Source organism: Sciurus vulgaris (assembly GCF_902686455.1).
Source record: "Sciurus vulgaris genome assembly, chromosome: 10".
In the NCBI taxonomy this organism is placed as follows: domain Eukaryota; kingdom Metazoa; phylum Chordata; class Mammalia; order Rodentia; family Sciuridae; genus Sciurus; species Sciurus vulgaris.
In genome coordinates, this window is record NC_136470.1 from 86,637,598 (window position 1) to 86,709,325 (window position 71,728).

General features: G+C 40.3%; 3 protein-coding genes and 2 pseudogenes across 6 annotated transcripts; 1 reads left to right on the forward strand and 4 right to left on the reverse strand.

Moving 5' to 3' along the window:
- Window positions 1-4,988: 4,988 nt before the first annotated feature.
- Window positions 4,989-32,215, reverse strand: KNG1 (kininogen 1). The gene is given in 11 exon segments (XM_079101024.1): window positions 4,989-7,216; window positions 8,619-8,705; window positions 8,816-8,923; window positions 13,488-13,660; window positions 14,529-14,613; window positions 21,826-21,933; window positions 22,980-23,152; window positions 26,575-26,659; window positions 29,160-29,270; window positions 31,810-31,851; window positions 31,853-32,215. Coding segments are annotated over 11 exon segments (1,962 nt in total). The 5' UTR covers window positions 32,006-32,215; the 3' UTR covers window positions 4,989-6,379.
- Window positions 18,247-19,302, forward strand: LOC306637998 (mitochondrial nicotinamide adenine dinucleotide transporter SLC25A51-like; annotated as a pseudogene). Its single transcript has one exon. The product of its transcript is annotated as a mitochondrial nicotinamide adenine dinucleotide transporter SLC25A51-like (transcript).
- A 2,949-nt stretch (window positions 32,216-35,164) lies between the features above and the next one.
- On the reverse strand, window positions 35,165-44,994 carry HRG (histidine rich glycoprotein). Its single transcript, XM_079101476.1, has 7 exons — window positions 44,737-44,994; window positions 42,952-43,065; window positions 41,978-42,068; window positions 40,526-40,692; window positions 39,297-39,377; window positions 37,454-37,555; window positions 35,165-36,408 (listed from the first exon to the last, which is right to left on the reverse strand). The coding sequence occupies exons 1-7, from the start codon at window positions 44,950-44,952 to the stop codon at window positions 35,518-35,520; spliced, it is 1,662 nt and encodes a 553-aa protein (XP_078957602.1). The 5' UTR covers window positions 44,953-44,994; the 3' UTR covers window positions 35,165-35,517.
- Window positions 44,995-51,201: 6,207 nt separating this feature from the next.
- Window positions 51,202-66,272, reverse strand: FETUB (fetuin B). 2 transcript variants are annotated; one of them, XM_079101483.1, is made up of 8 exons: window positions 66,135-66,272; window positions 60,100-60,329; window positions 59,653-59,771; window positions 58,158-58,245; window positions 56,131-56,300; window positions 54,601-54,702; window positions 52,697-52,780; window positions 51,202-51,859 (listed from the first exon to the last, which is right to left on the reverse strand). In XM_079101483.1, exons 2-8 carry the CDS (start codon window positions 60,326-60,328, stop codon window positions 51,488-51,490), a joined length of 1,164 nt encoding a protein of 387 aa, XP_078957609.1. In that variant the 5' UTR covers window position 60,329; window positions 66,135-66,272; the 3' UTR covers window positions 51,202-51,487. The 2 variants fall into 2 exon arrangements, with proteins under 2 accessions (XP_078957609.1, XP_078957608.1); XM_079101482.1 differs by lacking the exon at window positions 66,135-66,272 and having other exon boundaries at window positions 60,100-60,432.
- Window positions 66,273-69,120: 2,848 nt separating this feature from the next.
- LOC306670260 (ER membrane protein complex subunit 8-like) lies at window positions 69,121-69,999 on the reverse strand (annotated as a pseudogene). Its single transcript has one exon. The product of its transcript is annotated as an ER membrane protein complex subunit 8-like (transcript).
- Window positions 70,000-71,728: the final 1,729 nt, after the last annotated feature.

The following is a 71,728-nucleotide window of genomic DNA, read 5'->3' on the forward strand; positions in this document are numbered from 1 at the left end:
TAAGAACATATTCTACTCTGTGACGGTTGCGTCACTGAATTGGACACATGAGTACTATGGCCTAGGGGGTTTTCAATAGGGAGTTGATCTTCTGCATTGTGAGCGAGGCAGAATAGAAGAAATGAAAATAGGTAGAAAAGAGACCTAAAGGAAGGATAAGGAAATAAAATTTTAGTTTAGAGATTCCACATACTTTTCCAGGACTGTCATTCCCCAAGTCAGTTTCTTCCACGTCTGTCATTCCCAAAATTCTGGGAAATCTTTATATCTACCTTGTGCACTGTTAATTAGCCCTTCAATAAATAAAGTGAAGACAGATATGACACTTGAAGAAGCCTATAATTTAGAGGACTTTCCAGTGTTATTTATCAATCAGATAATGGAGATCACATCAGACTAGAGATCCTGAGAACCACCAGAACATCATAAACCCTCCTGTAATCACCAGACTGATGTCATCTCTATATTCCTATGTACGTTCCCATGCCCACCCCTTACCAAATTTCCTTAAAAAAAAAAAAAAAAAAAAAAGAGCTGAGAGCTCCCAAAACATCTGTCCCTCTCTAACGCACATTCTCCCTAGAACATGTATGTGCTTTCCCAAATAAATTTCTATCTATGCCTCCGAGTGACACGTGCAGAAATTCTGTTCCATCACATGAGCTAAGGACTTTGTTGGTCCTGAGTTGAGTTTCCCCCTCTCCCGGGAACTCCTCCAGACCCTCTTCTGGAGATATCTCTTTCATGAGAGGAACTAAAAAAGTGAAGTGCAGAGAAGGGAAGTTGGGGGATCAGAGCAAAGTTACTAATCAGCCTTCTGGCAGAAGAGAGAATAATTACTTTTTGTCCTTTTTGATATGATATATAATTGCAATTTACCACATTTTCTATAAGCTTAGACCATGAGTGCCATTTAATGACACTACCCTGTTTATGTGACAAGTGTCATGAATATCAAAGTAAATGAAATGACTTTGACCATTTGGCTCTGAACAATTTGAACTGGGATGTGATAGTGTTTTCCATTTCATTTGCATATGGACTTCAGTAGCTATTAAAATGTTTTAAATTATGTGCATGTGTTAGGCAAGTGTTTCTTTTTCTTTTCTCTTTTTTTGGGGGTGCTGTTACAAGGGATTGAACCCTCACGCCCTTTACCACTAAGTTGCATCCTAGGTCATTTTTATTTTTTGAGACAGGGCTTGGCTAAGTTGCCCAGGCTGCCTCAGATTTTCCATCCTCCTGACTCAGTCTCCCAAGTCCCTAGGATTACAGGCATGTGCCACCACGCCCAGCAGGTTGGTCTGTTTCTTTATGAGTTACCAGAAAGCACAGATCAACTCTCAGTTTTCTTGGTGTTAGCAGTCTTACCATTCTCTTAAGGCACCTACACTAGAAAAATTTTTGTCACTTAGATTTATTTATTCCTGTCCTTCATTCTTCAGACTAATTAATTTTTTTATTACTTTTTTTGGGGATGGGGTACTGGGGATTGAATTCAGGGGCACTTGACCACTGAACCACATCCCCAGCCCTCTTTTATATTTTATTTAGAGACAGGGTCTCACTGAGTTGCTTAGCACCTCGCTTTTGCTGAGGCTGGCTTTGAACTCGCAATCCTCCTGCCTCAGTGTTTCAAGCCACCACTGCGCCTGGCTTGTTACTGTTTGTTTTTAACATAAATCTTTGAAATGTCATTTATATCCATCTTGTACTTGCTGTTCTTATTGTGGTAATCCTAGTGCACATAATAGTCACCCACCCGCCCGTCCATCCTTCCATCCATTTTTCATGAGTTTCATAACCCTCTTTTTTCCAAAAAATGTGAAAGTGCTGATAAAGTAAAACAACATTAAACTGAATAATTAGAATAGAAAGAAAATAGATAGGGAGGGCCTAAACCAATAGTTTTCACCCTTGGAGTCATTAGAACTAAATGAGAAATATTTGGAAAAAATACTGATATCCAAACTATTCCCAGAGTTTTGAATGCAGATAATCTGGAGCTTCGTGGGTTATTCTAATGTGTGGACAAGATTAAGAACCCAAGGAAGTGGAAGTGAGGAAGAAAATATTTCCAACCACTTGCTATGAGTTGATGACAACATTTGAATCCTGAGTTTACCTGCAAAGGCACAAAGGGACACAGGCTGTGTCACACACATCTCCTTGTCTGACAAAATGTTTCCCCCAGGGTTTATCATGTGCTAAACATTATGACAATTATAAGAATTTCTCCTTTTTAATCCTCATAACATGCCTATGAGGTGAGTATATTATTAACCTCATATTTTTGATGAGAAAACTTGGGCTTTGAAAACGTAAATAAATTGCCAGCTTTTGGACTCAGTTTGTCTCACTACAGAATCCTGGTTCTTAACCTCTCACAGTACTGCCTCTAACGTGAATACACCGACAAATACCTCCCATCAAAGTCTTGCAAAAGACAGAATGGTGTTCAAAATTGAGATTTTTGTAAAGGTTGGAGGCACAACCTTAAGTACTTTAACAAAAGCATTTTTTGCAAGACATTGAGATGGCATTTTGCTTTCTGGTCTTCTAAACTACTGTAAGAAAAACCACTAGGGCTTTGATAAGAGTGGGTTGCACCATATCCACTGGGTCCTCTCAAGTCATCTCAGGGGAGCATTGGGGAGGTGGGGCCTCTCCCACAAGGTAAAGACAGTAGATGGGGAGCATAGGTGAGGCCAGCATGGGGCCACAGGTGTGTGTCTTCCTATGAGTTAAGTATTTCAGGCTTAGCAGGAAACAGAAGGTGAGGTTAAAAGCCAGCAAAGTCCTCCTGCTTGAGGAGTTAGGCCCAGGCTATGTAAGGAACATGAGTTGGACCGAACCAGGGAGTTTTTACACTGAAGAGAAGCATAAATGAATGAAGCCATGTAGTTCCAGAGCCAGGGTCATATACCTGGGGTGTGCCTTCGGCTCCTGATTTGGGGGAGTGCAGGTATTTTAAAAGTGGAAGAGGTTGGGGTTGGGTTGTAGCTCACCAGTTGAGTGCTTGTCTAGCATGCATGCAGTCTCAGGTTCCATCTCCAGCACTGTAAAATAAATAAATAAAAAAGCGAGAGAGTTGGGTGCTAGGTCATAGGGAACTCATGTTTAGGTTATCTAACAAAGGCCTAGAGTAGAAGTACAGTATTTCATGTCGAATAGACAACTGGAGGTTTTATGTGGTATCCCTGAGAAGTCCATCTGTTAAAATGTGGTAGTCTGGAGATATCTGGAGAAGCAGTCTCATCTCATACTACCCATGTTACCCAGAACCTCCTGGATAATCAGTCTTAAATACTCTTTGAGCATGTCAGGAACTATCACAGGGACCTTACTGCCTACTTCATTATAAACCCAGTGGGTTCATTCTGCCTTTCTAAATTGTCCCTCCACCTCCTCACATCTTCTAATCACATTGTTCAGGTCTGCTCACTACTTCACAAATGGTCATGACTTGGGTTATTCTCTGTATTAGAAGGTTTATTGTTTGTTCGTTTGTTTCTGTTTTTGTTTTTTTGTACCAGGAATTGAACTCAGGGGCATTTAACCACTGAGCCACATCCCCAGCCCTATTTTGTATTTTTATTTAGAGACAGGATCTCATGAGTTACTCAGCACCTCGCCATTGGTGAGGCTGGCTTTGAACTCTGGATCCTCCTGCCTCAACCTCCCAAGCCACTGGATTACAGGTGTGCTTCCGTAACTTAAGTTTTTATCTTGACTTCCCAATGGGGTTGCAAGATCTTTGAAGGAAAGGATTTATGTCTTTAAAATTTTATTTTTCTTCTTCTTAGGAACTGGTGCTACTGAGTTTATCCTGACAAGTACTCAGTAAAGCACCAACCATGAGATATTTAATGATTTTCTTACTGAGATATTGACCAGTTCAGAGTCAGAAATTACCTTAGTGTGTTTTTTTATAATGAAAACATTGATAATAAAACCCCAGAATGACATGGTGTAATAAGTCCAAAAGGTCTAAGTTTGAGTGCCAGCTCTGTCATTTATTAACTGTGTAACCCTGGGCAGCATACTGCAAACTGCAGTTTCCTCACTATAAAGAAAGATGATCATGGGGCCTCAGAGTGGGTTGTAAAGATTAAGTTACACAACAAAAGTATATGGTCTACCATAGTAAAAGACTATATTAGGTATTCAATAAATGTTTTCATTAAAGAAAATATAAAATCTCTATCATGTTTATTTTGTTGGCTTTTCTGTTTTCTCCTTTACCTGGATCAGAAAGATAATTTCAAATGTTATTTAAAGTTTTTGGAGGTTATAATGAGTAGATGATTGTCATCATATTAACACAAAAGTTCCTCTTCTCTTTTGCTAACTATCCAGATTATTAAAAATAGTAAATAAGTCTATTTCTAGCTTTCCTCTGGAAGTCAGGAGAAGGATGAGGGAAGGAAGGAAGGCAGAGAAAGAGAGAGAGAGCATGCACCTTAGGTAACTATTAGGAACACAACCCACTAACCCTTCATTTAGGACCAGATGCTCTCGTTGGTAAGGAATCCATTTAGGGATTCTTGACTTGGTTAGAGACAATGTTCCAGAATTGGATTGTGAGATCCCAAGGCAGAGCTGCAATGCTGGGGACCAGCTGGAATTTGTTGTTGAATGGATGTAGTTGAAAGGAAACCACTGTAAGTTAATCAAGTCTGAATTTTATTTCTCCCAGGAACAGAGTGATGAAATGGCATTCTTCTCTATTTAAAATTTATCCCATGTTTCTTCTTGTCCTTCCACTCAAGGCTGCTGACAGAGGTTCTTGGGGCTATTGTGCCAGATGTGAAGATTCTGCCCACTGCTCAAGAGACCTCACTCTCAGATGCTGGCTTTGCCCCTGCCCTTGGGGGTTGGCCCATGTACTTGCAGGACCTTAGGTGCCTCTGTAAGTATAGTAAAACTCGGTTAATCTGATATTTTATTCAAATTTTAAAAACTGAAGCGGTCAGTTGACAAGGTGAGACTTTTTCCTGATATCATTGGTTCTTTATTTAAAAGTGCAGGTAATGTTTGAAATGAAATAAAAACCCAGAGCTCAATAAATTATAATAGCAGCAACACATGTATTCCCAGGCAGGTGTGGCTGTTTAAAGCCATATCTTGTTTCTGTAGGCAAAAGTACAGCACAGGTTATAAAACATAAGCCTCCCTTGCACTATGAGGCAAGGAAAGACCATCATATTCTTTTACAAATGTCAATGGTTTTCAATATCCTAATACAAAGATGATGTGATTTTAAAGTGAGGCTAAAGAGGAATTTCCTCATAAAATTTCTGAACAAAGTTGGCGTCACAGTCTATGATATTCCCTTGTCAATTAAAAGAATAAAGTTTGCTTAGCAAACTGCTTTGATATTACTTCCTCTGCTTTTCATCCTTATCATCAAATTCAGAACTTTTGAACACTAAGGATTACTCAATTTAACCTTAGCAAAAAAAAATAAAATAAAATAAAAACTATTTAAAGGCCTCGTTGCAAATAATAGTTAATGAGTAAACAGAAATGATTGACCTGTAAGAAACACTTGCACCCAGAAAGGGAATTATCAGAATAACTTGATCAAGTGGAAGTATGTATTTGATAGAAGTAACCCACTGTGGAAAGAGAAAGTCAATTAATTTAATTTTCCCTTTCCTTCCCTTTGGCTAACCTGTCTCTCTTTCTTGTCATCCCTCTTTGATATATAGAAGTTTTAACTTAATTTTATTTTTTATTTTTATTATTTGGTACCAGGGATTGAACCCAGGGGAGCTTTACCACTGAGTCACATCCCCAGCTCTTTTTTATACTTTATTTAGAGACAGGGTGTCACTTAGTTGCTTAGGGCCTTGCTAAGTTGCTGAGGCTGGCTTTGAACTCATGATCCTCCTGCCTCAGCCTCACAAGCTGCTGAGATTACAGGCGTGTGCCACCACTTAACTTAATTTTACACCATTAAAAAGTTCAGCATTCAGTCTTTTGACTTTCCTTATTTTCATACACACTTAGGGATCAGGTGTCAGTTTGCTCAGAATGGCAAGTCTTAGTATGGAAAACTGATAAAGTACATTTGAGGTACACATTCATTATCAGAAAAGTAAATGGCAGTAGGCAGTAAGGCACATTTGTTTATTCATTTTCTTTGCCAATTTAGAAAACTTGTGAGAAAGACTCAGAAAGGATTTAGATCTCTGGTACACAATTTTATACAGTTCATAGAGATTGATGGTGTCCCTATTAGGAGGCTCACTACTTCTCCCTAGGCTGTTCTGAAGTTTTGTGGTTATGGTGCCTCGTATTAGGATATTTGTATTTGGATAATGGGGAGAGGGGAAGATGAGGTGTTAAAAAATACCCGGGGCTGCAAAAATTCTTAAAGAGCATCAGAAAGATCAAAATCATGAAATTCTTTCATTTCCATGGTTGGATTCTTTCCATTAACTGGTTTCCAGGGACGTCCAGGACATTTGGGGGACTTTGTTTCTGGAAAATCAGGTATTGACTCAAATGAAAGGCTATTTGGTTCTATCTGGATATCAGGGATCCAATCATCATCATTCTCTGTGGGAGTTGGTGGCACGGGAGGTGTCAGAGCTTCAATGAGATCTGAGTCCTGAAAGGCAGAAAAGGTAACTGCTACACCTGGCTGGGCTAGGGAAGGGATGAGTGTTGGTCCTTCTGTCTTCTCTTGTGTCTGTGTAGAAGATGGAGTACTATCTTCAGAAGAGCTTGCCAAATGCTCTGGTCTCTGTTCATTGAGCTTTCCATTGTTTTTGTCTTTATTTTTATGTTTTCCATGACCATGACCATGACCATGCTTAAGTTTATGTTTATATCCATGGTCAAGGCCATGTTCAAGATCAAAGTCAAGTTTGGGTTGATGTCCATGATCAAGGTCATGTTGTTGTTGTTGACCATGGCCAAGGATATATTGCTTTCGAGGTCCATGACCAAGCCCATGCCCTCTTTGGTGCCCACGGCCTTGCTCATGCTCATATTTATGACCATGGCCAAGCCCATGTTTCATTTTCTTTTCACGGCCCTGCCCACGCCCACGAGTGGGTCCTTCCTCTTTTTCTGGATCCTGCTCTTCATCTTGCACAGGTGCCATAGAAGTGTAGGGTAGACTTACAGTTGTTCCTCCTCTTGTTTTCTCTGGTTGTGCTAATCGAAAAGGTGAAAAACCTGGAGGCCTTTTCATCCATGTCATCTAAACAGGAAATATTAAAATGAACACATTATTGCAAAAACCACACTATCAGAGAAAAAGAGACTAAGGTCTGCCAATGCTATCTTGATTTATAATGGGGCAGGTCTTTGTCAGATTTTAAATATTGTATTAATCTTCCAGAAAGGATGAACTTTTCCTCTTTTGATTGATCTTGAAATGTGTGAACTTTGATTATTGTTCTTAGTAATACTCTAATATAAAATGGAGAGTTTTTTCCTCCATCTGGAAAAACTGAGTGATTAAACTACATGATCTCTAGATTATCTCCTAAACTTATGATTATATAAACCCACTGTACACTATTTATTAATTGATACTATTTCTATTACCACCATTATTGCTTTTATCTGCAAAGACCCTAAGTGGCTTTATGAACTAAATATTTTAGGGGGCATATACCCACGGCCACTTCATTGGACTGAGACACATTAGGATATGTTCACAAGCTTGCAATGCAGTCTTTGTTTTGTTAGACTACACATGTACACACCTATGACAGGAACCTGCGTCAGAACAGGGGAGAAGAGGCAACTTGTATTGAAAAATATGAATTTGCAGGTTATTTCTACCTAGATTTTTACTGTCTATGAGAAAGTGATGGTTGAAAGTTGTGTTTGGTAGTGAAAGAATATGAGCTTTGGAATCAAGCCAGATCCTCTAGTAATCATTTGTGTGATGAAGGGGTGAGCTCTGATTTGACCCAAATGCCACTAGCTTCACTTTTCTGCAAAAACAGAATAATAAAAGTACCTGCCTCAGAGGGTTACAGGAGCACTAATGGAGAATGTGTGTGAAGATTCTATACAGTATCTGGGACAGAGGAAGCACTTAATAATGCTATTATTCACTCTGGGACTTCAGTTCTCTCATTTTTAGTGTCTCAGCCTTGACAGTGGGGAAAGTGCTACTCACTTACCAGAGTTCTTTTAAGAGTTAAAAAGATGATACAAACTAATTCTTTTCAGACTTGAACCATGTGTCTAAATCCCTTGGGGATCTTGTTTAGTTGTGGATTCTGATTCAGTAAATATGAAATGAGCTTGAGAGTCTGCATTTCAACAAAGTGCCTTGGATGTAAACAGAGCACAACTCAGTGCTGATCAGCCCCAGGCTCTACCTGAAGGTGAGCATCCAGTGTGAGCACCTCACAACAGGGGCTGCCTCTCACTACCAGTCCACAGAAGCTTCCAGGGGATATGTGAGAAGCGATCAAGGGGATTGCTGCCCTCTTTTCTAATCAGAAGAAATGTGAGATTTCTCCCTCTTTAAAAAAGATAGTTCCCCAGTTCATTTCAGTAATGGTTCATTCTCCCAACATGACTCTGCAGAATAAACAGAATTGACCCCAAACTGATGGAGATGATGGCAATCAAAATCATACCATTCCTCGTGCTTGACAGTTGATAGTAGGGTAAATTTTTTTCTCCCAAGGTATCACATAAACTTCAGCATTGCAGCTTAGACTTTGCTATTAATGGAAACAGAAGCCCAAAGAAAGATCAGTGTTATTCATAAGACACTTAAATAAGTGCTACTTAAAACATCCAATAGTGAAAAAGTAGTCAAGGTACTACTCACACCAGGTGTTTTGGTCTCACAACTTTCCGTCAACTCTGTGTTATTTTCCTTGGAGCATGTGGTTTCCCTGGCTGTGAACTCAATAAAAAATTTCTTCCCAGCCACCACCTGGAAGATTAATTAGCCCCAAATTCATGCTTAATAAATATGTGTAAAATAAGTTATATTTTTTACCGTAAGGAATTTTAAGAGAGGATCTTGATATTTTAATTACATACTGACTAACTTTAAGAGTTATACCCAAGAAGTACAAACATTTCATAATAAAGTTTCAGTTTGTTTGAACATTAAAAATATTTGGCTGTTGGTTTCCTTTTCTTTACTAAATGGAAGAAAGCAGGCTAGAATTCTATTTTAATCAAACATTACTTGTTGTCCTGCCGATCTTCTTTTCTTACCAAATCTTGAATCAATGTAAATGCTGAGTTAGCACTATAGAAATTATAAAATAATGAAATTAATAAAAATATTTGAAATTTTTTTTGCCCCCCTCTCTCTCTCTCTCTCTCTCTCTCACACACACACACACACACACTCTCTCTCTCTCTCTCTCTCTCTCTCTCTCTCTATTTTTTTTTTTTCTTTTTTGCAGTAGTGGGATTTTAACCAGTACCAGGGTCTCAACCCCTAGCCTTTTTTAATTTTTTAATTTTTATTTCTTATTTTGAGACAAGGTCTTGCTAAGTTGCAAGGCTGTCCTTAAATTTGCAATCCTCTGGCCTCAGTCTCCTGAGTAGTTGAGATTACAGGTGTGCACCACCATGCCTGGTTTCTCACATTTGTTTAATATTAAGAAATTATTTCCGTCTCTAACAATGGTTTTAATCACTGCATAATGCTGTCTTCCATTAAGCATTTTATAGCCAAATTTCTTGACCAAATCGTTCAGTATTTAATTATAGGCCTTAATCATTTTAAATGTAGTATGTCTTTGTAATATTATGCAGCTATTAAAAAGAATACTTGGTATCTTTATCTGTTGACCTGGAGGGAGAGCCATTATTGAAAAAAAAAAGGAAGTTACAGAGAGTAGTGTAATCTTGCATTTATAAAAAGCAAACTACAAGCCTTCTTTATCTCTTTATGCTTTTTTAAAGCATGTGTGATAATGGGAGGTTTGCAGAGGAGAGTCAATAAAGAACTAAACTTCCGTATTTTCTGACATGGTTTTGTTGGACAAGTATGGTTAAGTTAGTAGTATCTTCCATTTTAGAGTCTCAAGATCACAACCACTCTGCCATCATTATCAGGTACCATTTTTATCAAGTCTTTCCAGATTAAACCCTTCCTGCCCAACCCTTTTATTTTTTTTTTAAGTAGAGAAAACCAAGTAGCAACATAAACCCCAAGTGAATTTAAAAACTGAAAGAAAATAACTAGAATAATATAAATATATATTCATTAGAATTCAGAATGAGGCATGTCTTTTTCAATAAAAAATAGAATAAGGACCCCTAAAGTAAGGGGGAACTGTTTAAATTTGATGAGACAAAAATGAAAATGGATTCTCAAAAATCCCAAGAAGCAATGTAAAAAGGCAATGTAGGAAAATTACGATGTAGGATAATATTCTTATGCATATAAAGCCCAACACTAAAGTATGGACAAGGGACCTGACCAGGCATTTCAGATAAGAAGTTAAAATGCATATTAAGCCTGAAAAAAAGTTTAATTTTATTAATGACTAATGAAGTGCATATTTGAAAAGCAGTGCAACATCATTTTTAATCTCCTGTGTTCACAAGGATAAAAACATCGATGATGCCTGGTGTTAGTTAGGTGTGGGAAACAGGCAGCCCCAATCACTGCTGGTAGGAATAAAATTCAAATCAAGATCCTTAACCAGTGTCTCATACCCAGGTCTTGTGAATAGAGATGGTCATACTTGCAAGGAGTTTGATATGACAATGTGCACAAAAAATCTCAGATATATATTCATATTCCTTGATATTTTTACAACTTCATCAAAGGAAAAACCCTCGAAGAAGCAGACACAGATTTCTGGCACTTATTCTTCTGAGTCAAGGCAGGCAGGAGCACCCACAGCCTCAGGGCCAGCAGGAGTGGGGGCAGGGCAAAGCAGACAGCACAGGTCAGAAATTTCACTCACTAATGTGAAAACAGAAGATTCACAAAGTGTTTGGTATCTGAAATATCAATCCAATTTGGAATGGATGTGCCTCCAAACAGGACTAAACACGCAAAGCCAAGGCAAGACTAAAACTACAAAGCAGTCTCAGCAATTTGTCAAATTGGCCATTTGGTGAACGATTTTCAGCACATCATCAAATGGTTAATTAATTTCCCCTAAACTGGTTCCTTCCGCCAAGGCTGCCTCAAGTGACCAAGTGTAAGCAGTCATATTGTTCTTTTTAAATGAAAACAAACAAACAAAAAAAAAAAGTCAGTGAAGATTCATCTGTTTCAAGGGCGTTTGAAATTTTCCTGTATTCAGATTGATTTGACAACTAACTGAAGGGGGTGCAACTCCCTTCGGTTCACAGCATTACTGCTTGGGGTGCCCTGGTATCCTTAGTGTAAACACACACTCATACTAGGATGTTAATCTACAAGGAGAACTGCAGCTGCTCAGGGATGACAGGCTCATGTTTGAGAATGAGTCGTCCCCTCTTGACAGCACACCTCTGACTTGCAATACATGGCAGATGGCTCCTGTGTCATTAAGAATAAAGGGATTTATCAGGGGCAAGGTGGCGCACACCTGTTTTCCCAGAAGCTCAGGAGGTTGAGGTAGAAGGATCTCAAGTTCAAAGCCAGTCTCAGCAACTTAGTGAGATTATGTCTCAAAATAAAAATATAAAAGAGTCTGGGAATGTGGCTCAGTAGTTAAGTACCCCTGGGTTAAATCCATGGTACCAAAAAAAGAAAGAAAAAAAAAAAGATGGGGTTTTCACAGGAGAGTGAACATGTAAAGTGCAAAGTAAAGCTGGCACAAACAAAAGTTTGTGGCATGGATGGGCATCTCTTCAAGCAAGCCTAGGGGGGTTACATGACAGTGAGGTCAGGGATTGGGTGGTGGGGCACCTGAGCTATACATCTAAGTGCCAGTTGTGAGTTATGTTAATTAAGCCAGGTTACTTTTTTAGATTATAAAACTAACATAAGAAATTAGAAAGATAAAAATAAATAGCCCGTTATGCCCTCACCAGAAACCCACCACTGTGAACATTCTGAAACATTTGTCTCTTCAGTATTGCTTTCTGTGCTTTTTATAACATAGCTGAGAACAATGTTTATTCAACTTTCTGGCCCTTTTGTTTTTTCATTGACTACTGTAACAAGACATTGCCCACATCAAGCAGTCCTCACAAAGACACTTTTAAATTGCTCTTTAATGCTGGGTGCCCTGGTGCACACCTGTAATCCCAGCAGCTTGGGAGGCTAAGGCAGGAGGATGATGAGTTCAAAGCCAACCTCAGCAACTTAGAGAGATTCTGTCTCAAAATAAAAATATAAAAGGGCTAGGGATGTGATTACACAAATGGTATGCCTCTACTTCATGTACAAACAGAGAAACAAGATGTATCCCATTTGTTTACAATAAAAATAAATTAAAAAATAAAAGGGGGGCTAGGGATGTGGCTCACCCCCAGCCACATGGTTAAACCCCTGGGTTCAATCCCTGGTACCAAACAAAAATCAAACAAAAAAAATTTGCTACTTAACACTCCATTGAAGGGATATAGCAGGAACTGTATAACCATTTGCTTTTTTATTATTGATCATTTTGACAGCTAACCATTATTTGATCTTAAAATTAAAACTGCAGTGAATATCATTGTACATTAAGACTTCTATTTTAGATTTCTAGAAATTCAATTACTGAGTCAAAAGTATGAGTTTTTAAGTGAGAATTTCCTCACCAGACTATGAAGATCAGGTTGGCTGGCTGTAATAACGATTCTAGTTCTAGTTTAGCTTGTAGCTAGGCAAGCCAGCTTTGAGTCTCCGCAATAGGAATGTGCCCACGGACACGACAGTCATAGACTTTTGGAACTGGTAGGGATTTGGGTTTTTCTAATCCAGCCACTCATTGCACAGATGGGGCCACAAAGGTAGTTTGAATGACTCCTGGGGTCACCCAGGATGCCAGTGGCAGATGCCGTTAGGTACAGCTGTCCAGATGAGAGTAACCCTTATCTTCTACTGACGAGGCATGTGCATCTCTAAGAGGGAAGGGCATCAGAAACAGTAGGAAAAACTACATGCAGATAACAGAGTGTGGAGGGTCCAGTCAATGAGCGATTGACTGATGTGGCTGAACCCAAGGCCCTGTGTTCTTATAACGAGAGATGAATAAAATCATAGAATAAAGTCATAGAATAAAAGTCTCGTTTTTCCTAGTCCCGAATTTTATTAATTATAATATAGTTGCTGGTATTTGGACAGAATTTTAGAGTTTGAAAAGTGATTTGACATACATTTTCTTATCTGCACTCTAGTCAGTCATTTATAGATAGTAAACAGAATGTTTTAAGACACCTAAAGTCATACATGAAGCAGGCAGAGAAGTTGGGTTCAGAATTCAAATCTACCATATTCCACTACCAAATAAACTGTTTCCCAATCCAGAGCCAAGATTTGTGGTAAAAGTAGCAAGCAATTTGCACATAGACTATAACATTCATATTTTTTAGCATAATTTACAGACCTGTGCTGCAGCTCTTTTCACGGTGTCAATCTTGAAATAGAAAGTTTCATTATTTTCTGCATTAAGCTTTGCAATGGAATGAGTAAGTGCCTCTTTCAGCTCAGGGCTGTCAACAGGTATTTCCAAGGGGCAGCCAGGACAAATCTTGGGATGTGGTTGTACAAAATCCTCTCCTGAAAGAATGAGACTTTAAGTCAGCCTGTGCACTGGAGAAGTGGTCTAGCCTAGTACTTCTCCCACACAAGACCCAGCATCCTAATTAATAGAGGGCCACATGGTAATTCAGGTCCAGTGGTGAGTCAGGGAATGTCCTCAGTGTGACCTTCATCTCCTGTCTCTCTTTGTTCCCCTCCTCAGAGCCCAGTGTGTTTAGGTGAACAAATTCAACCAGAGGGTGACCGTGACTCAATCAGTATGCTACACTTTTCCTGATTTTTTTTTTTTTGGCATTTTTGATGAAAATTGTAAAAAACAATGTTTAATTTAAAGGGGTGACTCGCCAATGGGAAAATTTCAAGTCTTGTGGTTCTGATGAACAGGCAGTTTCAGTAATGCTTCTCATCATGCAATGTATATGACTGTTTCCCATATATGACGAAGCCAACTCTTTTTATAAGAAATACTGAGTTGATCATCAACTCACACTATCTCTCTTTCCTCCATTATAACATGAAAAAAGAATTCCAACATGAGTTGGAAGGATTTTATGCTGAATGGAAAAAAAACAAGACAGTAATGTTGAATTTACAGCACCAGATTTAAGAACAACTTGTACATAAGTAAGACCAGCTGGCATGGTGCCCGAAGGCCAGTTTTGCCCCAAAAGTGGATATTTTCCCTGCTCTCACCACATTCCCTCTGACTACTTGCAGGTGTGGCACACTAGGTGGGGGAGGGTTACGAAGGTCTTAGGAAGAACTATAGGCTACAAAGACTTTGCACGATGTCAGGGGAACAAAAGCATGGTTTATATGAAAAGACTCAGCCAGGTGTCTAGGGCCACTATTTCACTGTTGGGTGGCAACACATGTTATCTCTCACCTGGATGAATGTTACAGTTCTGTGAGAAGGAAGCAATTCTTAGCTGAGGATCCACAAATGCACTATCTGTACATTCACCCATGTCCTGGTTTTTAAAAAGCAAAATTAAAATATTTAAACAACTAATAAAATTTAAAAACTAAGATGTCTATTTTCCAAATCAATGCATCAGGGGAGGGGGATAAAACACAGTATAATTGCAAAAGAGAAAATAAGAAATAGGTAATAGAATCAATAACACCAACAAAAATATTCCCTACATAACCACAGAGAAGATGAAATAACATGAAATGAATACTTAGCATAGATGTAATAACCATGTAAATATAATGACATCATTTATGAATCATTGTTACCTTGAATTTTACTTTATACTGTTCTTCTAGGTCCTTTTCATTTATGTTTGCCTTGATATAGCTTTGCTTATTCTTTATTTGTAAACTTTATTATTTTTATAAAATATATGATCCTTGAAGCTGTAATAAAGTTATTTCATTTTTAATTTACTTGGAAAATTTTTCCATTTCCTTTTGCTTTTTCCTTTTTGTAGTATTAGGTCTGAATCCAAGGCCCTATAAATACTGGGCAAGTGCTCTGCCACTGAGCTACAACCTCAGCCCATCTTTACCTTTTTAAAAGAAAAAAAATGGAAACAGATACCTTAACAAATACTTTAAAGCATTTGCTAAGTATGACACCAATTCCTTACTTTTTAAAAAAGAACTCTTTAAAGAGCAGAAACATAAGGATGCTTCCCTAACATGATAAAGAATGTCAGTGTGGAACTCACAGCAAATAGCATACATAATAACAAAATGCTAGAAAATTCTAAATTTTCTTTCGGGGGGCGGGGGGACAACTATGTGGTGAGGGTCATTTCAAAAAAGAATTCTGGAAGTTAAGGTTCATTCAGTGAGACACAGAACCATCACCCCTCCCCAGCCAAAAACAAAAATGTCATTAAGAAAGAGGAGCCAAACCTCAGTGGTGCAGGCCTGTAATCCCAGTTGCTGGGGAAGCTGGGAAAGCTGGGGAAGGAGGGTTGAAAGTTCAAAGCCAGCCTCAGCAACTTAGAGAGGCAGTAAGCAACTTATTGAGACCCTATCTCAAAATAAAAAATAAAAAGGGCTGGGGATGTGGCTCAGCGGGTAAGAGCCTCTGGGTTCAATCCCCAGCTTAAAAAAAAAAAAAAAAAAAAAAAAGGGAAATGAGAATATTATTTGCAAAATATATAATTATATACCTAGATCAAATGGATCAATAAAAAGTTATTAAAAGTTGATCAAAGAGTTCGGCAAAGTTCCTGCATATAAGGTAAATCTATAAAAATGATACATTTGTATATAACTACTACTGACTAAAAAGAGAAGACAATAAAAAGAGAAACAATGCGATTTAATTCTTAACAGTAATAACGAAGCAAAAACAAAAATAAAACCTAGGAATAATATTGTTGAGAAATGTCCTGGGTATATATAAATAAAATCACACAACTTTAGAAATAGAAAATAAAACTTGACTAAACAGAAAGCCGTAACAAATTCTTGACTAAAAAGACAAGAGATGGTATATATGTTGAGTCTCCTCAAATTAATTTAGGAAAGAAAGCAAAGCAATTCCAATCAATGTGACACTGTAGGTTTTTCTTGCAAACTTATTGAAAGGGTGGTTTTGGACATACAAACTTTAGAATAATAATCACGTTTAAATCTAATATGATATCATGGCTATTAAAACATAAAAGTATTCGTACAAAATAGAGATCAGATCTTCCACAAGAAACCATTATGGGATAAAGTTTGCCACAAATTTACACAGAAGGTAAGAATGTTGAGAAGTTGTCCTATTCTATTGAAAAAATAAATTTAAATAACTCACATATCAAAATTAATTCCAGACAGATTTGAAAGCTATATTTAGAAATATTGACCATATATAAACTAGGAAAAAAGTAAAATGACTGCTGTGCAAATGAAGAGTTTGAAAGGAAAATATTGGTAGATTTGGTCACCTAGGAGCAAAAGTTATTTTAAGTCAGAAATACTATCATGAGAACTGACCAGTATAAACAGAAAATGTGGCAAAGCACCAATACCTTTAATATATAAATGCTCTTTTCCAATTCAATCAAATTCCTCTCAGAGAAATGGGAAAAGGGTATAGGTGATAATTCATGAGTTCAATCCTTAAATTTCTAATATATATGAAAATATTATGGATAAATAGGTAGTAACTACATTGTTGATTGAGAAAATTAAAACTAAAAATATTTATGAAATAACTGTCTTCTTAAAAAAGTACTGAATGTTTGGTGAATTTTTAATGATAATGAAATAAGGAAATAACTCAAATATCTAAAAGTAGGAGAATAATTGTTAAAATAATTTATGATGTCTTCATTAGAATATTATACAATTGTTTAAAAAATAATTTTAACAACATGGAAAAATTCTTATGTGAAAAAAATATACTATGTAAAACAATTACAACTATTATAAGGAAAAGCCACTAAAATTTGCCCATAACTGTTTCCCACTGAGAGGAAAATACATTAAGATGTCTTTGGGTCTTTGGCATTATGGTTCAAAATTGTTTTTTCTATGTTTCTATATATTCTCAAAGTTTTTTTTTTTTTAATTAATAAGTGTATTTCCAATAAAGGAACACACAAATAATAAGTGTCATTTTGGATGGGTAGGAGGATGCTGGGAGAAGCCCTGTGGTTCTTGATTCTGTTTGGCATCTGATTCACTGAGAAGCTTTTACATCATTCTAACTCCAGGGACCCACCCTAGACCAATTAAGTCAGCAAGTCTTGGGGAATGCCCCAAAATAAGTATTTTTAAAAGGTAGCCAAGTGATTTTAATAAGCTGTGTAGATTGGGAATTACTCATAAAACCTCTTAAATCACTGCTTTTAAAACTTTAATGTACACACAAATAATCCGAAAATCGTGTTAACATGCAAATTCTGGGTTCAGTGAGTGTCAGGTTTCAAGATACTGGTTTTCTAACAAGCTTCCTTGAGATACTGATGCTACTGGTCTATGAACTATACCTTGAATAGCAAGCTTTTCAATTTTTTTTTTTTTTTAATACCAGGGATTGAACCCAGGGGCACTTAATCACTGAGCCACATCCCCAGCCCTTTTTTGCATTTTATTTAAAGACAGGGTCTCACTAAGTCACTTAGGGCCTTGATAAGTTGCTGAGACTAGTTTTGAACTTGCGATCCTCCTACCTCAGTCTCCCCAGCTGCTGGGATTACAGGTGTGTACTACAGTGCCCCACCAAGGTCTTCAATCTTACAAATTGTGGGCAAAATATTTCCTTTATATTTCATTTCCTTTATTATTATAAAAACTCTGTGAGATAGGTGCCATTACCATTTCCTACCTTACAATTAAGGAAGTAGAGTCTCGAAGAAGTTATAACAAAAACCTCACTGGCTTTGTGACATCATCCAACCCTGAATTTCTTTTTGTTGTGAAGAGATGACATGCTACATAACATTTATATCTATACAATTTCAAATAGCTTACTAAGCATACAACGCAGAAGGTTTCATCACATTTTATATTCCTATTTAGTTTACCTATTTGCATGAATTTGTTAGCAGACAGAAAGACGTCAATGGTGGCTCGCTGCGGTCCTGAGGGCGGGTGGCTCGGGGCATGGGGCTGGGCGCCCGCAGCCATGGAAATCCAGTTATCAAAATTGACCCCAGAAGAAAGAACCTGACAAACCAGTCACAATGGAAGAAATTGGGAAAGTTGCCAAAAAACTATCATCCCTCATACCACCAGGCTCAGCTGGTGTCACAGGTTAAAAAAATCCTTCATGAAAACAAAAGATCTTAAGCAACATGATGGATTCAGAAGCTCATGAAAAGAGGCCACCAATCCTTACGTCTTCAAAACAAGACATCTCCCCTCACATCACAAATGTCGGTGAGATGAAGCATTACTGTGTGGCTGCTGCGCAGCTTTCAACAACGTAGCCATCACATTTCCCATCCAGAAAATCCTGTTCCGACAGCAGCTCTATGGAATCAAAACCCGCGATGCGGTGCTTCAGTTGAGGAGGGATGGATTTAGAAACTTGTATCGTGGAATTCTTCCGCTATTAATGCAGAAAACCACCACCCTGGCACTTATGTTTGGTCTGTATGAGGATTTGTCTTGCCTTCTCCAGAAGCACGTCAGTGCCCCAGAGTTTGCAACCCGTGGCGTGGCGGCAGTACTTGCAGGGACAACAGAAGCCATTTTCACTCCATTGGAAAGAGTTCAGACATTGCTTCAAGACCACAAGCATCATGACAAGTTCACAAACACTTATCAGGCTTTCAGGGCATTGAAATGTCATGGAATTGGAGAGTATTATCGAGGTTTGGTGCCCATTCTTTTCCGCAATGGATTCAGCAATGTCCTTTTCTTTGGTCTTCGAGGTCCCATTAAGGAGCACCTGCCTACCGCAATGACTCACAGTGCTCATTTGGTCAATGACTTTATCTGTGGAGGTCTGTTGGGTGCCATGTTGGGATTCTTGTTTTTTCCAGTTAATGTTGTAAAAACTCGCATACAGTCTCAGATTGGTGGGGAATTTCAGTCTTTCCCCAAGGTTTTCAAAACAATCTGGCTAGAACGGGACAGGAAACTGACAAATCTTTTCAGAGGTGCCCATCTGAATTACCATGGGTCCCTCATCTCTTGGGGCATAATCAATGCTACTTATGAGTTCTTGCTAAAGGTTATATGAGAGGAGTCATTGGTGAAGTGCCATCTATCAACTAAATAGACCTAAGAATGTAATTTGACCTTATTACTAATTGGCTCAAATATAAGTTCGTGTTGCATGAATTATGCAACTAAGTCCAGGTTGCATGAATTATGGGCAAAGTTAATTTCCTTAAGCCTCAACAACAAAAATAAAACAATAAAAAGTTTCAATAGGAAAAAAAAAAGATGTCAATGGTGGGAACACAAGGTTAAGAGAATAATTCTATAAGATGATTCTACTGTGCTGACCCCCACATGCTTTCTTTTCCAAGATGCAATTTACCTGCATCCATGCCTGGCCTCAGTGGAAAGGGTATGTCACATTCTTCAGCAAACTACCAGCTCACCGCAGGAGAAATGCAGGGCCAAAATAATGTTGATCAGAGGAACCCAAGTTACCCTGAGGGAGGAGACTTTTATGACCAGATCTTGAAACTCTGGGAGATAAGGATAGTTCCTTCTAACCATAAAATCTGGAAGAATGTATGGTTAAGAATCCAATTAGGGGCCGGGGTTATAGCTCAGTGACAAAGCACTTGCCTAGCATGTGTGAAGCACTGAGTTCGATCCTCAGCGCCACATAAAAATACATAAATGAAATAAAGGTATTGTGTCCATCTACAACTAAAAAATTATTTTTTTAAAAAAGGAATCCATTTAGAACTGATCAGCATGGTCTAAGGTGACCTAAGTTGCCATGACAGTGGGGACTTAAAAATCTGATGTCACCTTGCTGTCAGCCAAAAATCAAAAGGTGGACCTGGGTGGAACTCTCTGGAAACTTTTCTGGGCTCTCCAATAAAACTGGAGTGCAGGAGAGGCACTCTTGTCTCTGAGAGGACGCACTCTCTCTTGAGAGTGTCCCCTTCCCTTTTCCCTATCTCTTTAATAAACTCATTCCTGTTACTCTGAGCGACACGTCTGAAAACTCTCTGACTTGATTGCAAGAATCAGGATTTGAAGAGGGGGTTTTCGTGCTGCCTCAGTTTCTTGGAAGGCACCAGATCGGTAACAGCATGAATCTGTATGTGTAGTTCTGTAACCTGATATTTTGGTTTTTTTTTACTAAACATATTACAACCATTCTATTATGCTACTAAAATCTCTATAAACAGTATTCTAGTCTATATTTATACCATCATTTACTTAACAGTTTCCTAAAGCTGCATACATAATTTATTTCTAATTAAAAATAACACCAAAATTAACGTCCTGTGGTCTGGATTCCTCCCCCCTCCCCCCCCCTATATAACAGAATTTTAGAAGTAGATTAAAGGATTTGCAGCAATTCCTTGGTTAAAGGACAGTCTGCTGCTACAATGAAAATATCCCTGGGAAAAGATGCCTTAGCCATTTTAATCTTCACCAACCACTCCCAACTTGAGAGACACCATTTTAACATATTGTGTTTGAGATGACACGATATCATCCTATAAAGGGCCACCAAGGGATAGAGAATCAGAATGTTATTATTAAAGATAAAGGTAGAAGAGGGAAAGTGAGAAAACCAGCAGAAAAAAGTTTGAAGTGAGGAACTGTCCTGTGTGGAGCTGCAGGACACATTTGGGCTCGGTGTCCTAGCCTCCTTCTTCAACTCTCCCCAGGAAGTAGAAAAAGTGTGAAGATACAACAAAGGCAAATCTGGCAGTTTCATCGTTTGTCTCGGGCCATTCCTAGTCCCTGGTTACTGTATTTCACCTCACAATGGTCGCAGATTTTATGCCAAATTTTTTGCAGATCTTTTTTTGTTGTTGTTGTTAACTTTCATTCACTGAAGTTAGTTTTCATTCACTGAAAACTCTTTCCACGGGTTTGTTTCCATGCTGTACAGCGACCATAACCACTTTCAGCTTGAAACTGGCAGAATAGATTTTATATTTACCCGTAATCAGAAAGAAATGCTTGGAACGTCGATTCATTGCAGGCACCCTTTAGCTATCACTGGGAGACGCAAGGCTTGCCACATCACGTGACTTGCTCATGGCAGCTTCCCTTGCCAATAGACTCCCCTTGTAGCTATGGCTCTTTATTGGGTTTAATGACAATACCATTAACAATGCAGCGCTCTAAAGAAATCTCACAAATCGTCTTTTGGAAATACACTGACAGCGCGGGGCGCTGAGAATTCTAGGCTCCGGGGTCGCTGTGCGCACGAAAAATGTGCCTTCGTGTACCACCGGCCAATTCACTGTTGCTCTGTTTTCCTTTAAAGCGGCTTGAGAACAAAAGTATACCTTGGGACCTTTACAGATGAAAGGTTATACACCAATTTTTTGCGCTGAAAATCAGGCTGCAATGATTATGCGGTGAAATACGGTATACTCTGTAAATACTTAATTGCTAGATGCGCAGGTTCTTTGAGGTAAGCTTGACTAGGAATACTGAGTGAATGTGAATATGATTTGCTAATGTCACTTATGGTTTAGGGACGGTCTTGTCACATAGCCTGATGGTTCTTATGCCTTTGAATACTGTAAACAAAATTGAAGAACTTTATAATTAGACTTTGGGGCACTTACACCATTGGAAAGGGACTTGCAGTCTGGAGTTAAGAGTAGAAAATCCTTTTTGAGACAGTCAGTTTGCACAATTGAGTAGGTAATTTCATAGTTCCATCCAGCCACCACCTGCAACAATTTTGGGATAAGTATTTAAAGTACAATTTAAATATTATTCACAGTGAGATATAAAAGTTATGAGGAGTTTAAAACACTGCAGGACATAAGTGCTCAAGAAAACGATTGTTATTTCTTGACAAAAGTTATCACTGAATAATATTGAGCAGCCTGAGACACACACAACACATTCTCACACAGACACACACATTCACACCCATTTACAAATGAAAAGCAATCATAGATGGAGTTGCTATATTTCCTTAAATAAGACCTAGCAATATTTCCTCTGCCATTCTGCAGAGAGAAAAGTTGCAGCAAATTTTGTGAAACAATAATGCTCATCTACATAAGAAAATTTTGGAGCAGGAGTGGCCTTCATAGTTTCTAAGGACAATAGACAGTGGGATTTTCCTTCTTTATTCTGAGCTGACTGCTCTGCTAGCTGTATGTGGACAAACTGAGTAAAAAGTGTGTCTTGCCTCCAGACAAGTCATAGGTGTATTAAATTCAGAGAATGTTACTGACCAAAGTGAATCACTCAGAAGAACCTGAAAAGCAAGGGACCCAATGAACTAGCAGAAAAGACTTGGTGAACTGAACCAATAATAAAAAAGAAAATCCAGATTATTAGGATTATTTCCATGATGTTATGGAAACTGTCATTTAGGGGGTATTGCAGAAAATCAGGCAGCCTTTTCAAGACACAATATTTTGGGGAAATGTTTGGCTGGTGATACCAAAATGCTCTTACGAATTTTTTAACTCTAAAGCCAGAATGACTTTTCCATTCCCCCGTCTCTGGGAAGAATATGTAATGGTGACTACTTGCTCACTAGAACAGTTGTGAAAGGAAGGGTTTGTGCCTAGACACCCATTTTCCTTTGCATCTTGCACCTCCTCACTCCCTGTGCCTTCAGTGCCCTCCACATGAAAACACAGCCGCAATCTAACCTTTTCTTTCCAACAGTGAATTAGTTTAGGTGATAAAACCCTAAAAGTAAAGATCTAAGAAATGTTTAACCACATTGTGTGACATGAAAAATTTCAAAACAAACCTGTCTTTGGGCTCTTTTTACTTCTCCAAGAGCAAAGAGGTAGGAATGATTTGTGTTGTTGTTAAAATGTTGAATGGCATGTTTCAAAATGGGCTCCAGGTCGGGGCTCTCAGTTGATATGGGATGCACACAGCCATGGCAGGTGTATTGGGCTGTCAACACAGGGCCTTCAGCTGAATGGAGAGAAGGTATAATGGCAGTGTTAGCTATCAAAACCAGTATCTGATACATTGTCCTGGCCTTTAGGAAGATAATTAATTAATTTATTTATTTAATACTTTTTAGTACTGGGGATTGAACCCAGGGGTACTTTACCACTGAGCTACATCTCCAACCTTTCTATTTAGTTTTGAAAACTTGAGACTGGGTCTTGCTACATTGCTGAGGTTGACCTTGAACTTCTAGTTCTCCTGCCTCAGCCTCCCAAGGCACTGGGATTACAGGTGTGTGCCACGGCATCCAGCCAAGAATATAATCTAGAAAGCTTTAATAAACTTTGCAGTCAACTCTACATACAGTAGGAAAAGCAAGAACGCAAAACTTCTTTTTAGTCAGGGGGGAACCATCATTCACTCAGAAACATCTTATGTTTGCATAACACGATGTTACGCAAAATTATTTTCAATGTATTTAATTAATTTTTGTGGTGCTTAGAGATTGAATCCAGAGCCTTGCGTATGTTCGACAAGTGCTTTACCACTGAACTATGTCCCCAGCCCTTATATTTATTTTAAAGTATTTTTAAATTACAAAAGTGATATGTAAATATATCCTTTTACTTAAAAAATTACAGATATATTATTTATTTTTCAGTGATCATGAAAGCTGAAACTTAACTCGGGGTTTAATGCATTTCATATAAATTCCATTGGACAAATGTGTTCTTTGCTCTTAGAAAAGTAAAAAGAGCCAGCCCAAAAACAGGTTCATTTTTAAAACTTTTTATATCACACAATATTGCTAAAATTTCTTAGATTTTCATGTTTAGGATTTGATTCATCACCTAAAAGAAACCACTGGAGGAAGGAAGATGTAGGGTTGCCTGGCTGTATTTTCATATGAAGAGCGCTGAAGGCCAAGGGCTTTCTCTTTAGTCAAGGTGAGCGGGATGGTGCACGTGTGAAAAGGCAAAGGTATCACGCACCTTCCTTTGAGATTGATCTGCACCTGCTGGGATAGGCCAGGTGCTGAGCTGGGTTGGGGGGAGACCTTGATGTGTTAGTAATGGTCACTTCTGTGAAGGATGGGAGAGACAGAAGTGTGGATGGATCATTTCAATATAATTCAGCAAGAGCTTGTAAAACCCCAGAGTGAGGTCAGGGAAATCTCTAAGAGAAAATTCAATTTATTTAATTAACGAGGGACGCGGCATACACACATTACCAGAGCTTTGAGAAGAGGCAGTGGAGAGCGTCAGTCAGTTGCTGAGCCAGGGCCTCACTCCCTAGGCCAGGGGTGCCCATTGCCTTCATATTCAACTATATTCAAAGGGACACAGGCTCTGGGGTGGATCTGATGAAGGTTATAGCCCCCTCCCCAGGAAAATGCACATATTCAACATTCTCCATGTGAGTCCAGGGTATCAGAGACCTCCTGAAGTGTGTGAGGTAGGGTGTACTGTAAGAATGGGGACCTACTGAAGGGTTTCTGATAAAATGATATGAAATATTTGAGAAAGAGTCTATAACATTATCAAGTAAAGTTCACAACAAACATACCTAGCCCTGGAAAGGGGAACATAGCTGCAGAGTGAGTTGGCATGCCTGGCGGGGCCACCCCCTGAGAGCCTGATGCTTCCTCACCTGGTGGGTACCGAAGAGCCTAACAGGAAGGAGGCCAGCTTTGGTGCTTCCCCTCAGTGGTTAGCTGCTCAACATGACTGTCCTCACACCCCTTTTTTGGATTTCTCTCCATAAATAGATGTCAGAAAAATATTAACTGGGCAAATATGCAACTCTCCCTGCAGAACTTATGTTGAATTGGGGTAATAGGCAAAGTTAGAAATCTGGAGGGGAGTGCAGGGCATCTGGTACATGCCTGTAATCCCAGCAACTCAGGAGGCTAAGGCAGGAGGATTGCAAGTCAGAGGTCAGCCTTGGCAGTTTAGCAAGACCCTAAGACCCTGTCTTAAAAGATCAAAAGGGCCGAGGGTGTAGCTCAGTGGTAGAACACCCCTGGATTCAACGCCCCCCCACCCCCGCCGTACCAACCAACCAACCAACAAACTGGAGAGGAATTCAGTGGAAAAAATGAGAATCACTGATAATTACTGGAAAAAGAAAGAGTAAGAGGAAATGGACACAGAAGGTAGAGGGGGAGATGGAGACAAGACCAGCAGTTTGCCTTGTCTCCAACTAGTTTTTATTCAGAAGATTGAGTGGAGTGAGAGAAGAGAAGGACAGATTTTTGAGGGTGACAAGAGTCAAGAAAGAAGTACATTCAGCTTTTCTGAGCGACTAAATAATTTTCCACCCTACCCTGACATTTCTGGAGAGATTTTTAAAAATTTAAAAATCAAAATAAAGATTTTAAATTGTGATTTCTCTTCTGACTTGGCCAGTTTTTCTTTGAATTCGACCTCTTGTAAGAACCAGAACTCCAGGGACCTAAAATTTGTGAGTTCCAGATGGACAATTAAGGCCAGTATACAGAACACTGGCCTCTATCACTGTGAGGCTGTACGACAGTGGCGCTGAAGAGGCTAAGGAGGCTGAGGAGGCTGTTTTGGAACCCTCATGTCTTGCAGAAGGCATGAGAATTTTGTGCCCAGTATCACCCAGATGTGCCCATTCCTCTACACTTGGCACCTCTGCCACATTAGCAAAAGGGCTGAGTGGTCATACTTGTTGATCACTTGCTCCATAATTATGATCTTAAGCAATTTCATTCATTGAGGTTTTATTCTGTTAACTCTGTTACTTCCTATCTGTGGGATCTGGGACAAGTTATTTTACTGCTCTGGGCTTCAGTTTCCTCATCCGAAAAACGGTGACACTAATACCAATCCCAAAGAGTTGCTGTGAGGATTAAATAAGTTCACGCATGTGAAGTACCTAGAACTATGGATGCCCAATAGATGTTAGCTATTATTTCTGTCCAGATTATCATTAATAATTATCAAGATTGCTAGACCTAGCGCCTTCAGGCGTATCCTCTCCTTTCAGCCTCCCAGGGCTGCTGTGCAGTGGGCACTGCTACCTCTCAAGTGAATGTGAAACAGGTGACAAAGAGCTCTGAAAGGCTCCAGGCAGCACTGACCTCAAAGCCTCTGCTGACCTTATTCTGGGATGCTGCCTATAATGGCGGGCAGGTCTGTCTTCTCACCCTTAGGCAGCGCAGGGCCCCCACCCCATCAAAGCGGCAGGTGAGGAAGAGAGTTGGGATGGGTCTGGTGAGATGACTGGCACAAGCTGGCCCAGAGTCAGGAATCTGCAGCTCCACCCACCCACACCGCAACACCCCCAAGCATTTCAATGACATTGCAACTGCCACCCTCTGGAGAGGACTGTCGCCTGGCCTGGGTTGTGTTCCAGATACATCGAAATAGCTAAACTCCCTGCTCCCTCTGGGCAGTGCCACCAGATATATCAGCTACCTGGAGTAATCTGGCAGATCTGGGTAGCCACGGAGAATTTCGTACTCCCCCTTTTCCCCACGGTGGCCGTGCATTCTCCCGTAGCCTAGAAGAAAAAACAAAAACTATTTACCCCAATCTTCTCTATGGAGAAGTCCACCCAGTAGAGTTGCTAAATATGACTGTGTGAAGATTTGTTTTTTCTAACAGTAATTTTTTTTTTTTTTTTTTTTTTTTTTTTTTTTTTTTTTTTTTTTTGGTATTAGGGATTGAACCCAGTGGAGTTTTACCACTGAGCCACGACCTCAGACTTTTTATATTTTATTTAGAAACAGGGTCTGGTTAAGTTGCTTAGAGCCTCACTAAGTTACTGAGGCTGGCTTTGAACTTGGAGTCCTATTTCCTCAGTCACTGGGATTACAGGCGTGAGATTGAGAGCTTTTGTAGCCTCGTGATTATTTTTACAGTCTACTGATATTCATGATGTGTCAGAGGAGAAGCAGTATGAATGCTAAAGCTTTTAGGTGTGAGTGTGCAGAGCCTCGGGGACACTTCTTTTTCACCAAGATGGACACAGTGCCTTAGAACCGCCTGCTAAACTCTCTGCTTCCTTTACCTCTCAATTTTGGTGGATTAACACCATTTGCACAAGCTTCAAATTAACCTATTAGAAAGAGCAAGGACCTTAGCATTGCCACTTGCTCCCTGTTCCCTCTGACAAGTCCCTTTGCCTCTCGGAGTCTCAGTTTACCCATCTCGTAGGATCTATGCCACACCTGTTTCACAGTGTTGTTGTGAAGAAGTGTGCAAACATACAGTGGAGGCCACCACACCACAGCCTCTTTGGCAGCTTTCCACTTCTTGTTGAGCAGTGTCTTTGTTTTTGTCTGTCATGTCATTCTTCAGCCACACCCACTGGACTTACCCTAAACAACAGATGCTATCCTATTAGGATAAAGCACATCTTCTTCATCCCCACAGCCCTAGGCAGCAGGCAGTGCAGGGCACAGCTGCTCTGTAGCCCTACCTGCCAGCCGATCAGTGAGAAGGCAGAACCAGCAGGCCCATCCTGTTCTCCTGACTAGGAGTCCTGAGCCCTTTTATAACTACAGGTGACTGTCATGTTCAAAACGCACACAGTATGCCAATATTCTGACATCAAAGAGGGGAATCCATGGGAAGAGAGGCTTGCTTTTCAGGCAGACACAAACTCCAGCTTCCCTTATTCAAGGCAAAATAACCCCTTTGGTGTGCCAAGCATGTGGTAGACTTTTGGCTAATTATGGGTGATTTATTTTATTTTATTTTGGCAATTTTTCTTTTTTCTTGGGGGGGGGGGAGGGGGCAGGTACTGGGGATTGAACTCAGGGCACTCAGGCACTGAGCCACATCCCCAGCCCTATTTTTTGTATTTTAAAATTTAGAGATGGGGTCTCACTGAGTTACTTAGTGTCTCGCTCTTGCTGAGGCTGGCTTTGAACTCCTGATCCTCCTGTCTCAGCCTCTCGAGCTGCTGGGATTACAGGCGTGCACCACCATGCCCAGCTGACTCTGGGTGGTTTCAGTGTGTTTATTGCTTTGTTTTGATTTTTAATGCCCCCTTTTAAAGACAGCCTTTCTTAACAAGGTCCTGCGCAATTTATCTCATTTCCTCCTCCAACATTGCAATGAGGTAGATATCCCCTTTTTATAGGAGAGAACATCAGATTAGAGAGGTCAAGCAGCTTTCCTGCTACCACCCAGGTAATTAAAGGCAAAGCCAAGATTTGTACGCAGGCTCAAGCAGATGAAGCACCCACATTCTTCCCTCATTGGACCTTGAGCTCAGCCCAAATGTTGTTCTGCTCTCTCTCTGGGATCTGACCCACATGTCCTGAGTGATCACTAGGATCTTTTTCTCGTGGAGGGCTTATCTATGATTTTTCTATCTATGCAAGAACACAGATATTAATTAAGCATCTGACAAATTTGAAGGTCTATGTGCCTCCCTCAAAAACTGGCTCAGTAATCTTAATTATCCCTGAACAAGTAAAACAATTCACCACTGATGAATGGATACAGAAAAACACGTGGTACATGTACATAACAGAATACTGTTCCATCATTAAGAAGGGTAGAATTGTCATTTGCACCAATGTGGATGGAATTGGAGATCATTACGCTAGTGAAATAAGTCAGGCACAGAAAGGTACCATGTGATCTCATTCATACATGGAATATAGAATAGTGTTTACCAGAGGCTGAGGAGAGTAGTGTCAGATGTGTGTGTGTGTGTGTGTGTGTGTGTGTGTGTATGTGTGTGTGTGTGAAGGGGGTGCTGGGGAGGGTGAGGTTGATCAATGGGTACCAAGTTGCAGTTAGTGAGAGTGAGAAGTTCTGGTGTGCCATTGCACAGCAGGGTGAGGATAGATAATAGTTATGTACTGTGTATTTCAGAAAGCTCTAGAAGAAAGGATTTTGAATTTTTGTCACAATAAAGGATAAATGTTTGAGGAGAGAGATATGTTTAACCTGATTTAAACATTACGCAATGAACACAGAATCAGAACATCACATGGCCCCCAATGAATACGTACAATTTTTGTGTTTTCATACTACGTACTCACAGCTTCCTCTGCTCCCTTGTAGTCACAATCCTGCCAGGTTTTGCCACTTTGAACAGGACAATCACCCTCCTGGATTTGATACTTGAAGGAATAAAATGTTTCAGGATCGACCTGAAAAGAGCAACCACAAATTATGGAGTTCATCCAGCTGACTCACCAGTAAATAATCTGAGTGGGTTCTGAGATAGTTATAAATATTGGTTTGATTAGATGAGAGCCATGCATTTACTAAAATATAAATACTTATATTTTTATAAATATTTCCTTGGAGCAAAGTTCATGTTACATTTACAAATAGATTAGCTCATTTTTTGAAAAAAAAAAATTGACTTACATATACATATATCTTTTAACAGTCAGGAAAGATATGTAGCAATCTGTTAAAATATTTGTCTCTCAGTGGGATTATAATTATCTTTCACTTTCACTTTTTTAATTTCTAAATTTTCTGACATTTTCCCCAATAAACATGTATTTTTATAATTCAAAAGGAAAGATTTTTATTTAAAAACTGTTAACAATTATCTCTGTGTGGCAGTATTAATAATGCATGATTTTAGAATGTTTATTTTCTTTATTTTCTAATTTTTCTCCATCCCCACATTTTTTAAAGCAGCTTTATTGAGATAAAATTATGTGCCATTCAATTCACCTACCTAAACTGTACAATTCAATATTTTTTAGTATATTTACAATTATTGCTTCAATCCATCTCAGACCATTTGATCTCCCCCACAAAAGAAACCCTGTACCCATTCTTAGTCATTAGCAGTTACTTCCCATTTTTCCTTTCTCCATCTCCCAAAAGGCAATAATCTACTCTCCATCTCTATGTATTTGCCTATTGAAGACATTTCTTATCAGTGGAATCATACAGCATGTGGTCCTTGTATATGACTTCTCTCACTTTGCATAGTATCTTTAAAGTCATGAAAGGATGCTAAGGATACTTAGCCTGAAAGGATGCAGGATGCTGTGGACTATATCAGTACTTCGTTCCTTTTTGAGGGACCTAATTTTTCTCAGATGTCATACAATGAGTTTTAATGTGCAAAGGTGAGTTAGACAAGTGTTCAGATACAGAACTCTGGCTCTGTCCAACCACTCATGTTGCAGCTGAGAGCAGGAGGTCTTCCAGAAGACAGGGCATGTCTCAGACAGCCTCACCACCCCAGGAAGGCAGAGCCAGCCACACCTCCTTGGTCTTCTACAACCCAGGATACTGTTCTTTCAGCCTGCCTAGTCACAGGATCTGTATCTGGGAGATGATGGAGTCAAACAAGATGATATCCCAAATTCCTTGCTGCCTAGGAGCAGGAGGTGATAGAAGCTGTACTCACATGGCAAAGTCAGGATAAAGCAAAACAATATGGACATTTTAGACCAAAGCCCACATTTGCCATGAATATCAGCTGATGAAGACACCACTTATGGACTTCTACCTGAGAGCACCAGGAAGCAGAATTCCTTACACAAACATACTGGATTGTGAAACAAAATGGTTCCATTTTGCTTTCTGAAAAAAAAGATAAAATAAAAAACTATTTCTGCTGGGGTTTTCTTCTTTACCCTTATGTCATAGGGTGGTATTTTTTTCTAATGAAGTAAACAGTTGCTTAATTAATCCAGAGAAATAGTCTTTTATAATGAAATTTAAACAAACTCTAGAAAGATTTTATATTTCATTGAAATTATGCAGGATGCATTTTTTCTACCAGAGTCCATCAAGGCAGAGAGAAATTATATTAAAAATAAACCTAGAGTTGGGATGTAGCTCCATGGCAAAGAATCTGCCTCGTATTCACAAAGCCCTGTTCCCCAAAACAAAAGCAAGAAACAAAAAACAAAATCAACCCAAATATGCTATTAACCTTGGTGCACTCAGCCATAAAGACATCATGGCAGATATTTTGTCTCATGCAGGAGAATCATGCTAATCTCATCCCTGACTCCTCCTAGACACACTACACAGTGAACCCCTTCTCATTTAAGGTTTAGGGGTCTTTAGATTGTATTTTTGGGCCAGAGATGTAGTGAATCCTCTACTGCAGGCCCACTCAATTCTTGGATTCTCCTGTGTACTCCTTTCAACTTTCTCTACCTACCTGTTTGATTTCATTCTAGGAGATTGCTCTGGCTTCCTCGCCTCCCCACCCCCACTGCCCTGCCTTACTGAGGATTGAATCCACAGGCACTTTCTCACTGAGTTACACCCTCAGTCCTTTTTCTTTTTAATTTTAAGATAGCTTCTCACTAAGTTGCTGAGACTGGCCTCAAACTGTGATCCTTCTGCCTCAGCCTCCTAGGTCTCTGGGATTACAGGTGTGCAACACTAGGATTCTACTTTTTCTGACCATCCAAAAAGCCAATCTTGTTTGCCCAAAGACTAGTCATACCCTGCCCTCTACCACAGACCAGAGAGTTGTGTTGGTCTTTTCCAATTGATTATCAGTCTCTGGTAGCTGTTGTTGTTGTTGGCTCTGTGTGTGTGTGTGTGTGTGTGTGTGTGTGTGTGTGTGTGTATGTGTATGAAAGAGAGAGAGAAAAAGGGAGAGAAAGAGAGAGGGAGGGAGACAGAGAGAGGGAGAGGGAACTGGGCTCTGAGTGATAGCACAAATCCCAAGTGACTTCAAGGTACAATATAACTTACCGTCTTATTGACCTCAATTATACGGTACAACACAAACTGGTTTGCCACTTTGGTTCCTACTGTTATATTTCTTCAGAGCAGCATCCACAGCCTTAAATACATCCTCATCATCGCAGTCAATTTCCTGGGTGACAGATTCCTGGGTTAAACTTGCTAGCAGCCTGGAGTAGAGGAAAAGGATGGTAATTAGTTTCATGATTCACAATCTCCTGTAGAATCTGAGAGATGGTTTCACTTGGAATTGGGAGTCAATTTGGATGCTGATTCAGTTTCTTGTCTCCTTCGTCCTTTTCTCTCTCTACCTCAACACTTGGGGCCTCAACACTCAGGGTCCTAATGCCATACACTATTTGCTCTCTTCCAAGAGGATAAATAGCACTGCTGAGTTTATCGAGCAGATTTTGGGCTAGAATGTTACAACACTGGGGTCATTAACCTGCCTGTTTGCCTTTGGAAAGCACATGGGAGCACATAGCACATTTTCAAGTGATTGCACAACTTTGCATAGCAAATTAGAGCAGAATCTAATAAAGGAGGAGAGAAAAAAAACACCAAGTAGTTGTTATTTCCTTGTGACTTTCCCAAAGTCATTTGTGAAGGTTACTACAAATGTAAACAAAGCAACAATGAGTGAAATATGCAGACACCTTTCATATAAAATTTCTTCGCAGGATATTTATCTGCATAAAAGCAGGCTGCTATCAATTATATTGTATGCCTGGGAACCTAAGCAAAGGAGTATCGAATGAGTTCTGGGAATTTCACCCAGGAATTAGTATAACTGGAAATAAACTCTTGCCATCTTATCTGACCTCTGGCCAAGCCAGCCTCTTTCTGCTGAATTGTATTAGTTCTATAAAGGAAAATCTTCCCCAGGGTAAGAGACAAAGGAGAAGTATAAGAAGACATGGATTGAGTAAAGCCTGTCCTTGCTTCTTGTTTCTGGTTTGGTGGATATGGGTGTATTTTATCACCACATCTAGACAACCTTTTTGATAAAATTGAAATTTTGGAAGAAAGAAGCTCTCAGGGTAGGTAAAGATATGAATTAGTCCTTGGTAGATGCTTGCCTTTAAGTTCTACCAAAAAAGAAGAAAGAGAGAGAGAAAGAAAGAGAAAGAGAGAGAGAGAAAGAGAAAGAGAGAGAGAGAAAGAAGAGAGAGAGAGAGAAAGAGAGAGAGAAAGAAAAAGAAGAGAGGAGAGAGAAAGAAAGGAGAAAGAGAAAGAGAGAAAGAGAAAGAAAGAAAGAAAGAAAGAAAGAAAGAAGAAAGAAAGATAGAAAAGAAAGAAAGAAAGAAAGAAAGAAAGAAAGAGAAAGAAAGAAAAGAAAGAGAGAGAGATTGAGTCTTTGTTAGTGGTGACTGGATCTCTGGTTGACAATGGAGTTTGACAATGGGGTCAATGTGGGCTGAATGGTGACTTTGTAGTAGTGTTGTAGAAACATGTGCTTGGCAGGGTCTAACCTGGATTCCTGGATTCCTGGATTCCTGGATTGCTCTAATACTTAACTGCTATGTGACCCTGAGCAAGTCAATGTCACATAACCTTTCCACCTGGGTTTCCTCACTTATAAAATGTGGAAAACCACAATATCTGTGTATGTGTGTGTGTGTGTGTGTGTGTGTGTGTGTGTGTGTGTGTGTATGAGGCAATAGGGATCAAATTCACTGGTGCTCTACCACTGAGCTACATCCCTAAACCTTTTATTTTATTTTATTTTATTTTATTTTGAGACAGGATCTGGCTAAGTTGCTGAGGCTCACCTCAAACTTGCAATTCTTCTGCACCATTGTGCCTAACAGAAAGTCATAATATTTTAATGGGGTTGTTTTAAGGAGTGAATGAGGTGACATACGGCCAAGGCCTGGAAATTAATTATTTCTTATAAGTTATATCTAATACTAGAAGGAATCGTTAAGAATCTCTGAAGAGAGAGCCTACAGAGTGGGAGAATATCTTTGCCACTCATACTTCAGATAGAGCGCTAATTTCCAGAATATATAAAGAACTCAAAAAACTCTACATCAAGAATACAAATAACCCAATCAACAAATGGGCTAAGGAAATGAACAGACACTTCACAGAAGAAGATGTACAAGCAATCAACAGATATATGAAAAAATGTTCACCATCTTTAGTAATAAGAGAAATGCAAATCAAAACTACACTAAGATTCCATCTCACCCCAATTAGAATGGCGATTATCAAGAATACAAGCAACAACCTGTATATTTTTTGGACTCCCTGAATTTCACCTTTCTCAAGACCTCATTCAAGCAGCTGACCCTGTGTTTATACCTCCATGGAAGAATGTGATTCTGCAAGGCAACCTTCAGCTGGTGCTCACCAGTATAGTATGGCCACACTGGTTGTTCATGGCTGGGAACTGTTTGGATTGGTTGTTGTATCTGGTCTGATTGGTCAGTTCTTGTGTCATATTTGTTATTAAGTATTTCGCTTATCAATCATCATTGTGGCTGGAGGGAAGAGAGAATTTGAAGTCTTATCAACCTATTTCTACTTTCTTGAACTCTGATTTGGGATAAAGGGAAACGAAAGAAGATTAGAGTGTAGGGAAAGCACCAAAAATGAATAGTGAACTTGTCTGAGGCTAGGAGAAGAGTCCCTGGCCTGGGAAGAAGAGACAAGAAGGGCAGTGGTATCTGGAAGTCCTGAGCCAAAGAATGCTGCTCTGCTTTCAGAATGCAGCCTGGAAGGCAGTAAAGATGTCTGGAAGAGAATGGCCACACGGTGTGTCTCAGTAGTTACATCCTTTGGTAGTGGTGAAAGACTGTTGTATTTCTAGTTTGACACTGAAATAGCAGACAAATTAGCCTCAAAGAGCAATGTGAACAGGGTAGTGAATATGCTTTAGCAGCGGGGACCAGGATTCTTGTTCTTGAGTCAATGATCAAGAATCAGACCTCTTGTGTCCACCCCAACACTCCATCACTATGGGAGATTCTAGAACTGAGACACAAGACAGCTTTGTGTGGGAAGTAGTGGGGTATAGCAACTCCAGGAAGGACTGGGATTGAGTTTCCTATTAGTCCAGGAGGATGGTAACCTGAAATTAATTTGTTCTGAAAATAAAGTGGTATTTATTGTGCATGCGAATTTAGGGTCATAACTCATGCCCGCTACTTCTTTGCAATTTATAGCTGGGAGTTTTTTTGCTTCATTATTGAATTTAGTTATTATTATTATTATTTTTTTAAGGCCTTGAAGGTGTGTTTTATTTTAATTTTAAAAAGAATTAGGGTTTCCTTAAACTCTATAGCAGCAAATTTAGTTATTATTTTTCCAAAAGGAAATTTAAACAAATAGAAATAACCACCCAAAGAGACAATTTGGGTCACTTTTACAATAATCCTTTAAGTAAGAATACATATCTTATTGGTATGCTTAACCATAGCACAAGCACTAACAATCGAGAGTTAGAGAAATTAAATCCAAGAAAGAAGAAAATTCTGAGAATTAGAGATTTGCCTCAAGTGATACAGTGGGGAGTGACCCAATTAACTTATAATTTGTAGCAGTGAAATTGTTCCCTCCTTTCCATCTGTCAGACTCTTCTTGCACCGATTCCTTCCACACCCACATATTGCCCTATCCCGAGTATGAAAGTAAGATTAAAACAACTGTAATTTTTCACATATGGCTCTAATTCAGAACATTATTTACTTTTGCCCATTAAAGAATCACATTTTATTTTGGAGATGTATATGCAAAAAACTTAGAAAGGTATAAAAACTCATTCTTGAACTTCCCTGGACATGATTCAGAGGCTGATTGAGGGAAGGGCTGAATCTCTGGGTGTAGGGGATTGTTGCAGTTTGGCAATGAGAAGATGGGGAAATTGGCTTCAGGAAGAGGAAGAACTTCATTTATATTTAGTGGAGGGAGTTGAAGTACGGATCCAATTTGTCTCCGATGGAAAGGAAAGTGTCCTTTACCCGGGCCTCTTTTTCCTGAGTGCTTATGTGGTGGGCCATGGCCATGGTGATGGTGGTCTGGGGGACCTTGGCCACGGGGAGGTGGGTCACAGGGTCCAAAGTCATCAAAATCATGGCCATGGGGACCGGGTCCATGGGGACCATGTCCATGAGGCCCGTGTCCATGGGGCCCGGGTCCATGGGGACCATGTCCATGAGGCCCGTGTCCATGGGGCCCGTGTCCATGAGGCCCGTGCCCATGAGGCCCATGTCCATGAGGCCTGTGCCCATGAGGCCCATGTCCATGAGGCCCGTGCCCATGAGGCCCATGTCCATGGGGCCCGTGTCCATGGGGACCATGTCCATGAGAATGGGGTCCAGGGTGATGCTTATCACTGGAACTATGATTATGAGGGTGTCCATGGGTCTCATTGGAGCCAAAACGAGGGTGAGGACATCTTGACCCTGGAGGGGGCAATGGTGGAAAAGCTCCTTCTTGAAGTGGTGGTCTATCAGAGTTATCTTTTCCTTCTTGGGGAGGTCGGAATCCAAGTTTATGTGGCTTGTGAGGATGATGATGATCTCTGGCAGGAGAATGTCCATGCCCACCAGGGTGGTGGGGAGGGCCCCAATGGGGTCCCATATCACTGATGTTTCTATGTTCCTGGTAAAAGAACAGAAAAGTGAGTGTCATCATGTAACACAAAAAGGAGAAATTAGGTGTTTAGCTTGACTTAGAGCAAAGACTCCCAGACTTTTGGACTTCACAAATGAATTTAAAAAGTAGGATACCAAAGAAGGGTGTCCAATTTTTATCTAGCCAAATCAACATTTGAAATGCAAACAAAAACTGCCAACTAAGACCATTCTTATTTCACAAAAGGAATGATATCTTGACAAGAGTCAGAAAGATAATCATAAAAGAATAATTTTTGGATGGAATATATTTTTCTTACTTTAACATAAATTGGTGAAACTACATTAAGGAATGGCACTCATTTGTAGACCAGTCTTTGGAAAACTAGTGTCTTATTCCTCCGAGTTCTGAGGCTTGGGGTATAAAATGCCTTACTCCTAGAGGGTGGACACCTGCCTCCTCACTCTCCTCCTTATTCAGACTTTAACTTTCTAAAAACAATCTATGAAGCTGTGTTCTTAATAACAAACCTACCTTTCCTTTTTACCTTGTCTTCCTTCCTTCTTTTCTTTTTAATTTTTTTGCTAATATAAAAATTACTATGAAGAACATCTTTGTGCTCACTCATAAAAAAGCATTAAGATTTCTAGGATGGATGTAAAATATTGTTTTGATTCTATTTTATATACCTTTCATATGATAAATTTGAGGCTGATTAAATCCTCTTAGGTTCTATGTCTAATAATGAAAGCTAAGAATTATTAAGTCTCAGCACTGGGTATCCTAACTATAAGGACCATTTTTAAATTCATTTAAGGTTGATTGAATCGGTCATTGTACTTTTCTGCCAAATCTTACCGCTCCTCAATTCTGTGTCATACCAAAAATGTTACTGCTTTCCCCAGAGGTCTGTTCTTTTCTCTCGGAATCTCTCTGCCTCTGTCCCTCTGACTCTCTGTCACACACACACACACACACACACACACACACCCCTCTAAGGATCAAATGCACCATGTGTGTGACAATATTTAATCTGTTGCTGTTCATGACAAAGTGTCCTCTGACAACCCACCTCAAAGTTAAAGACTTCACAGGTTACATCAAGCTTTTCTGGGGCTTCCAAGTCAGAGGCTCCTGCATCATAGGACAAATCTGCTCTGCAGAATCCAAAAATCTACAAAAGAAAGAGAAGTCTGGTGTGTGTGTGTGTGTGTGTATGTGTGTGTGTGTGTGTGTGTTTTCAAGGGGTGGGAAGGTTCCCAACCAGACTTATGAACTTCTAGACAGTCAGGGAAGGAAGAAGAGCTTTAGAAAAATCAGGGTAGTAATATTATCAGACATCCCCACCAGCTGTTTAACAGTCTTTCCTAGTCTACCCATGGGGAAAGCACAGGGTGCAAAAGATTTCATTGCAAGTTCTCCCTCATGAGCAGTCACAAGCACTGGGGGCTTCCTCATGTGTGTGTAATTGCTCATGACATTGCTGATTTTTCTTTAGGTCAACACTTCTGCACTGACGATCTGAGTTGCCAGTGCCTAGAGAGAATGAGGAATGGCTTAGAAGATAAATTTGTGTAACTTTAACTGATTCTTTAAAAGTGTTAGAAAGGTGGGAGCCAGTATAAAGACAGGTTTGCAAGGACCCTGTCAAGGTAAAGGGTCTGCTGATCCCATCCTAAGCAGGAGGGCTGAACTGGCTAGTCCTATGCTCCAAAGTCCCTGAAGTCCAGCCTCAAAGCTAGACTAGGACAAGTTTACTATTCTTCTCTAGAAAACAAACAAACAAAAAAACCAAACAAACTATTAAAAGTAGTGAGGATCGGAGTATGGTTTTGGAGTAAGGCCTGTGCTAATCCTGGTTTCACTATTTTCTATTTGTGTGAGTTTCATGAGTTTACACAAATTTCTGAAACTCAGGACTATAAAACAAGTATGATACTATCTACTCACAGATTGTGAGAGGATTTAGAAAATCAGAGTGATAGTATCACCAACTTCTAATCACCAACTTTCTTCATTCTGTACTGGTCTTTTATTGCTCACACAATGATAACTGAGGTTTTGGATAGAGGAGGGAAGCATCTTTTCTGGTGACCACTAAGCAGGAATATAAAGTGGGTTCTGGTCAAAATTTTGAGCAGTTAGAAAAGGAAATAACAAATGCTTCCTTCCTTCCAACCAGAGAGAGAATGTGTTACTAAACCTCAGAAAAATCCTGGACTTGAAATCAGAATTAAATTCTTGTGTCCACTTTCTAGCTAAGTGCCCTTAGGTAAGTGGTTGAAATTCTAGGCCCACTTGCCCTAGTAGGTTATCACAAAGCCCCCACAAGATAATGATATATGCAGGGGTGTTTATTAACTGTAAATACCAAGCAATGTTAGGTATCATTAATAAGATTCTCTAGTAGATATACAGATTAATTTGTAATTGATTAGGGAAAAAAATCCCACTAGACTGGGCATGAGAAGAACTAGGACTATAGTCTCAGCTTGGTTGCAGATATTGGCAAGACCCTGCCTTTGTTGAACCTGTTACCTCCTCACTTGTCAAATGCAATTCCTGTGGGTGTCAATGCATTGGAGAGTTTATGGTATAATGAGTGAGAGTTTATGGTATAGGGGGTCTTAATACAAACTGGTTGTTAGTTTTAGTTAAACCTTTAATTCTAACAGGTTAAAAACTCTGTTTTAGGTTTAGTTATATACCATGTATATTCTAAAGTCATTTTCTCATGATTTGCTTAACTTTTCTATGCCTCAGTTTCCCCATCTGCAAATCAGAGACAAAGATTTTCTACCTCATAGCATAGTGTCTTGATAAGTTAATGTGTAAAGCACTTAGAAGACTGCCTAGCAGGGTGCAAGAACTCTCTAGATGACACTTAACATTTCACAGACATTTATTATACTCACTTTAGGGTGTCTGGGGAAATGTTGTGTGGAGCAGTTCCTCACAGAGAAGTCCAGATAGTATTTGGTTCTTTCCCCTCCTTTCTAGAACAAACAGTAGCAACATAATTTCAGGAACCAAAAAAGAAAAAGAAAACAGTAACTTTCCAATATATTGTAAGATACTATCAGGCTTAAAATCACAAATCAGTGATATTTTTCTTATGGTTTTTCACCTTTTAAAAATGTATTACATAGGCTGGGCAAAGTGTTGTACACTTGTAATCCAGGTTCCTTAGAAGGCTGAGGCAGGAGGATCACAAGTTTAAGGCCACTTCGTGTGGCTCTATCTCAAAATATAATAAGATTTAAAAGGTCTGGGGATGTACTTCAGTGATAGAGCATTTGCCTAGCATATGCCACACTCTGGGTTCTATCCATAGCACAGAAAAAAAATAAAGTATCACATAAGTGATAAGGTGAACACCATTTCACTATAAGGGTTCAAATATGCAGACATAATCAAGTGCAGTATGAAAAAATCACTCTTGCTGCACCCCAGTCTCTCTTCAAAGGGACCACTGCCATCTATTTTGAGTGTATTTCTCCTAGTCTTTTCCCACATATCCATGGAGACCTAGGTATTGAACTTACAGCTTGTCTTAGGAATATGTCTTGAACTCTTTCCAGTGCCTCTGGTCTAACACATATTTTTCGAAATTGCATTAATGCATTCCATTGTGGGTGTGACATCATAATCACATTTAACTTTTCATTTTTGAAATGCCTAGCCAATTATCAACCAGCTGCTCCTCAAGACAACCTCGGGTGTTAAGGACACTTGAGTCCTGTGTACTGTGAGGCAGGTAACTGTCTCTCCCCCTAGACACACCAAGTGTCATCGGACCGTTTTCTCTGAGCCTCAGGTTTTCTATCATAACATAAGAAGACTAAATTGGATGTTTGAGTTAATTCACTTAACCCTAATATGCTCTTGACCTCCTCTCTTTTTGGCTTTTCTCTCCTCTCTTTCAGATTATCTACCTTCTCGTTCTGCCTCTCCCCAAAAATAAAACCCTTGCAGAAGAGCAGTTCTTTGGGACCCGCTGCGTCTATTACCGCACCAAAGGATCTGCCACTGCTTCAAGGGCAGTTAGTCCACTGGAGGCAGGTGGAGAGGGTTGTCAGCAGTTCTTGCCTGCCAGGTTGGTGCCTGGGTCCTTATACTCTAGCTGGACATAGTGGAGACTCACCGCTCTTGCGACCCTCTCTACTCGGTCCACTCTGAAAGAGTCAAAGTCATTGTTCTCGCTTTTGTACTTGTCAAGGGCTTTGTCAGCTTGTTCTCTGTACAGCTCCGTATCCTCTAAGAAATCCAGGATTACAGGACTGTCTTTGCTATTGCCCAATGCTGAAGAGACTAGAGAAAGAAGATGGCAATATTGTAATTACAAGTGGGAAACAGAGATGCCAATGTTAGGATTCAATATGGTACATAAAAGCATAGTAACACTACTAACATCTTATACCCAGGCAAATCCAGGGTTGGAAAAACTAAGTAACTTGTTGAAGATCAATTAGTCAATCAGCAGCTGAGCTAAACCATTGATCTTCCTTTCTGATTTTTCTAACTCAGGTCCCTATTGTGACCACTATTCATGATGCCCCACCACTCATAAAGTGCAGATATTTTAATGACTCTTCCTGTCTTTGCCAAGGAGTAAAAAAGCCTCCTAAATAAAGTTGGCCCAGTGAGAGAAGATAGAGCTTGTCCTTGTTTTTAACAGTTTGGCCCAGAGAGAGAAGATAGAGCTTGGTCCTTGTTTAAACAACATCCTGCAGAAGTGATCCACTGTGATATACTTGAATCAAGTTGAGATTCCGGGGGCTGGGGATATAGCTCAGCTCATAGAGTACTTGCCTATCAAGCACAGGCCCTGGGTTCAATCCCCAGCACCCTCTGCAAAAGAGATTTAGCATTTTAAAATGCATTCTGTGATAATTCTTTTTGAAAAATAATATGAAGAGCATGGACTTTAGAGTATCGTGGTTAATATAGTCATGTCTTCATCACTTCTTGACTGTTCCCAAGGTCATGTCATTGAACCTCTGCCTAAATTATTTTATCTCTAAAATAGAAAGCAACACCATCTTTATTTCATAATCTTCGATGAGGTTGAATGAGATTACTTATAAATAATCACTGTGTAAACTGTAGAGTAATACATGACTTTCAAATGTTGAAGGCAATACTTATGAGTGCTAAGTGCTCCACAAAGCATATTACATAGACCATTTTTATTGTATTCTAATAAGAATCCTAACAACAAATATTACTATTATCTCTATTTTAAAATGAGAAAATCTTAGGTTAAATAATTTGCCTCAAAACCACACAACTAGTAAATGATGAGGTTGGAATTCAAACACAAGCAAGTCTGACCCCAAGAGCCTATGTCTCCACAATGTTGCTATATGTTCTCTTGTAAATCTCTATTTTTATGTATTGAATTTTTTAAAAAGGAAGATGTACCAGTAACAGGGAAAAACTGTCCTCCTTCTACTCTCAGGAGAATGAATAATAATGGATACCATGAGGATAGGGATCCTTTCTGATCATCATGGTATTAATATGATAAATACCACTGTATGACTGAGTTCTACATTAATCTGGAATTTATTAGCAATTTAACAGATTACCATACCAGAACTTGTGGTGCAGTTAAAGTCATTCATTCGGAGGTCCTGAGATTCATTTGAATATTTTGTAGCTATTACCTTACATTGTCCAATCACCTGTAAAAAGGGAAAAGGGTTTTGAGTCACTGTATACCACCATCCTTTATGAGGGAACATGAAGGGGAAGCCACATACTCCTGCTATCCATTTAAACTGCATTTAGACTCGCACCAAAGCCCTGGGTTCCATCCTCAGACCACACACAAAAAATTGTATTTGGAGTTTCCTTCATCAAATCCTGTCTCAAACCCTGCATTTTCTTAGCTTGCTTCTGTGTGCTGCATACTATTAGAACCCAAAATCCTTAGAAGAATGAAGGAGAAGATGTTTGAATGGATCATGACCCTTTCCCAAACATTTTTGAAGGAAAAAGCACTGACTCCTAGGTGTGTAAACCTTTCATTTTTTGGAAATGAAATCTTTTATCTGTGCTTATTCATCTTTGTGTTTTCCACCTGAGACCAAGAGCCTGGTATCTCAGTATCCACATCCAATGTGCACAGCAAGACCCCCTTCCTCATTGCAACTAAACCCTTTTGACCATTCCTGGTGATGGGATCCATCTTCATGGGATACATTTACAAGTTCATAGCTCCATGGACTTGCAGATTGTGAAGACTGGAAAGGACCTTTGAGTCTATGGATTCCAAGCCCTTCCTCTTATTTTACAGTTGAAGAGACTAAAGTCTAGGGATGTTAGGGACTCACAGCTGCTCATACTATCCCAAGGGGTCACAAGCCTTGCTAACTTATCTTGCCCTGGGTTCCCATGAAGGGCTCTCTAGAGAATATTACTCAAGGTAAACATAATCTTCATGAGTCCCAAGGCAGAGCTGCTCTTACTCTTTTCCAGGTTAGCCAAGCCACATGGTTTCCCTGTGTAAGCTGAGTAGAGAGGAGGTAAGAAGGATAAGAGGGGAATCGTACCCTGTTTACTTACTGTATCAGATGGCCGTCTAAATTCAGCTGGCATACAGTCCTCCTGGTTCCTGGACAGGACCCAACAGTCAGATTCTTTTACATCTAAGACTAAATAATAGACAGCTGTGGATCCCTGAGGAATGCCAAAAAAGAAACAGGTGAGTCAGATGAGGGAGCCCAGGAGGTTTTTAAAATAAAAACAATCTCTTTATCTCTTAAACAGAATTCCTGCTTATCTCCAGATGTCCTCCCTCTGTGTCATTTGAGCAATCTATTTGGATAAATGGCTTCAATAGTTATATCCAAATATTCTTTTCAACTGGTCATAAGGTTTCTTCTGACCCCAAACTTTAAAAAATCATCAGTGAATGGCAGTGTTGAGTGGGAGGAAGTGTAGACACAAGCCTAGAACTGTGTGTGTCACCACGTGCAATCGGTATTAGTGGTAGTATCCTCTCACCCAGCTCTCTTCCTCAATCTGGACTTCGGACCTTGATTTCAACTTAAGCTAAGTAAACTTTCTCTCTTACAGATTCAGCTGCCTCTCTCAACTGTCTTGTCAGTAGTCCTTAATTATTTATTGCTTTAGGTTCTAGCTTAAATGGGCGATCAGCTTTGCTTTACTTAGGCTATACAAAAACCAGGCCATAAATATTCTTTCTTTGAAATGTTCTCATGTATTCTCATTTCTCTTGCTTTAATTCCCACTACCTGAGTCTGACCATCCTTTCCTCATTCCTGAATACATGAAATAGCTTCTGAGTTCCTTGTCCCTTTCTTGTCCCTGTCACCTGCTACATCTCCCCAGGCCCATGTGGTCTCTTTTCCATGCCACTGACATAAACACATACTGCCACCCTCAGAGTGGTACCACCATGCCATCATCTGTGCCCTCCACATATGGCAAAGATTCTAGAATGGAACTGCTGGTCATTAAATTACTTAATGACATAATTTGCTTATTGTGATGGACATTAAATTGCTTAACTCCTGTATTCCTATTCTCTGCATACTTCAGCACTTCCCTAATACCTTAAACCCCTGTAGTAGTCTATGGTGGCCTCTGATTCAGTCTACTCCAGGTAGGTTATCATATTTTGCAAGAACTTCAGCAGCTCTCCAATACTCTTTATCAGTTCATCAGTTCACTCCAATTTCAGATATAATCTAACTGAAGGCAGTCATCTTGTTTGGATTCAAGATAAGCACAGTCTCTCTTCTAACTTCACATTGAGTTCTGGCTTCTTCAGGCCCACACAGAACTTCCGGGTCACACCACTTGCCCTGCCTGGCTTATTCATTTACTCCCTCTTTCCTACCCACATGGAGGGTAATGTGCCTGGAATTCCCCTGAAATTCTTTCTCCAGGTCTCTTCTTTTCACATCCTACCTTTCTCAGAATTCAACTGAAGCCTTCTCCACCCAATCTTAAGAAGATCTCCTTTCACGGAAGTGCTCCAATCTACACTTGATCATTAAATACATTCTTTGTTACCCAGTTTGCCTATGTGCGTCAGAAGATTGTTATTTCCTCAAGGGCAAGGCCTGCAGTTAATTCTGGTTTTTCTCTTGAAGTAATTTGCATACTGCTTCTAAGTACTTACAGATTGATCCCTAGTTAATCTACACCAATAACAAACTTGAGTTTGAAGGAAAAACAAACAATCTAGAGCAGCCACAGAAACTAAACAAAAGACCCTGACTGAAGCCATTTGTTGTGCAAAGCAGGAGGCTTAGGGGCTAGAGTCTCATTTGCCCTGGTGCATGGTCTCCGAGCTCAGCTCTGCCATTGGCGATTTCTCACCACTCTGTCCAAGTGGGCATCAGCGACCCGCAGCAACTGGAAAAGATAGCCATTCCGTCGCCATTTGTTGATCAGGTCTAGAGCTTTCTCAGCCACGGGCTCGACAGCATTGCAGTCGGTGGGACTCACAGCACATGAACACTGCAGTGAGATCAAAAGCAGTACCGCAGTGAGCACCTTCATTTTGCTACACCATTCCCTGCTGTGGTCTACCATAGCAGAGAATTTATACAGACATCTGAAACACACACACACACACACACACACACACACACACACACACAACTGATGAAACAAAGTCTTTATACATTTTTGTTGTGTAACTAGAGATATTCACCTTGACCCCTGGTTCAAATACATGTCAACAATCTGTAAATGATTAGTGGGTTCTGGGGACAGAAAGTTGAGACATGCCACTGGTGAGCAGGTAAAACCATTATCTACATAAATCTGGATATTTTTAGTAGGTCTCAGATCCAAAGTCTATTTTTGACCTTATACACTGCCAATGTGGGTACCTGGGGTGAGGTTTGGGCTAAAGTAATTTAGCCTGGCAACTCAGCCGGAAGTCTCCACCATCAGCCCCTCTTTGAATTATGGCACTAAAACTCAGTAGAATGAGACCAGTAGAATTTTGTTGTTGTTGTTTTTCAATGGACCTTTATTTTATTTACTTACTTAAAAGCAGTGCTGCGAATCAAACCCAGTGCCTCCCACATGCTAAGCAAGCGCTCTACCACTGAACTTCAATCCCAGCCTCAACCAGCAGAATCCTAGGTAACATGTTCAACAGTTAGCATCATACAAGGAACTGACTTTAGGTAGAATAGTATGATTAATGGACTGTGGCCTTGGAGTCAGATGTAAATTTCTAACGCTAGCTCTGTCACTTTCTTATTGTGTGATGATGGGTAAACTCCCAAACTCCTCTGATTCTTAGTTTCCTTCACTTACAAAATGGGGATTAATACCTCTTTGCAGCCTTATGTGATAGTTAAATAAGAAAACACGTGTAAAGCAACTAATACAATTTTTGGCATAGACTAGGTGCTGAATAAATGGTGCTATTAATTATTACGAAGACTATTAGGGTGCATGGGAAGAATTGGGGGCATTCCCATGTCATCCCAATTTTCTGTGGCTCTTAAAGCATGCCAAAAAGAACTGGTTCATGTGCAAGTGGAGAGGAGCGAGAGCAGGAGTTAAGCAATTGCATACCCTTCATCCCATTGTGGGAGGGCTCAGCACTGGAAGATAGGCCTGGGATACACTAGACCCCCTACCGCCAACCCTCCGAAGAAACCTATGTACCTGTGTGGAACCTTCATACCAGCCAAGGTCAGCAACTTCAGAAAAGACTAAAGGGAATCAGTTTCACTGATTCCCACTGCCAACAATCAGAAGATAGCATCTCCCTTCCTCCCTGTATTTTCTCTATGGTAAGGTTCTATAGCAATAGTTCTCAATCTTCGTTTCACATTAGAAATGCCCAAGGAGTTTAAAAAGAATCCTGGCATTCAGGACTCTTCAAAACAATTAAATCAGAATGGACCCAGGTTTGGGTGGTTTTTAGATTCCCAAGTAATTCCCATGTGCAGTCAAAATGGAGAATAATCGAGCATCCAGACAGAATTGAAGAGAGGGAAAGAATTAGAAAAAAGAAAAGGGAGGACTTAATGAAAAATAGACTTCACTTCCAAGGGTTGGGTTAGTGAGTGTTAACGTGGAAGAAACATGTTTAGGATAAAGTTTCAGATTGAACTTTTAGTATGAACAACACTGGCTTTTAAACAACTGAATGGGACCTCTATAGTGTGATTCAGAAAGATAGAAGTAGTATGGAATCTGCTGTGGAGTTAAGGGGCTCTGACCCAGTGAGGCAGGGGGAAGTTATTGATTAAAACAAAAACTGTTTTATGTTCTAAGGATTCGAGCTCTTTAATCAAGCCTTTCTATTATAGCTATATTGGTTGTACCCAATATGGAGTGCCTGGGAAAATCAAATGCTGGAGTAAGTTAAGAAGCTACAAGGACAAGAATATGCTTTCCCTACAGTAGTGTTTTGCTTAGACTTGGGGGTACTTGCAGGAGCCATGCATTTTCCTTGCTATATTGAATATTCAAGACATACGGTGCTAACGATGCCTTTCCAGTAACTGGAGAAGATTTAGGTTGAGGTCTCTCAGGGAACACATTAAAGGTACTGGGATAATATGGTCAGGAGGAGGCAGAAAAGATGGTGAGTGGGAGAAACGTTCTGTCTTGAGAACTTTGTGATGCTCTAGGCATTGACATTTGGCTTTGGGGAAGCTTCCTGGATGGTCTGGAACCAGAGGATGGTCTTAGATGTGATAGAGCAAGACAAGTGGTTACTTTTCACAAGATGGCTTGGGGGGCAGACTGAAGTAGACAGATCTTCACCTCCATGGTCTCGTTCCGGCATTCATGTATTTTCTGGGTGTCGTAACCATGTTTTCAGGAAAAGTCAGCTAAGAGAATTTCTATTCTTTCAAGTTTTTCTGACTCATAATAGAATACACGTTTTTGCAAAAAAAAAAATGGAAAGTACTAAAAGTATAAAGAAAGTTCACCTCAAATTCCAACATCCATGAGAAAAATCAACTATAACATACTTTCCTTATAAAATTTTTTCTATTTGAATATATATAACAGATTTTTTTTTTTTTGCATTGTCAGAATTATTCTGTACATACAGATTTTTTTCCCCTTCACTGTTGTTGGGTATTTATTTACTTCTAACTTTTATTTTTTCAAGTATTAGTAGAAACTATAAAATTTTAAGTCTTGTTTGGGATGTTTTATAGACTTTTAAATGTTTGAGTTTTTCTAATCATATAATTTTTATAAAACTTGCATAAAATAAAACAAACAATATTATAAAATAAAATTAAGTCTCTCTCCCTTTCATTCCACATTCCCCAAATCCCTTCCCTAGGGAAGGGCTTTAAACAATTCCCTGTAATATATGACTTAAATATTGCCTTCTCCTTTAAGGTTATACTGTGAGGACTTTTCAAGATCATTAACTATTCTTCAGAAAAGTTATTTTCAGAGATCATGTGATAATGCAAGTTATATAAGTGTCAATATATTTAACATTGCTCTATTTGGGGCCATTTATGTTGTTTCCAATTACTCGTTCTTATAAGTAATGCTACAGTAGATCTCTGATTATTTCTTTGAGAATCACTGGATCTGTCCATAGAATTTTTTAGCATTAGGGTTTTTATTTGTATTTATTTTATTTTTGGTAAGAGGAGTCACTTTTTTAAGAATCAAGAGACCGTTTTTATTGGACATTTAATGTAGTATTTTGTTTCTTGACTTTTGGAAAATAGACATTATTTTTAAAAGATGTTTTAGGTTTGCAGCTAAACTGAGTGGAAAGTACAGAGTGTTCCTAAGTACTTGATTTTCTCGCCCCACCTGCACAACCTCCCCCCAAATAAACATTTGAACCCAGAGGGCCACATTTGTTCCAGCCAATCGAACTCACGATGACACATCATTTTTACCCAAAGACCATAGTTTGCATTAGGGTTTACCCTTCACCCATTAGGGTTCCTAGCATGGGTTTTGACAAATGTGTAATGCATGTATCCACCATTGTAGTATCATGCAGAACAGTTTCTGTGCCCTAAAAATCCTCTGTGCTCCATTACTAATTTATCCCTCCCTCCTCTCTCCCCTCTAGACTCTGGCAACCACTGATAATTTTTACTGTCTTCACAGTTCTGTCTTTTCCAGAATGTCATATAGTTAGAATCAAACAGTAGGCAGTCTTTTCGGGTTGGTTTCTTTGACTTGGTCATATGCATTTAAATTTCCTCCATGTCTTTTTGTGGCTTGATGGTTTGTATTTTTTAGTGACAAGTAATATTCCATTGTCTGGATGTATCACATTATATTTATTTATTCACCTACTGACGGGCATTTTTGTTGCCTCTAAGTGTTGGCAATGACGAGTAGATCTGCTGTAAATATCCATGTGTGGGTTTCTGTGTGGACATAAGTTTTTAACTCATGTGGATCAACAGTTAAGAGTGTGATTGCTGGATCACATAGTAAGAGTATAGTTAAATTTTTTTTTAGAAATTGCCAAACTGTTTTCCAAAGTGGCTGTCAAGGTGACCTAGAGTTGCCATGACAAATGGGGACTTGAAAGTCTGATGTCACCCTTCTGTCAGTCAAAAAGTCAAGAGGTGGGCCTGAGTGGGACTCTCTGGAAACTTCTCTGGGGTCCCCAATAAAGTTGGAGTGCAGGAGAGGCACATTGTCCCTCTCCTCTCTGTGGGGACCCACTCTCTCCCATGAAAGTGTCCCCTTTTCCTTTTCCCTATTCCTTCAATAAACTCACTCTTATTACACGTCTGAAATCTTTCTGACTTGATTGCAAGAACTGGGGTTTGAAGAGGGAGTCTTTGTGGCGCCTCAGTTTCTCAGAAGGTCTCAGCTCTGTAACACCTTAAAGATTACATGAGACCCAGATAGCTTTTAAAAAAAAAATTCATGAAAAATAAACAAAACAAAACAAACAAACAAACAAAAAGTGGCTGTACAAGTTTGCATTTCCACCAGCAGTGACTAAATGTTCCCGTTGCTTCACATACTGGGCAGCATTTGGTATTATTATCAATGTTCTGTATTTTGAACAATCTCTTAGGTGTTTAGTGGTCTCATTTTTTTTTTTATTTTAGTTAGTTTGGTTTTTTGGGGGGTGGAGGGGAAGGATTGAATTCAGGGCCTTGTGCATGGTAGGCAAGTACTCTACTACTGAGTTACATCACCAGCTTTTTATATTTTATTTTGAGATAGGGTCTCCCTAAATTACACAGGCTGGACTTGAACTTGTGATCTTCCTGCTTCAGCCTCCCAATTAGCTGAGATTACAAGTGTGTGTCACCCTACCTGGCTAAGAAGTCACTTTTAAAAATGTATCAGCAGTAAATCTTAATACCACATAACTAGAAATGCCCAACATCAGAAGTTTCAGCAGAGGAGATTTGAAACCACTGATTATTTGAATGCAAGCCCTCAAATCAGTAATGATTGTAGCACTTTGAAACTATGGAGTAGGATTTGGATTAGCTAGCCTGTGTGGGGTTTGCAGGGTAAGAAAAGAAGGTCAAGAATGGAAAGCCAGAGAAACAGCAAGAGGCAAGCCAGAAAAGAACCTGAATCCATACCTGAGGAGAATGATGAACCCAGGTTCCCCAGCTGACTAGTTTACCATTGGGCTCAAGGAACCAAAGGGAAGAGAAGACTGGAAGAAGGGAGGGAGACAGGGAGAGGGCGCCATGTTTATGCTGTGCTCCTTTGCACACATGGCCAGCGAGTTCAGCAGTGGCTGCGTGGACACCAGGGCAGCTCTGCCAGGTGGCTCCTCCTCCACAGCTCCCATTCATGCTGGGCATGGGTAAGCCAGCCTCTTCTCTTCATGCCGTCCCTGTAGTTGCTATTTTCCAGGAGCTTCAGCATCCCCTGTCCTTTCCTTACCTGGCCCATAAGCCTTCATTAAATGTTCCTTCACTAATATATATTCAGTTGAGCTATTTGATTGCCTTTTTATTCTGCCTCTTTCCAGACCCTGACTGAACCCACACAACACCCCCTCCCCAACTTTTTGCTTATTATGGGTAACAAGTAAACGTAATAGAGCATGAGTGTTGTCTCTTATGTCAACTATGCTAAGGCCTGTGTGCCTCTTCTAAGAAATGACTGCCAGGATGGAGGGCAATCATTATACCTGCAAATTATTTGTCAAGATGTCAAAAGTCACATGCTGAGAGAGAGAGAGAGAGAGAGAGAGAGAGAGAGAGAGAGAGAGAGCACGTGCATACATGCACACATGCAGATATATTTCTGATTAAGAGGAAATTTGGGCTTGTTTGTTTTTTTGGCACTGGGGATTGAATCCAGGGGTGCTTTACCACTGAGCTACATCCCCTACATCCCTAGCCCTTTTTATTTTCTGTTTTGAAACAGGGTCTCACTAAGTTGTCAAATCTGGCCTCTAACTTGTGATCCTCCTGCCTCAGCCCCACAAGAGGCTGGGATTACAGGACAGTACCACCATGCACAGCTGTCCCACTGTTTTTTAAGTATGAAAAAAGAAAACTACAATTGAATGTCATGATGGGCCCTTCAACTGCTGTTGTAAGAATCTGTAACAGTGAGAACTGTTGTGGTCTGTTGTTCCCATAGGACCCTGCACAGGCCACAGCACACTTCTCTTCCATCTCAGTCATCTGTTGAGGCCCAGAGACCTTCAGGCAGATGAAAAGAGGCAGAGTGTTGGAAATGACATGAGCAATACACAGCTAGACTTGGTCTTGTAAGCAAAGGGGAGATAAAGTTGCTGAGCCTGTTTCTTGTACCTCTTGCACTTAGAGAAGTGTCTTTAGTCGTGAAGAGCTTTAGAACAGTGAGTTGAGCATACACATACACCGAAAGGATAAACATCTTTATAAATGAGAGGTTGAGGACACAAGAGAGGCCTCTGTCCATGGCATGAAACCACAGTTTGGGAAAGGATGCAACCCACTTCAGGTGTTCAGAGGCCAAGGCAGCCTAAGTGGGGAAGTCTCATTGTTTCCATTTCCAGCCAATACTTGAGACCCAGAAGAATGAAGGTACACTTTATTAGCTACATCTGAACCCATGCTCTCTCTGTCCTGTCCCACCACCCCTCATCGCATGAAATTTCCCCAAAGAAACTTCCCTGTGATTCTCAGGGTGGGAGGATAAGAGGGTTGGCATTTTGGGCAGGTCCTGGGCACTTATCAGAGTGCTGATTTTTTGGGGGGAAAGGAAGGACAACCAGCTTCTCCTCCTTGAGTCCTAGGAAGGACACATCCAGGGTGTCTCCCTGGGGATTTGTGGTGAACTCCAGCTGCACTGGGAAGGCCTCCTGAGGGCCCTCTCCCTGGGAATCTTTAGGCTTCTCATCATCCAGGTCGGGGAGGTACTGGACAGATCCCGTTGGTGCAGTTTGGGAGGAAGACTTGGAGGAGGTTGCATTTTTCTTCGGGTGCTCTTCTAACTTGGGGAGGCTGGCAGGTACCTGCTGAACAGCAGAGTTTTCACCTTCAGGGGCCTGAATCTGAAACAACAATGTTTCAAATGAAGAATTCCATAAGCCACACCTGGTAGCAGGCTAAGCTGGTCTGTGCCTTCCAGGAAGAACATTTTAGAAGGAGACCAGCTAGAGGGTGGGTCTCCTAGAGAAGGGGTTAAAAAGCAAAACAGGTGAGGGCCAGGGGAAACAAGACCCGTAAAGGATTGACTGAAAGTCTAATTTCAGAGCCGAACAACTTTCCAGAGAGACTAAACGACTTGCTCAAAGTCCCTGATGAACTCTCTCTCTATTCCCAATAGTGGCAGCTGCAGGTACCTTTTACTGGTATATTCTGTGCCAGGACCTATACAATGCTCTTTGTCCAGTCCTCTCACTTGTTCCTAGGGGATCTGAATGAGGGTGCTGATTGCAGTCCCATTCTATAGAGAGGAAGCAAGACTCAGACAGGCAGGTAAGTGCCTATAGCCACATGGCTCATGGATACAGAACAGGACCAGAATCCAGGTGGCCTGTCTCAACTCTACCAGTCTGCCTTGTGGTAAGTACTCAATAAATATCTCTGAAGAGGGATTGGATGTTTTCATGGATGACTTCTCCCTGAATTTTGGGGTAAAGTCTCTTAGGGAAACTGAGTTTAATGCTTCAGAGGCTCAATTCATCTGAGCTGTGTGTCTTCTTTATTCTGTGGGACCACACTGACTACAGTGTGACAGGTCTCTAATCAGCTACCATAAGGGTGTGGCTTCAGGGTAGCCTGAGTGAAGTGGTGATTAGGGACCTTGGAAGAAATCAAAGGGGATGGGACGGTGGCTGCTAAATGTAAGTAATCAGCTCTTCACAAAAAGATAGATTAAAAAATACCTGAGATGTGAAGAAGTCACAAGTCACAGAGACCAACTTTTCTGAGTTTCCTTGAGTCAGACTACCTTTGCAAAGACCAATGGGCTGAAAGAAAGAAAATATAAAACTACGTTAACTATTAAGACTATTGATGATCATACGTGGAAATCAACTTGCTTTGGGCTTGTCTAGACATAGAGTCAATCAATATCTTATGCTCTTACCATAAAATGGCAGATTCTGAGCCAAGTCTCTCTAAATTACCCCTAGAAATCACGTAAACTTGGTTCAAATTGCCTTCAATGATGGGAAATTCAGTATTCCTTGATGAACAGAACTCTGATTATTAGACCTTCTTTGTATTGAGCAGAAAGTTGTGACTATGCAACTTTACCTCTTGGTCTTAATTCTGTACAAAACTTGTTTTTGTCTTTTAAATAAAATTTACTTCATCTTTTATTCAGCAGCCCTTAATGTATGTTCCACCTGAATTTCCTCTTCTCAGACAAAACCACTCCCAGTTCCTTCAACCTCTATTTATATCAAACTAAATAACTTTATTTTCTTACTACAAATGTAATAAATAGTTATCTAGAATATAGATAAAAGAAAATAAGTCGGATATGGTGCACATGCCTGCAATCCCAGCAACCTGGGAGGTCGAGGCATAAGGATCACAAGTTCCAGGTCAACCTTCACAACTAACTGAGGCCCTAAGCAATTTGGTGTGACCCTGTCCAAAAATAAAAGATCAAAAGGACTGGGGATGTGGCTCAGTGGTAAAGCACTCCCGGGTTCAATTCCCAGAGCCAAAAAATTTAAAAAAGAAAGAAGGAAAATAGAAAAAAACCTGTACTTGTTACCTGCAATGATTTGATTTCTTTTCCAAACTTTTTTCATATCTATCTATCTATTTATCTATCTATATATTGTTTCTACAAAACTAGGATTATATTATACATATTACTTTATAACTATTTTGTTACTGAGCAGTATATTATGAAAAGCACCTTATGGCATTGGATATTCTTCTGTGATTATGTTTATAATGGCTACCTAGTATTCTGTTGTATTATCTAGCAAGCTCTTTTGTAGGACAAATACATTGAATACAATTTTTTAAAAATATCTAGTTATATCTTTTCACATATCTCTAGATAATTCCTTAGAGCAAATTCCTAGAAGAGGAATTGTAGACTCATAGAGTATGTACATTTTCAAGTACAGCAGGATATTATAATAAATTAGCAGTTTCCAGGGGCACACTGTAGGGGGCAGCAATGAGGAATGACTGTTAATGGCTATGAGATTTCTTTTGGAAGCTGATAAAAACATTCTAATATAATGAAGTGTTGGTGGCACAACTCTGTGAATATACTAAAAACCAGGAATTGTACACCTTAAAAGAATGATTGTTATGGTGCAAAAATTATGTTGTAATGCAGCTGTTACTGTGAATAAGGGGGAAATTGCTCTGGGTGCATTTTGCCAAGTTTTATTTCAACACATTGTACAAATTTACATTCCTACCAGTGGTGTCTCAGATGGCTTCAAGTTGCCTTCCCCATTATGGATGCTTTCTTTGACTTTTTATTTGACTTAATCTTTCTTAAAGAGTGGTCCAAGGAATGGAACACCATGATGTATTCCAAATGTAACCAGATTTGTTCAGATAGAAGTAGGATCATCACCAGTTCCTCTGTATTTCACAGCCCCCGTGACCACTTTTTGCAATGGCATCATATTGCTAATGAAAACCCCTCAATGCTTCTAGGCCTGCCTGATTTCTAACTAGGCAATTGCTTTTTAAAGGGAAGAAAAGCAGCACATGCGTTGCAACATTTTATGTAAGATTTATGTTCCAAATACTTAGAGATGACTGTGAACAGGAATCTTAAATTAGGAAGACATTCTGGAACACTCACCACAGAATCAGAGGATTGAAATGAACAGTTGCTGGCCTGGGATTTGGTACATGGTGACTCTTTGACTAGGTATTCCACAAAATAAGTAGGGTCAAACACCCACTGTCACGAGACAAGAGTAGAGATGTTAAAACTAAACCTTGTGACACAGGGGAAAGACTCAGGTTTGCAGCATTACATTCACAGAAAGGATACATCTCCAGAGGCATTGCCAACATACCCATTGTCCCTGCAAGTTCCCACAGAGATCAAAGCAGGTACTATGATTTTATTATTTAGAAAACGTGATCAACATACCTTTCTTTAGGATTAGAATGGACCCTAAACACTTTCCCTTAGTGAGCTTATTTTTCCTCATATAGATTTGTCTTTCAGTTTTTTTCACATGAAAGATATCAACATAACCAAATAGAAATGAAACTCCCTTTCCCCTAATTCATAGATCTCAACCTCTCCCCTGGGCCTTACTATGAGCACCTGTTGTCTTGCTAAGTGGTCCACGGTCAGTCAGATATGAACATTAGCAGTAACTAGTGAACCTAGGTAGAACCCCCCCAATGAGACTATTAATCCGGTTTTCCTCTTGCCTTCTGGTTGATGAAGTAAAATCGAGTCACATGACTCATAGAAACGCCATGGGATAACAGAAGCTGAAACATGATTTAATGTGTATTAGATCTACCAAGAAAGGGAATGTGGAGAGGCCCTTGGGTTCTTATCAAAAAGAGTGCCTAGCAACAACAGGTGTTGGTGAGGATGTGGGGAGAAAGGCACACTCATACATTGCTGGTGGGGTTGCAAATTAGTGCAGCCACTCTGGAAAGCAGTGTGGAGATTCCTCAGAAAGCTTGGAATGGAACCACCATTTGACCCAGCTATCCCACTCCTTGGCCTATACCCAAAGGACTTAAAATCAGCATACTACAGAGATACAGCCACATCAATGTTCATAGCTGCTCAATTCCCCATAGCCAGATTGTGGAACCAACCTAGATGCCCTTCAATTGATGAATGGATAAAGAAACTGTGGCATATATATACAATGGAATATTACTCAGCCATAAAGAATGATAAAATTATGGCATTTGCAGGCAAATGGATGAAATTGGAGAATATCATGCTAAATGACATAAGCCAATCTCAAAAAAACCAAAGGACGAATGATATCGCTAATAAGTGGATGATGACACATAATGGGGGGGGGGAGGGGTTAGTGTTAGGGTTAGAGTTAGGGTTAGGGATGGGGGCAAGAATGGAGGAAGGAAGGACTGTATAGAGGGAAAAGAGGGGCAGGAGGGGTGGGGGGAAGGGAAAAAATAACAGAATGAATCAAACAACATTACCCTATGTAAATTTATGATTACACAAATGGTATGCCTTTACGCCATGTACAAACAGAGAAACAACATGTATCCCATTTGTGTACAATAAAAAAAAAAAAAAAGAGTGCCTGGACATTCTCCTTTCAGCTCAGGAATCTATGCTGTTATGGGATACACTGTGTAGCTGACCTGCTCATCTTAGCCTTACCTGACTTGATGCCCTGGTGACTTTGACGAGAGAATACTGCTTTGAGGTGCTCTCATTGTTGTATTTTGCAAGAGACTCTCTGGCAGCTTCTAGAATACTGGGATCCGACCAGTCAGTGAGGATGGGGTTTGGGCAGTCAGGGCACATATCATTAAGTTTTCTTCGAGAAACTAGTGACATCAATGAGAATAGTTTTAAAAATATTATGGATTTTTCAAGCCTTTAAATTTGTCATAAATCATATGAAGCAAAGATTGAATAGAAAAGATAAGGGTGGAGTGTAAAAGAGATTTTCTGGAAAAGAAATTAGCTGTTGGCATAGAGTTTTCTGTGATGAGTAGTCTTACTTTTACAAAGAAATCAAAGCAAGATTATTTTCACCTAACACAAATTTATCAACTCCAGGAATTGTGCTCAAAGACAACATAGTCCACTATATTGATAAAAGACAGACCCCCCTCAACTAATTTAATGCCTCCCCATCTTTACCTCTGTAAAGTAGATCAAATGCCTTTAAAAGGTTGGGATTTCATTATTGCCATGTTGTATTTCTCTTTTAGTCCTTATTACCTAGTATAATATCTTACATAGAGTGAGTGTTTACTACATGCTTATAGATTCAGTAAAAGACATTATGGAAGGTGGAAACACACCCTTTTGGGTTAGAAAATGTAAGTGAGCAAGAAAACAAAATTGGTCAAATCACCATGTGACTAATGGTAGAACCACAATTTCTGTTTGACAGGAGCTGAGGATGACAAATCTATTCTGGAAATCAGGCTAGGGAATTTGCATTAAAACTGTTTTTGCAGAGAAAAGACATTGCTTTGATTGATTGTATATTTGGGGATTGAGGAAGATTAGTGGGGAGTTATGTCCAAAGCTTGTCACTCCTGCATCATCCCCACCTGTCCCTTCCTGACTCTCAGAGCCCTGGTGCCTAGGACTCCCATGAAAGTACTGAGACTATTCATCAATTTTTATGCTCTAAATTATTTTAGGTGAGTATTGTCTTCACAACCAGGAACCCTAAGCTGTGGCTAATACAAGGTGTGTTCTGTTGCCTTGTTACTTAAAGGAACCAACTATATTGTTATCATCTGGATCATGTTCGAAATGCAGGATCCCAGGTTCTGCCCAGGCCTATGGAATTGGAATCTGCACTTTAACAAGAGCCTCAAGGGGAGTCAGAGGCACACAGCAGCTTGATAAGGACCCATATCCTATCTTTCCATGCTACGAGTGCTAGCTTTCCAAGGACTTTGCCCTGTGGAAAGAGGATACAGAATGATGCATGTGCATATTTCAAGTGTCACCAGTTCCCATGCTATTATTTTATATATTCAACAACGTGAGTGACTTCTTCAACTTGATAGGAACTAGGGCATATGTAGCAGGGGAAAAGGTAAACGACTCTACATTATGAAAAGATATAAGACTTCAAATCAAAGTGGTACATGGTCTGTGCTCCATGACTGGTATAGACAGTTTTATAGAAATGTAAAACAAGAGAGCACCCCTCCTTTTTTTGAATAGGGAAGAATGTGGAAAAACCAGTATAGGTGGTGTTCCTTAAAGAATTGGTAGGAGTTCCAAGGGCAGAGGTCACCACAGGAGGATATTCTCAGTGAAGGGAGAGGAATAAGGAAGAGGCAGGACAGTGGAAAGTACAGTGTGTGTTCAGATAATACTGAGGCATCCAGTTTAATGGAATTTCAAGAAAATAATGGCAGAGATAACTGGAAAGGAGTCTGGGGACCAGTTATAGAGAATGTGTCATTTATATAGTACTAAAAAATTTAGAATTTAATGCAGGACATTAACATAGAACTATTGAAAGTGATTTAGGAAGATTAATTGTAGAAAAAGAAGCAGTGTAAGTTGAATTTCAGTAGGGAGGTGAGGAGTGGAAGTTTAAGCAATACAAAGCAAGGATAGAAGAAACTATATACACTCTTGGTGGAGCCCTGTTTAAACAATCTTTTCCATCTTTCATTAAAATTAACAAAATCATTGTGATCTCTTACCTGGGCGAAGAGTACAGTTATAAGCAGGTAAATAGAGAACTCTTCTTGGCTGGTTAATGTAAAACATTGCTTTACATTGGCCATAAGCCTGGAATCAATAAGTACATTTTACAATAAGGTTGATTTAAAACCATGAGCATTGAAAATACTCCCCAAATTGGAATTTGGAGGTTTCATTGTAAAGTAATAAGAAACTCAAAATCAAATTCTGTGGCTAGGCTGGGAAGAACTGCAGTTGATCATCAAACTGTTGAACCACTTTCTGGGACACAGTGAGCTATACTTCTAACCTCCCTCAGAGTTAGGTGTGGGTCACTGAATTCTAACCACAGGAAGTGAGCAGAGTACCCACTTTCATGTCTGGCACGTTCTATTCTCTATGCTCTTTCTCTTGAGAGACACAGCTGAGCCTGGTGACCATGGAAATCGAGAGTTGAAGGTGGCAGAGGAACCCCAGCATGGGAGCAACCCAGGCCTCCAAATCACTCCTGGAGTAAACCCCTCCCCCACCTCCACCTGCCTCTGCTCAGACACGTCTATTTTCAACTCTGCATGAACGAGAAATAAACTTCTATCATGTTAGAGTCAGGATGTGCTTTTTAGTGTATGTGTTGTCATAGTGTTGCCATAACAAATATACGAACAACAGGGTAAACAGACTATTTGTTTTTCAAAATCAGGTGCATGTTGACAAATTTGGTTAAATGATTAGAAAAGATCTTTTTTTTAAGGCCTCTATAATCTTCATTTGTTTATTTATTTTTGGGTCCCCCTTAAGCTGCTATCCCCCTGTGGTTAATCATTCATATCTTTCTCCATGCAAAAACTTAAACATATATATGCGTGCATATATATTTAGAAAAGATATTTTGATCAAAATTTTTACTTCTAAACACATCACCATCATGCATTCCTGTTATACAGTTCATATCCATTATTGGAAATAATCACAACATGACCGAAAATCAAATCAAAACTAATTCTATTATTTTCAAATCTCTTCAATGGTCATTTTAGAAAGGATCAATTCTGAGGCCCATTAGGTTCTGTGGTTACAGAAAACCCTTCCTTGGCACCCTTGAGAGTCCCCATACAGTGAGCCATCCCTTTTCCTAGCCTCAAGTCTCATGTTAGCATTTAGTAAAACAAAATAAAGCAATATAAAATGGAAAAGATCTCCCTTCATTGCTTCTGCTGTCTATCTTAGCCTCATTTCCAGAATCTTTACCTCAGATCTTTCTTTCACAATTTAGACACTGGCTTAAAACCTACAGTTTGGAGGCAGAAAATCATTTGGAGGCAACTTTTCAACTCTGGTCAGCATTATCCTAATGGGTCTTCTCAGACATGTTGCTGGCTAAATTTGGTTCTGTTCACAGCCTTAGAATAAGCAAGCACAGGGTACCTTGTCCAGGAAATTATAAAGAGGGCTATTTAAAAAATGGCAGATATTGAACCATCTTCACCCTATAGAAAGAGGAACCTAGTTTCTTACCTGACAACAAACATTTACTGACCCATGAAGGACCCCACAGTCCTCCCCTGTCTTCTTGCTCAGCACATGGCAGTTGGATTCCAGAACATCCAGCGTGAGGTAGAACAGGGATCCCAGACCTTCCTGTGAGAAGGGGTAGGAGAGACACACCACATCCCATATGGAACAGAAACCCATGAAGACCAGATAAAACTGCCCCTGGTTTATAGGAGAGCCAAAGGACATGAGGTTTATGAAGATGGCTTATAAACTTAGACAGGTGTCAGAGGAGGACCACTGAGCACTTGTTTCCAGTAAGAGCAGCATCCAGCCCTGGCAGAGGAGAACAGAACATTCTCAGCAGGGTGTCCCATTTGAAAAGCACCTGCCAACTGTGAGTTCCCATCCCTCTGGCCCATCTCTGCAGCCTGTCCAAATGCCTATCTCAGAAGTAGGGTTGTCTATCACTTGCCTGTCTGTGTTCCCAGACACTGTGCACTCGGTTGAGGGCCAACACATAGCCATCCTTCTGTTCTTTGTTGATATCCTGTAGAGCAAAGCCTGCAACTGCCAGCACATCTGAGTCATTGCAGCCCCGAGGAAGCAGAGGCGAGGGTTTGAGGACCTCTTGGGGTGGAGACCCAGTCCTGCAGCATGTGGCCAGGATACAGAGTACCAGCAGTCGAAGCAAACCCATTCTGTGGGGAACAAGGCCCAGGGCAGGTCACTCTGTGAAACTGCGAGGACAAACTGTTCTGTGGGGCTCTTCAAGGCAGACCTGAGCCATTTATCACCTTAATCTGAATGATTGACAAGGATTTGCAATACTATATCCTAACTTATTACCTTGAATTCTGAACAAGTATTTCCCTGAGTCAGTACTTTGGATAGGATTTGCCAATGTTGTAACCTTGAATCAAGCAAGGTTGATCAAGGTTGTATCAAGCAATCAATCTTGTATTCATGTGTGCATGTAAGCAAATTTAAGTTTCTTAGCCCTTTCCCCCAAAATCAGAGCAAACATTTGGTCAAGGTTAGTATGAAGTCATGATTAGATTCTCCTTTGTGTTCATGTCTCCACCTAAATCAGAATTTGGGGGGCTATCACTTTCTTCCTCATTGCTGGTCTCCTCAGCAACACATTTAATTCAGGCAGTAGCACAAAGTCATGGGAGCCTGAGAGACCCTGTGAGTTCAGACTTCCCAGCCAACCTCCTGTGTTCACCATTCATGTTAGACCAGAAAGGCAGCCTCCGTCACCTACCACAAGCACAGGGGAGTTCCTAATGCACTTGGGCATCTGGCTGGAAAATGTTCTAATTATTAACTTCATTTAGGTTAATTTAAGCCAAAGACTGTATTTAAGGGAAAAAAGGCTAATGAGACATCAAAAGTTCTCACATCATACTCCAGGACTATTCTTCTATAGAGCTGTATGGAAGCAAATTCATTAAGGTGCTAAAACCATCTACTACTGAGAGAAAGACAATGATGGGGGGTAGGCTGGAACACTGGCCAGATAATGGTTGGGACTCTTGCCTTCCTCTTTCAGCTTGTTTGGGGTCCAGGAAGGTTCTATTTATTGAGGCTGTATGAAAGACAATTATCTTTTTTTAATGTTTACTTTCAAACACATACACACACACACACACACACACACACACACACACACACACACACCAGCTATAGTTTCTCATGGAAAAAAAATTAAAAATCCAAGACAAAAGGGAGTCTCTAGATTAGGTTATCTCCAAAGGTGTTCCTGGAAACGAAGCCTATGAAAGGAGCAGCACCCATTCCCTGCCTACTTCTCTACCTCCCGCCCCACCTCCTCCATGTCCACCTCCCTGTCTTGCCCAGAGGTTCTGTGTTCAAATTGGTTTGGGAACCATTACATCCATCATTGTGCAGTCTTGGAGAGTCTCCACATATATATTAAAAGCTCTCAAAAGTTTTGGGGAGATGAAAACCATTTAAGCCACTTTTTCCTACACTTACTTGACTATGAAAAAGCTTTTCATTAGTAACACCTATAATTAATTCACAAAGATATTCTGGGAATTTACATACTAGCAGATTAGGATAGCTACCTATGAGGGTTTTTTGATGAGTCAGGTCAGAGAGACCAAAGATTTTAACTGGAAATGGAGATTTTTCTAAATAGATTGAAAGAAATGTCCCTCTCGCCTGAACAGAAACTCAGGATGTAGTAAGGCCATGGCTGATAGAGTGAATTAAATATAAGCTAGACATTTAATAGTTCTAAAGCATCTATGTTTACTTAAAATTTTGCTTGTACGTTAAACAAATATAATGACCTGTGTTGCAGGATATACCAGTGTGATTGGTCATTGTGATACAATTAAAATTTTGAGTGGAAACAAGTTTTTTTTTCTCATTCAATAGCTGTGCTTGTGGACAGGGAAGTCATGATATCTGGGTCACCAACTGGGTGGTAGCACATAAACTCACTGAAAACTACTCTTAGAGATAATTTAATAAGTCAAACCAGCATATTTTCCAGATGAGAAAACAGGTTCAGGAAGGTAGAGTGCCTAAACAAAAAAAGTCATAAATAAATTAATGGCAGAACCAGTATAGGAACCTTCTCGTTTAGAATTCTTCTCATTGGGTCAAACACGATAGCAATGGACTAATTGTAGTTCAATGACCTATTGAATGAACTTGGGAAGCCACTTACCTGCTGTGAACCTCCATAGCCAAATTTGTCAAATGAGTGAATCTTTAACACCTGCCTCAGAAATTATCCATGTGGAAGACCAGACCCAGAGCTTGGCATGCGGTGCTAGCTCTTGACAATCACCATAGCTGCCTGTAATTCAGCAAGCACTTACTGAGCAACTCTACTATGCTTTCAGGAATCGAAGGTTAGACCAATCTGGTTTGAAAATGTCCCCCAAAGTCCAGGTGTTGGAAACCATCCCTGATGCAGCAGTGTTGAGAGGTGGGACCCTTAAAAGGTGATAGCAATGAAGGCCCTGCCCTCGCAAATGGCCTCCTGGAAGTATCACGGAGTGGTGTGTCATGAAAGTGAGGTCAGCCTCTTCTTGCCCTCCTTCTCCCTGGCCCTCCTGCCTTCTGCCATGGGACAACACAGCAAAGAGGTAGGCCCTCTCCAGCCCTGGCACCTTGACCTTGGATTCCCAGCCTCCAGAACTTTGAGAAATAAATCTGTTCTTACTAAGTTCCCAGGAACGTTGTTATAGCAGCACAAAATGGACAAAGACTAATAAAATTAAGAAGATAACAGTCCTAACTAATTTCTGGAAGTAAATAAGTACTTTTTGAGGATTGTTTTATAGATGCAGATTCTAAGTTCTTCAGAGGTGGATTGTCAGCATAGCTTTCAAATGAGAACAATATGAAGAAAATGTACAAGGAAACCAGAAATGGGTACTGTTAAAAAAATTCTAATAGAGAGTCCATTGGACTAGAGAGGCTCTGGCACTTTAAATTCCTACAGGAACAAATCAAAGCCCAATGTAAACAGAAACCTGAAACTTGAAACTGAACTGATCAAAAACTACCAACTAACCTCTAGCTAGACCTTTCCACTCCAACCCAGCAAAACTGTTTTCTTTGTTTTGCTTCTGCAGAAACTTTATAAAAAGTTTCCCCTCCCATTATTCCTGGCAAAGCGCCAGCTATCTCAGTCCAGTGATACCCTGGTTCATGAATCCCTGAATGCTCAAATAAATTCTAAAATTTAAAGATGTTCAAGTTTTTCTACTTATCAGGGTGGAAACAGACTTTCCAATTCTGGGGTAAAATGAAGTTAATTTTGCAATAAGTACACAAACATTCTCTGAGCTGCTTCAGGAGGTGGGTCTGGGGTAAGAGGAAATGACCCAGTCCCATAGGTGAAGGCCACTAGTGTAGTTACAGCAAAGGCAGGACAAAAACAAACAGATCAAAAAGGACGGAATGCTGACTCAATGGTCAAGTAGACTTCAACACAGATCCTGGATCAGCCTGATCTGTGTGAGCTGGGCTTAGTGGCAAAACCTTTCCGAAATGCAGTTTACTCTTCTGTGAAGTCAGGTTTAGACAGTTTGCTGAGAGCCCTTTCAGTGCTAAAGCAAAGGTGTTCCTGCATTGCTTTGCACATGACTTCATCCTGTCCCCAGAAGATGCCACTTCTCAGGTCCATCAAGAGGGATCTTTTTCACCACCACCCATGGATCTGGGTTGCAGAGTAGTCTCAACAACCTGAGCCCAGTTCTTTCTAAGGTGCAGAGTATGGGAGCCATGGCACGTGGCAGGGGCAAGAGGACAGTCTTTGGAGTCAGCAAGTTCTGGTTTAAATTCTGCTACTGCTGCAGTGTGGTAAGGGATCTGAGACCGTGGACATGCCATCTGATTTAGTTTCCTTTTCTGAAAAACAATGATGCTCCCGGAGTGTGCACATATGTGCAGAAAGAGGACCACATAGTTCCTCTTTACCTAGAGGCTCTGGCCAGGCACATATATATTGGGTTCCTACCATATGTGGGGACAACTTCAGTATCAGTATAGAATTATAGTTTCAGCAGAGGAGTAAAGAGTGATTCTTTGGAACAGATCAGCCTGGGTTCAAAGCTTACTTGTGGTTTAGGGTAACTGCCAAATTCAGCACCATCTGGTAGAAATACAACATAAATCACATTAATTCTATAGTTTCTATTAGTTGCATTAAAAAGTTGAAATAAAGCTAATTTTAATAATATTTTATTTAATCAATCTCTCCAAAATACTATTTCATATATGTGATCAATATACAAAAATTATGAATGAGACAGTTTACGTTCTTTGTTTCACACCACAGCATGCTTCTGTTTAAACTACCCATGTCGAAGGTGTTCAAGAATCAGATGTGGCCACCTTCTTAGACAGCCTAGGACTAGCCCATGGAGCCTCAGATTCCTGTGGTGCAAAAAGGAAGGTAGCAGGAGCATCCCTCTCCGAGGTGTGGTAAGGACTGGTCACAGGAGTGGTAATGTGTTTAGCAAGAGGCTGGAGCACATGACACCCTGGAACAGTGATCACTGTCCATGCTGTGACTGTACCTATGGTCCTCACCTTGTCTTACTCAGTACGGATTCGCCTGTGAATGTGCCAGTGGCCTTTTCTGAGTCCAGAGAAAGGGAAGTGATCACATCTGAATGGATTTACCCCCAGAGGAGAGCCAGGTTAGAGGAAATGGTCAATTGTCCTTGAGTGAAGAGGGGCTCTAGGGGGCATCCTGCCCATCTGCCTTCTGACACTGGTGTGATTCAGGGCAGCGATTTAGGATTATTGACTTTATAGAAAAGGGAGAAGTTAGACAGGTGAGGCTTTCCTTGGGGCAGAGCTGGGAGATGTGCAGCACTGGTGGAGGATTAGGTCTCGGGGAAGTTAGAGGCACCTGAGAGGGCAGGGTGTAAATTGAGGCAAATTATTCAGCAGCCACAGCTCTAAAATATCAGGCTAGTATTGCCCTGACTAAAGATGGTCCCCGTAATGCGTTTGTTTATCTTTCTCTGTCTCCTTTCTTCCCTTTATCTTTTCTCCTTTCACAAACCCAGAATGAACAACAGCTGAGGCCCAGCATCATACCTAACACTGATGACTCTCAGTATGCACTCAGCCCTGTGCGTTCCTTCTCTCATTTAAGCCCATGACCAACCAGGACTATAGAGACCACTCTTAATCCCACTAAACAAATGAGGAAACTGAGGAACAGGAAGGTTACGTGACTTGCCCAAGGTCTCAGAGCCAAGGTTTTCATTTGAGCACTGTGCCTTCAGAGAGGTGGGCACAGTTCTTGCCCTCAAGGAATGAATACTAGGAAAGCAATAGATGAGAAGCTCATTCCTCTGGGACAGTCAAGGTGGGTTTCCTGGAGGAGGTCACATTCCATCTGGGGCTTGAAGAACAAATAGGAATATGCCTGATGGCAAACAGGGCTGGTAGGAGCAGCACAGTAAGAGAAAGAAATGTTGCCAGTCTTCTTGCATCCCCCCAACCCTTCCAGCTGCCCGCTCTATAAACTGTGATGGTGTTTATTGCTCCCAACCCACTCAGTAGCCTCAGGTCACCTTTGAACAGTCTATTGCCAACTACTTCCATAAGTACCTTATGTTTAGAACCTCCCTCTCTCCTACTTTGATCAATCATGTTTAGGTAATGCATGAAAAAATTTAGAATGTCTAGAGCACATTTTTTAGTATCAGATACATTCTTCAGGCAAAACTGCCTCAGCATCAAAAGTGTGATTTCCTGCAAGAATCTCCATTTCCTGCACAGATTCCAGTGCGACTAAGCTGGGTTCAAATCCTAGCTTGGCATTCAGCAGCCATGACCAAGGATGAGTTTCCCACCCTACCTGAGGCCACAGTTCTTCCATAGGATGGATGTAGGATCAGGTAAGGCCAGATGCACACAGTTTACACTCAGTGTCTCATCAAAGAGATTCTAAAAGATATGAAAGGCAGGGAGATCTCCAATCCACATCTCATACTTACAGTAGGGCTGGTCTATGACAAGAGATGGCAGGGAGTCTTGGTCACAGTCCTCTTTGGGTAGTGGCACTCAGGACAGGGCCTCGGCCTTGCAGCTCTTACAGTTGGGCTCTCCTGAGGACCCAGAGTCACTCGGGCCTGGAGTCTGACTCACATTAACCCTCTGCCCAAGCAACTGATGTATAAACCAGAAGCTTGTTTGTTAATTTACACTGGAGAGGGATCCCTCTCCTAGTATTTCCTGCTGGACAACGCTAACAAGTTCTTTTTTCTGGTCACCCTTTTATACCCTGAAAACAGACTGCACTGTCACTTCCAAACTCCCGGGAACAATACAGTGCTTACAGGATTCCAGCGCCAGGTGTACACCCTGAATCCTGAATTGGAGGCGGGGTCCCTGGCACAAAGGCTAAACTTTAATTAGGTTCAGTGTGTTGTTGAGGAGCCGCCCAGCACTTTGTTCAGATGTGGGCATTTCCCAATTCACTTCGCCAGCATTTTTACAAGACAACTCAGAGCTGCAGCACCCCGCGGACGGCTTCTGAGAGGTGCTGGTGCTGGTCAGTCAGCTCTCTCACACTGACCAATGGGTGGCACTGGCTGCCTATGACAGTGTGCTAGGCACTGTGCTAACTTCCAGGTGCTTATACCTGGCCTCCCCAGGTGAGGCTTTGTTGGAGGTATCTTGATTCTATTTGACAGTTGTCACCCCAAAGCATGTGTCTTTTCTAATGCCCTACATGTGACAACATCTGCCAAGTGAACAGAACCAGGATCTGACTGCAACACAGGTTCTCATGAAGGCCATGGGTCTGGTGGGTCTGACGCACTTGCTTTCGGTGGGAGCTCAGCTTTGATTCAGCTGTTTCTTTCTGGGTTTGACCTGAATATTGGGAGTTCAGAAGATTCAGATGAAGAAATGAAAATATATGGTGGCAGGTAAAGTTGAAAGGATCAAGGGAAAGGTATGGGCAATGGAAATCTCGCCAAATCTCATTGCAGGGAGGGACATCTAGCAATAATGAAAAGAAAATTTTGAATATAAATAAAAGACACAAATAAATTACTCAAAATTACCAGTACTGTTTTCAGTACTATTTTATGCATAGTTTTGACTTTTGGAATCATAATACTGTTTTACATGTTTGGAACAATAAAATTCAACCAACAAAACTGAGAGGAAGGGATACTAAAATTAAAAACAAACAAATGAGCCTTTTTCAAATGAAGACTGGACATAGTGAAAGGGGAAAAAGCCTTTGAACATAGTTCTTTGACTTATACCACCAGTTAAAAGAGGGGGGAAAAAGAAATGCAAAAAAATATTTTTTTTCCATAGCAGAATGTGTATAGCAATTCTTAGAAGTATAATATTGAGAAAATTATATCACTGCTCAGGAATCACGTTACTCACTGTGTGAAAGAAGAGAATGAGGGAAGACAGAAACTCTGAAGCCTTGGATTGGTACTAAATGTGAAAGAGTGAATTCATAATCTGACATAAAGCCATATGAAATTAATATTCTTTCCATCTGTGTTCACTGAGAAGGTCTATAATCAATGAGCCCACCTGGTGTCCAGAACTTGGTTTCTAAATCCTACACTTGAGGATTTCTTGAAGAAATTGTTGATTTCAGAGAAACAGAAAGTACAAGTGGACCTTGTACAGAAAGTAAGGAAATACTCAAAGAATAAGGTCATGTATAAATAAACCACTTGAAGGGAATCCATTGCCAAATCACAAATAATCTAAGCATCCAAATAAAATAATAGTGGTGAATTATAATCCACTGGACAAAATAATGGCCCATGGGTCTATATTAATACTGAGTAGGGAATGAAGGAAACCTTTTGCTTACCATGAAATGCCATTTGCTAAATACAGAAGAAATGATAGCTCAGAAAGTCACCATTTTGCAACCATCATTGTAAGAAGTAATCCAGGCAGGAGTCTTCAATGTATGTTAAAATTATTGAGTGAAATTTGATATGAAATAGGTTATCTGCATAGTTTACAAGTATCTCCCCCAGACAATTTATTGATTATAAAGGGAGAAATTATAATGACATGTATATACAATATTATATGCAATTATAATTATATATCAAAGAAACCTGGAAAACACACCTTAACCAAATGATCAAAACTAACATCACTGTTATTGGGACAAACAGATATCAATGCTTGCTGATGTGATACCCTGGGAAGGACATGGCATCGCTTCTGTGGTGGTATGCAGAGGGGGAGGTAGTGGTGTTTGAAGGACACTCTACAAAATAACTAGCTTAAACTCTTCAAAAATAACAGTTCATGAGAGATAAAGAAAGGCTCAGAAATTATTCTAGATGAAAGGAGAGCAAAGAGGCTTTTTGACACTCTATGTTTCCAAGTAAGTGCTATGAGTATTGATTTAGGGGTTACAAATAAGTTTTGGTGAATTCACAAATGCAGAATCTGCAGTGAACCTGAATTAGAGTGCAAGCACACACACATATACATGCACAAACATACATACACAAGGATATGGGTGTGTGTGTGCGTTTGTGTGTGTGTGTGTTTATCTCTGCTGTGGGACTGCAAAGGAGAGGCAGCTAACCCTCCAATCCTGCTGGCATTGCACTGGGGGCAGGGGAGGGTTACCTACTCCAGGATGGAACTCCTAAATTATATCTAGGGTTGGTAATTACCAACTGAACTTGGCAATTCCTATTGGTGCTGTTAGAGTAATTATGAAGAGGAAGAGAGAAGGCAGAGAGAGGGGAAGGGAGACAAGAACACAGAGTGAGTGAGTGGAGAAGCGGGGAGGTGGAGACTTGTATCCAAACCTGGAGGGAGTAGGTGAACTTCACATTCCCTGTCCTTCCCCACCACTGATTAGTAGTTTCCAGTTAGTAGGAACTGAACAAAGCATATTTTTGAAGTTTTTTTTTTTTTTTTTTTTTTTAGAGATGAGCTTTTTTTTTTTTTAATAGTTCATAAAATCTTAAAAAGTATTCTCTCCAGATTATAAAAGGTTAGTTAAAACTGTTTAGTAGAAACAATCTTGGACAAGCAGAAATAGCTTTGATTTGGAAGATGACAGCAACATATGACTCAGAGAATCAACAGGGACCAGGCATTTTGGGCCTCCTTCAGCCTCTGCCCAGAAATACCACTGACTGACATCCTGCGCTCCACGGCACAAGCTACCTCAGCTCTCCACCAGGCTACGACTCTACTGTAAAAATAGGTTTTATTCTTCAGTGTAGTGGAAATGCCCTGCAAGCAGTCATTGCGGCCCGTGTTCAGCACAGGTGCAGAACAGCTTTGTTGATCTCTGGGTTTGTCCAGACACTCTGAACGTCTTCCTGGTGGTTATGGAAATCCACGGGCATTTCGGGTATTTCTAGGATCGGCTGTCCAGAAGTGAGGCTGAGATCTTCTGCGCCTCGGGCCAGTCCTCACAGTAGTCAAGGTGTGGGTCTCTGCACTGCCACCTGTTCTCCTGCCTACACACGTGGATCGTGAGCTCCACGCAGTCCATCATAAACCTGGTGTTGTCTACCATGATGAAAAGTGGTGTCACTGAAGCCCTCGGCCATTCTGGAGGCCACCTCTCCACGACCTTGTTTGGATTGGCATCCTTCATTAGCTTGATAATAACCAGCAACCATATAGCTATTATCTTTGCACCATGAATCAATCAGGATGCACCAGGGTCAGCGTGCAGAGGAAGAGGGGATGTAGTCCACACAGAGGGTGTTGGACGGTGGGAGTGTTCCTTGCGTGACTTTGGCCACCAGCAGCCCGTTGACTGCACAGTGTGGGTACCGGAGCCATGCAGCAGCATCTTGCAGTAGGCCTGGGTGTCAGCTTCACCCCAGGCATGCTGAGCCCCGTGGCCTCGTGGGATGAGATGCCAAGCGACCCCTGGTGCAGCCCAGGGCTGGCGGCCCCACAGGCCCGGCACCCCAGACGTGGTTCACCCTCCTCGCAGCCCCCTCCCTCCCTCCCTTCCTCCTTTTCTCCCTTCCTCCCTTTCTTCTTCTCAGTGTTCATGAAGTGTGTTTAATATCTTTCACTTTCAAAAGGCAGTCCAGCAGGATTCTGGACAGTGTCTTTGGCACATAGGGCGTGAGTTCTCCAAGATCCACATCCTCGAAGTTCACAGAAAATAGAGGTTGTTAGAGATGCCTGGCCAGAGGTCATTATCTGCAACACTCAGAGTTTATTTCTGGGAAATAAGTGAAGACTAAGTAAGCATCAAGAACTGTCTAAGAAAAAATTGGTTTGTTTTCCCTGAGCCAGGCTAAGGGACTTACAGCTGAGCCTAGCAGAGACTTTCGTATTCTGTCATAGGAAAAAGATATGCTAGTCCTTATGCGCGTTAGGGAAAGAATTAACTGGGTACTTCATTAAATTCCTAGAACTTGGAGATTATAATCATTACAGATTCTTTTAAAAACACAGGTGAGGGGTCAGGTTGTGGCTCAGTGGTAGAGCCCTGCCTAGCATGTATGAGACGCTGGGTTCCCTCCTCAGCACCACATAAAAATAAATAAATAAAATAAAGGTATCATGTCCATCTACAACTAAAAAAATATTAAAAAAAAAAAGAACAAGGGTGGAGATGAGAAGAGAGAGATGGTGAAGTTCTATGCAGGAAGATGCTCAAAGGTTGAGAAATTGTTCCTCAAACTTTTCTGAGAACCAGCTTGCTCATGTTGAAAATGAGAATAAGAAAATCTCCCTTCAAAGGATGGTGATTTGGGGAACTTGGAGGCACTAGACATCTTCCCCCTGTCCTCCTTCCTGCCTATATGTAGCATGACATATATCACAGAATCATAGAGGTCAAAGGGGCCTCAGAGAGTCAATAGGTCAACGCCACTTTCTTGAAATGATGTCATCAAAGTCTGAAAATTTAGATAACCTGCCTGAGACCCACCAGCCACCAGGAATTGAATCCCAAGACTCCTCCACCCTGTGCTTTTAGTGAGAGCATGGTGTTGTTGTTCTTTTCATCGTGGATCATGGAACTAATAGATAATACATCATTATACATTAACTACAGGGTGAACCAATCTACTCCCACGCAGCTTTGATCTGGAGTCAGTTGACACTGGATCCCTGGCCTCTGGCGAATTTACATCAGAGGGCGATGACCTTAGGAACTGGTTTGCTTTCTGCCTTGTTAGGACCGACACCAGCTTAAGAGGTGGGCACTCCTGGTGGGGCCTCTTCTGTGTGCCGTGATGGAAAGGGCAGAGCTCAGGTTGAGTATACCTGTTGGAGGGAATCTGTCACCAGCTGTGTGACTTCAGGTATAGGTGTAATTTATTTTCTCTGGCACTCAGTTTCCTCACCAATAAAAATGTAGACAAAATTCATATTTATGGGACTAAATGAGATCATGCATGTGACACATGCCCACTCAATAGAAAATCTTAATAATTGGTCATTTTTATTTTGGCCCAAAGATATTTATGCTTGTGAATAAAACTAAGTAGAGGACTTGGAGAACCCACTACAAGTAATTTAAACTTTTTTTTAACCTTAAAAGAATGTTACCAAAGTGATTTAAGTGCATTATAGAAAAATTAAAAAGACAGAAAGC

Coding starts and splice junctions, on each gene's coding strand:
- FETUB (XM_079101483.1), bottom strand. CDS start 60,328: ATGGGTTTGCTTCGACTGCTGGTACTCTGTATCCTGGCCACATGCTGC. Junction 59,772..60,099: donor CTGGGAACACAGACAGGCAA/GTGATAGACAAC, acceptor TCTCACAGGAAG/GTCTGGGATCCCTGTTCTAC. Junction 58,246..59,652: donor CAGTAAATGTTTGTTGTCAG/GTAAGAAACTAG, acceptor TATTGATTCCAG/GCTTATGGCCAATGTAAAGC.
- HRG (XM_079101476.1), bottom strand. CDS start 44,952: ATGGTAGACCACAGCAGGGAATGGTGTAGCAAAATGAAGGTGCTCACT. Junction 42,069..42,951: donor TTAGACGGCCATCTGATACA/GTAAGTAAACAG, acceptor CCCTTTTTACAG/GTGATTGGACAATGTAAGGT. Junction 37,556..39,296: donor ATTTCCCCAGACACCCTAAA/GTGAGTATAATA, acceptor TTTCTTTTGTAG/ATTTTTGGATTCTGCAGAGC.